Here is a 72,089-nt window from a genome sequence, read left to right on the forward strand (position 1 = left end):
GGCCTTAATAAACACGTTGGCATCACACACAATACACGCCAGAGGTAATTCCCGTTTCACTGAAGGTTTGTGGATCACCCTTGTACGTCTGAGCAGCTATGCAAACTATTCAAAGCATTCAGCACAACACTCTTGGTTGGGAAGTTTTCATGAAGTGCTTCTGAGCCAGGACTTAAGCTAAGTTATATATTAGTTCACTCGTAGCTAATGGTGTATATATCGTGCTAGTCAGGGATTAAGTCAAGAAACCCCAAACCACTGTAGGTGTTTTGAGAGAATTTAACACAAGGACTTGGTTATTCAGATGATAGAAGAGCTGAGAAGCCAGAAAAGGGGATAATGAGGCAGCACAGAGATTATCAACAGCGGGAAGCCACGCTCACCCTGAGAGCTGGAGGAAGCAAGAAAAGCTGATGTTCCGAGACCTAAGGCTGATGAGAACCAGTGGGGGCTGGAGCCACAGAGGGGCTGCCTGAGCAGGAGTGGAATCCAGGAGCAGGTCTGTCAGGTTGGAGCTAGAGCAACGGAGGAAATACAGCCAAGGCCAGAGATGCCACCTCAGAAGGCATCAGAGGGAGAAATACCCCAACTTCTCCCCCGCCTCCTCCTCCCACGCTCCACAGTTATTCCAGCGCCTCCCATTGGCTGAAACAACCTCATAACTAGCTGGCAAGAGAACCTGGGAATGTAGTTCCCTGGGGTATGGATGAAAGAACAGGAGAAGGGTGGTGAATGAGCAGCAGGCAACATCTGGCACTCACATCGTTGCTAAGAGGATGAAGGGCTACCTGTCGACTGAAAGACAAAAAAGTGTCATTAACCTTAATTATATTTTAAACAAATACTCTCTACTCAAATATGCAATGAAAAATATGTCAACATTTTTAAATCGGTGGTGAATGGCAGAGAAGCTTTCTGAAGTTTACTCTGCAACATGGGGCATCTAAGACTCATTTTTCCTGTCATTCCAAAAAAGCACATATACAAGATATTTAGCCGTTAAACTAAATAATCACTCACTTGATTAAAGAGAACCCAGCCTTGTGAATATGTGTCAGAGTATAGTTAAGTGTTCAAGTAAAAGCAGATCAATGAGATGTGTGTGTCTGTAAATCTAATTAAGTACGGTTGCCATAATTACTGTATTATACTGGAGATCTTTGATATTCAAGTATGCATGCCAGAGTACTTGCAGTTATGAGATTGCAGAGGGAAGCAAAATTTGACATAATATGAAAATATTCTCTAATGTACCGAGCAGTTGCATTTAATTCTCATACAAATATCTTTGCCAAGCGTGATCCACGGTCTCTCCCTTCCAGACAAGACAGAGTTTCTACCGGTCAACATTTCAGTGACTTTTAAATGTTCCACATTAGGCAAACACAACAAATATATCATGGAGTGAAACAGAAACTCCTGAAAAAAATTAAGTGGCTGATGGTGATGTTGAAAAACTTTCTGAAAGACCAGCAAAACCAATGACAGAGAAGAATCTTGTAAAAATAAATCAGTTAGCAATTAAAGAAGACAAATGGAAGAAAATGTAAATGGAACCTCAAATAGGAATGATACTAGCAGTTAAGGATTAATAAAGGTGTCTAGGAAAACTGAAGGTTCCCAAATATTGCATAAAATGTTATTTTTTATGATCACTTAGAGGGTCAGTTTTGAAATAAAAGTTGTCTAATCAGGCTATCACAAAATTTGCTGGAAATATAATCATCTCAAGAGTTAACATTTGATTCATTCTTTGCTTGTTTTAAAAATTAAAGCTAGCTGGAAATATAATCAAAGCTGTGAGTATTTTTTTTATATTCTTTAATGTTGTTAAGCTGCACATTGATAAATCACGCACTTTGGTTTTATGTCGGCAACAGCATGAAACTTATTATAAGATAAAATACAGGGGGAGGGTACAGCTCAGTGGTAGACTGTGTGTTTAGCATGAATGTGGTCCCGGGTTCAATCCCCAGTACCTCCATTAAACAAATAAATAAATAAACTTAATTACCCCCTCCTCAAAAACAAGAAATTTAAAAAATAAGATAAAATAGTACACTTATTTTCATATATTTTAGATTCCTTTTCAATGTGAATTAGAATAAAATGTATTTTATATAAAACAGATAAACAACAAGTTTCTTCTGTATAGCACCGGGAAATATATTCAGTATCTGGTTGTAACCTATAATGAAAAAGAATATGAAAATGAATATACGTATGGATATGGATGACTGAAACATTATGCTGTACATCAGAAATCGACACAACATTGTAAACTGAGTATACGTCAATAAATAATTTTTTAAAAAGAATAAAATGTATTTTTTTATTATTGCCTATGAAAATTTGGTCCCCATTTAAAGTGGCTTCCCTTTAAGTGTCTTCCTCTTGTACAAATCCTCCTGGGATGGGAAAGCTGTGCTAGGCCTCTCATGGCACTAGAGCATCGTTGGTTAATGTTTGTCTTCCACTTGAGACATTGAGTCCCTGCAAGTGGTCATGGACAGCGACACAGGCAGTCACTTCAATATCGCTGCAAAGTATGGTCTATTGCTTTTGTAGTGCAGGGATTGGTTCAAAACCTTATTACTATAACTTTTAAAAAGCGATAGAAACAGGAACAGATAATAGAGGAAGCTGACTCATAAAATGTTATAGGTGCAAGGGACCTTAAAATCATCTAGTGTCCCTCTCCCTCATTTTATAGATGGGGAAACTGAAGCATCGCGTCTGGAGGTAATAACTTGCCTGGTGTCATGCCTCTAGTCAGTGACAGAGTCATTACTCGAAACCAGGTTTCTAGGCTCCAGTCTAGAACCTCCTTTTAGACGGTAGGTCAGCACTCATGAACACCGTGTGGCTGAAGCAGACGTTGTAGACTCTAGAGACCAGGTAGCAGGCGCCAGCTGCCGGGTCATTGGCTGAGCTCTCTGCAGTCTGCAGGTATAGAATCACGCTGAGGTCATGAACCAGGTCTCTGCAGCCAGACCACCTGGCTTTCAGTGAGACTCCACCACCGCCCAGCTGATGATCTTGCACAGCTACCTAATCTCTCTGCGCTTCAATGTCCTCAATATTTTCTGAGTGCTTGCTATGTGCCAGAAGATAATGATAACCCGTATTTCAGAGGGTCTTAATTTGGTTAATATTTTTATAAACTACTTTGGCTCACAGCAGCCTCTCAGCCCTTCCACTGTGAAGGAGTAAGGAGTCAGCAAGTCAGTGCTGTCAGGGACCAGAGGCTGAGCAGTGAGTTTTATTTAATTTTATTTTTTATTAATAGACTTTATTTTTTTAGAGCAGTTTCAGGTTCACAGCAGAATTGAGCAGAAAATACAGAGAGTTCACACATAGCCCTCCCCTACCCACACATATGTACTCCCCTACCCTCAGCATCCCTTGTCAGTGTGGCATATTTAGTACAATCGATGAACCTACATGGGCACATGATTGTCAACCAGAGTCCGTAGTTTACATTAGGGTTCACTCTTGATGTTGTACGTTCTATGGGTTTTGACAAATGCATAATGACATGTAGCCACCAAGTGTAGAATAATTTCATTGCTCCAGAAATCCCTTGTGCTGAGCAGTGAGAATTGTGTAGCTAAACTGTCTGCATCAGCTGACGGGTTAACCAGATGACAGCCTGGGAGCTGTTTAGGTAATGCCAGAGGCACCTGGGAGCTACATACATTCTCTCCTACGGGATCTGTTCTATGTACTTAACTATTTAAGTAGAAGAGTTTGTAAATCTATAGCTTCTTCATGGTCTTTCTAACTCTGACCTCTTCATTTCCTCTTTAAAGCATTGAGTTAAAAATTAATTCAGATATTGTTAAGATGCCAGAATGGGGTCAACCCAATCACACTCACTAGTCTGGTTTTTTGGTAGGGAGAACTTATATTTGTCAGACCAGATTTTTTTTTAAATAAGTTTTAAAGTATTGAATGTCTGACCAAGAGCAACCCTGTTTGTCCGACCCAGATAAACCACCACTTAAAATACATGCTGTACATGCGTGCATTTAGGCACACAAACCAACACAGCAGTTTGGATGATCGACTTTCCGAGCCCATGCGGCAGACAGATTTAATTCATGCATGCCAAATTCCTTCACAAATTTTCTCCATCGGTTACTGTCACAGAAAATATGTATCTAAGTCCAGTAGAATTAAGACTTTCTATTTTAATATAAACGTTTGTTAAATAAATCTAGCCTGATTTCTCTGAAGCCCAGATCCCATGCTAATTTGCAAAATTTATCAACCCTATTCTTCAGCTTTCCTGAGGAGTGGATTCTTCAACCTTGCTCACAATTCCCTTCACGTTTCTCACGTGAAATATCAAGCAACCAGCTAAATTACAAAATGAGAATTTGAAAATAAGTAGGCAATCTTGCAAATATGTTCCATTCCCTCTACCCTAGTGCATTCAATGAGATGGTGCTAATGCTGTTTTATTCTCCGTTAGCAAGACCAGTCCTCCATGGGAGGTGAGGGGTGGGCTCATTCCAGAGCCTCCTATAAGAGGACTTCTGAGGCTCGTGAAATGCTCCTTCTAAAAATTAGAAAACAGAGAAAACAAAAGGCTACAATAAGAGTATCCAATGCAAATGGAATTAAACTGTGTAAAGCTCTGGGGAACAAGGAAAATTCAGTTAAGCTTTTGTTTTTCTGTAAATATATCAATCATTCTTTCAATATGTATTGAAAGGCAATGAAGGGTGGGGTTAAAAGATTGGCTTTGGAGTCAGATATATATATGCGATCAAGTCATGGTTCCGCCACTTATTAACTGTGAGATATGGGGTAATTTGCAAGCTTCTCTGAACCTCCGTTTTATCAATTGTAAAGTGAGGATGCTACGGTACCTGCCTCACAGGGATGTGAAGATTAAACCAGATAATGCATACCGGATACTTAGCATTGTCATGACATCCTGTAGTTCATTTGCTTGTGCATACTGAGGGGCTGTGTGCAGGCAAATAATGAACTCAAGTCCTTGGTACTTTCTGGTCAACGCAATAGGAAACTGACAAACTCACACACACACAAATATAGACCTTGTGTTCCCAAAGAAAATGAAAGCAATGTAGAGAGACAAAAAGAGATGGAGTTGGATGAGGCTGTGACTTTATAGGTAGAGTTCAGGGAAAGCATCTCCGATTACATGACATCTGACCTCATGTTTGGGACCTAAAGGAAGTGGGGAGTGAGACCTCCAGACATGTAGCAGTCAGGCAGAGGGTGCCCTGCAAAGGCCCAAAGCTGGAGGACACAGTGGAATTCTGGAAGAACCAGAAGGAGGCCAGTGTGGGCACAGCAGAGGGAGGTCCCAGGAGAGTGGGGGCAAACACACAGTGGTCGCCACAGGTTGTTTGCGAAGAGCTGGAGTTTGATATTGAGTGAGGTAGATGTCACGAGACAGTTCTGAGTGAAAAGGGACATGAACCAACAGATTTTAAAAGGATTACTTGGTCTCTGAGTGAAGAATAACCTGTAGGAAGAAAGCAAGGATGTGGGGAGACCACGTCGGAGGATAGGATTTTGTAATCATTCAAGCAGAAGAAGATGAAGCTTGGGCTAGGGACGGGATGGAGGAGATGATGTGAAATGGTCAGAGTCCGGGTATATTTTGAAGGTAGATCTACAAGGATTTGCTGCTGAGTTTGACTTGTGAGTGATATAAGGGGAGGAGAGAAGTCAGTGATGATGACAAAGCTTTTAGTCTGAGCAGGAAAATCCAGAGCTCCTCACTTAAATGTGGAGCACACCTTGACGGTCAAGTGCTGCTGCAGATGATGCGCTTAGCTCAGTCAACACACTTTTAGTCCTTTCTCTCTTATTCCCTTTGGAGTAGAAACTGAAAAATGAAATACTCCAATTCCCAGCCTCTGTGTGAGAGAGCTCTGGCTAGGATGGGGTAGGTAGATGTGCTTGGCTAAACTCTCTGGAGAAAAAGAAGATACAACAAGACCTAGCCTCCTGAGAAGAAGGCTGTTGTCCTCTTTACTTTTTTATTTTTCCACCTTCTTCCTGGAATCCAGACAGGATCCTTCAGCTGGAGCCTCTGTCTGTGATGACAAAGTCAAATATGCACTGTAAAGATGGTGGGATGATGAGAGAAGGACAGTAGGTTTTTGATGTCATCCAGGAGCACTAGCACCTGCCCTGGACTGGGTGACATAAATGCATCTGTCTATTTAAGCCCACACCCATCAAGCTTTCTATTACTCAGAGAAGAAAGCATTCTTAACTGATACAAATTTGTATTAAGCATCGAAGTGGGGATAATGTATAGGCAGGCTGACTTATAACCTAAAGATCAGAGGAGAGGTTAGGTCTGAAGATACGTACTAGGATACTGGCAGTGTGCAGATGGCGCTCAAGGCTGTGGGGCTGACCGGATGAGCTCCCAGTGGGAGTGAGTGTAGAAGGAAGGGATAAGCTCTGAGGGGTGAGCTTGTAGAACTATATGGTCAATGGTAAGAAAGAGAAGAGGATTAGAAAAGGAGGTGGAGAAGGCAGGGCCAGTGAGAGAGAAGCTCCATCCAATGGTGTCCTGGCAGCCACTTGAAGAATATCCTTCAAGGAGAGGGTACTCGGCTATGTCAGATGTTAACGAGAGAGGAAGGAAAATGCATCAGTGGACTTGGAAACATGGAAGTCACTGGTGACCTTGAAAAGAACATTTTCAATTCAATGTGCCGTAACCACAATTCTTATTACGTACCTACTATGCCATGACTCTGATAGGATTTATGCTTATCAGAAACAGTCCTGTACACTGCCTGTCTTTTCACTAAGGTAAAAAGATAGAGAGCCAACCAACCAAACAAACAAAGGAACGAACAAATAAACAAAAGAACAGTTTTTATTGATTGAACTTCAATACATTAAGAAGGAGATGATTATCTTTTTCTCCAAGAAATGATAATATCTTCACAGTCTTCTTATCTTGTTATGAACATTGTAAGAGAGGCATGGGAGATGAGTGTTAGGAAAAGAATGGAATTCAGAGCAGGAAAACTGACTTCCAGTTCTTCCCCACCACTTCCACTGTGTCGTATCCCGAATGGGTCATAGACCCAACTTGGTCTCATTTCATTCATCTCCAGACTGGACTTAAATTCCCTTCCAATTTTAGTCTTCTATAATTCTAGACTAATTAATGGCTATTTTCAAGTCTGTAGTACCTTGTATGTTGTAGGCATTCAAGAAATGTGTGTTTGATGAAAAGGGAGTCTGTATATTAGGAGACACTGACACAGAGCTAGGTGACCTGCCCAGCTGACAAGCAGGGAAGCCAAGAGCTAGGCATTCCAACTCCAAGGTTAATGATCAATTTTGTCTGCATTCCAAGGTTTAAAATATCAAATCTCTCCATCTATAAAAACACTTCCCTCTTTTTGCACCTTTACAATTATGTGGAAACTAGCCAAATGAAATCGTCAAGTCTCCTTGATTAATTGGTCTGGACTTCAAAGACCAAGAAGTCTGGACACCTCACGTACACTGAGACAACGGATTCGGATGCCACAGCACTATTCTAAAAAGCTCAGAATGTTTCCTTCATTAAGGCAAGAAGTCTCTCAAAGAGTAGAGGAAATATTTGTATTTTTATTTTTGGAAAGTTTATTTGTTTGATTCCTCAAAGTAAAAAAAAAAAAGTCCCAAATTCCCACATAAGCAGAAACATAGTTAAGCTACATGGTCTGTCTTGAGTATGCAAATATCACAGCCCAGTCTTAGTCAGCTGGAAAGATAATGTCATGCAGAAAATTAAGACCATCTGATGAAATCACGTTATGAAATGTGGCTTGAGAGAGCAGCTTTTTGTGTGTTACGATTTGATTTATTTTCACACCAAAACGCAAATGAACAGGCAAGGAGCCTCACTCAATTAGTGGAAAATTTGGAAATTTCAGACAAATTTACAAGGTGTTTACTAAGGAGAAAAGGCGGAGGGCACCTTAAATACTGTCTCCTTGTAACAGCCTTGAGTTTATGTTCTGTGCCCAAGGAACCGAATGCCTCAGCTTTTCATTTAGAGTTTTGAATTTAATCTGATGGCAGTTTGAATATAATAACGATGCATTTATTGTTAATTTCCTTAAAGCCTCACTATCTAACAATGTAGACCATTATCACCCCAAATGCCTTCTGTATTTGTAGGGATTTCCATATTCCTCCGTGCGCAGAAGCTGACTCCAAAGCAAGGCTTAAGAGGAATATATGAGAAGCAAGAATATATTTCCTTAGTAACTAGTTGGTCTTTTTTTTTTTTTCCTCCTCTCTGCAGACCTGTTTTCGAGAAGATGAGAAGGAGACTTGACAGGACTTTATTGGTTCATAAATTAACTTGGTAGATTTACAATCATTACTTGGAATGCCAGGAACTCTTTTTAGGAACTTATTTTCAAGAGGGAGAGAAAAAAAATGTCTGATTCAGAATATGAAATCGGCACTGCGACTGGCTAGAAGAAGGTGGGTTAGCTTGTTTTTCACCTATGGTCCTGATCCCATCAGCCACTGACACAGTTATTTTTGGCCAGAGGAAATATGTAAACAGGGATTCATGATTACGTTTTCTTTCCAGTGTAAGTGAATACACAATAAACCATCCTGAGCCACGTGGATGTTGAGGCGTCGGCCGTCAGACTCGCTGGCTTCTATAAGAGACTGTGATGAACTGGAGAAGGCTGAATGAGCACCAGGCGGGAGTCTAGGATGTCCGCCGCTTTCTGTTCACCTGCAAGTCTAACCCAGGACGGAAGAAAGACAGCCTAACGTCTGTGTGACCTTCTCTTCCCAGCTCCTGCCAAAGATGTAAATAAGCCAACTTTTGGAGATAAGGGGCCCCAGGCTGAGCAGGCCTCTGGGCTTGGAGCTTGTAGGAGACAGATCTTCCTAAGTGCCTAAGTGAAGGAGATGCTCTGTTGACGAGGGGGGAGAGAAATCCCTACCCATGTCTATGGGCTCCAAACTCCCTCTCTGTTTACCCTGTCTTATCCATGCCCAGAAAAGAGCTACCCACGGACCTTCAGCCCTCTCAGAAGAATGGACACAGAAAGATAGATATTTAAATTCAGGGCCTTACACTCCACAGAAAAACACAGGCTACTAACGAAGGGGCTGCCCATTTGGCCAAAGCAAACTTGAGCCCCACATTTTGCCGTGATCCAGGCAAGCAAATCAAAAAAGAAATTTTTTTTTTCAAGTAAGATGGGGCTAATTAGAGGAGGCCGAGAGTAGGGAAAAGAGCTCCTTGTTCAGAAGCATCCACATATTTTTCTGAGATGAAGAGCAAATATTTTGTTTAAATAGCAAGCAATTTTCTATAAAAGTGCTACTGCTTGGAAACGCTTTTTATGATTTATTGCTGCCTTTTAACCTGAAAAAATATTAATAACTGAGAAGCCTTTGTTGGTCTCTTTATTATGCTTAAACCCAAATAGCCATAATATTGTAACTGGTGTGGCCACATTCAATATTTTCCTTTCATGAATGCAGCCTAGGCTTATTAACAGAGACCAGAAAATAAAAATAGAGGCGACCTTCTAGGTGTTAGCTTTGCAGAGAGACACCGGGACAGTAACAAGGCGGAGAAGTTTCAGAAGAAGCTGGAGGGGAGGCCACGCCGAGCATCTCTGCATTTCCCCGCTTTCTCCCAGATAGAGCACTTTCTTGGCGTATGGACTCATGTCATCCTTCAGCTGTTTCTTCTGGCAAAGCCAGAATCCAGAACAGAATCCCAGTGAAAAAGAAACCAATAAATTAGATCCTTGTGAGCAATTTGCCGTTAGTTCTAGTCTCCTTGCCTATTAAGATTCTTTATTTACTTCACCGAGAGATTTCTGCTGACAAGTCCATCCATTTACCACTGGCCTAGATAAAATGATAATAAACAAAATGTCAAAAATGTATTCATGGGACGGCCCCCATTCCCGCCCCCTCCCCTTCTCCTTTCTCATCAAGCTGGTCTATTAAAGAACCATTGGAGCTAAAAAATTTTAAAATGGACACACTGGGGAAGGCTTTCAGTTTAGCTAATTAATTACATTTTACGATGATGTTTATATATTTTATATTTATAATGATGTATACATGCACAAACACACACACACACACACACACACACACACACACATAAAGATCAAACCAAAAGCTGGGACAGTCAGAAAGAGGGCAACTATCTTTCGTTCCCCACTGCTCACGTTCCTGATCTGGTTTGGCTAATAACCATGTCCCCAGGATGGGGAGGCTGAATGGAGTCATATTCGGGGGGGAAAGGAAATTCTCCATTTTATGCTTGTGGATGGTTCCCAGAGGAATCTTTTGTTTCAAAGTTATCTTTCGAGTCCTTTGGGTGAAAGGCAAGCGCTGAGCAGTTCCATCTTGCACATAACTCCACTGGAGACACCTAAAATACAAAACAGAGATCCCCTGAGGGCACCATTATACATTTATTATAAAGCAAAGATTAAAACAATTTTATGGAAATTAAAGATAATATGGAACATTTGTCTCTCTCTCAGTCAAGGAGTAACACGAAGCAGTTCAACAAACAGCTCCAGGCAGTTCCACGCGGGATGATGGAAAGGCCGGGACCGAGGGGACACACAGGGCGGCTGCAGACAGAGCTGGGTGTGGGTGTGGGTTTTGTACCAGGGCATCTTGCTGGTGCTTGGCAACTGTGCGTGGGTGAAAAATGACATGCTTGCAACATCAGAACAATGGGCCGGTCCAAGGGTACTTGGGTGGTTTGCGCTCCTGAAATCTGTCTCCGCAGGACAGGATGCAGACAGCGGGGTGGGGACCAGGAGGGGTGCTCAAGAGAGCTTTTTATGTTTCATCTGTTTTGGGAGTGTGTGTGTGTGTGTGTGTGTGGTTGGTTCTGTTTCTACTTGATTCACATGCTCCCTGAAAAAAGAATGTACAAAAGCACTGAAAATTTGCCAAAACTCCAACCTGGTAGCATTTCCATTTTATATGCAATAGAATCCTCTTACCCCCCCACCCCCCAAAAAAAAGTAGTTGTCAAAGGAGAGAAAAACATCTGTGTCAAACAAGAGGTGCACTCTGCTTCGTCTGCACACGGGGGTCTGATCTGGCCTCCAGCACACTGAATTTACGGCAAGAGGAGGGCTTTTAAATTGACTTTGTTTTATTTTGATCCTCTGTCTGGGTATTTCTTTCATACCTCCCAGGCAGTGGCTCTCATGGGTAAGCTTCTATTTTTGTTAATAAAAAAATGCAATTGGTGCTAATCTAGGCTTCCATCACGATCGTTGAAGCTTTCCAATGTTAACAGCCACTCCCCAGAAAAGTCTCATCAGGAAGAGTTCAGACGGCGTGGTTGTGCCGGCAAGGCAGTGAGCTGTGTTCAGAAACATCTGCTTTCTTTTCCCTGGTCCATTGCTGGATAACTATGTGACATTTATAAGTTAATTGTTTTCTTTCAGTCTTGATTTCTTCAGCTGGAAAAGGCTCCCCTTTCGTTACTTATTTAACGTGGGTCTTGGGATGGCGATGATTTATAGAGTGAGCTGTTTTCAGATATCGGGCTCTCGATCTGACTGACCTGGACGGGACTCTCCTCATTACTCACCAGCTCTATGACTCAGGGGACGTCCCCAACCCTAACTCATGTGTATGTATATATTTTCGTTATTGGGAAGATTAACTGAGATAATATATGTAAAGGATGTTGAGACTGGCACATAGCACTCAATAAACTGGCCAGATTTTATAAATAATAATAATAGCTAACGGTACTTAGGCCTCCACACAAATAATTAACTAAAGAGGAAGCATTATCATACAATTATTATTCATAAATAGTAACAGCAACATTTATATACAGATTTTTATGAGCTGCGCACAGCAATGAATTTTAATGCCCGATCACAAGCACCAGACTTCACCTTTCATTTTCAACTATATGACTTTTTCATATAGTGGCATAATATAGTACAGACACTCGAAACACCTCCAGTTTTAATTCCTTCCTCCCCCACCGCCTCCTGCTTTGTGCTCTCTAATGAAAAGGAAAGGCTAAGGGCAATCTGTTCGAGGCTGCAGCTTAGCCGACAGACCCGGCCAGCGGATGGCGCAGGGCTGAGAGACTGATGTGAACAGGAACGGAGACGCGGAGAAACTTATGAAATACACAGAAGGTGTCTGCACTTTCGTATTAAAAATACACTGGGGGGAAAAAACTCAGCACCAAAAATAGCAGAAAAAATATTTTCGAGCACTTTTGATTTAGCTTCCTTTTACCTTTCCAATAGGGAATATTTTTTCCACAAATGGATGGATGTGTTTAGTACAATAAATACAAAAGCCCTCTTGTTAGAATTCATTAGAAAAATAAATGTAAAAGAGAGCTCCTTTATAATCACAAAAAGACACGGAAACCAGGGGGTCCCTGGGTAATGACACACGTCAAGGGACGTTGAAGGGACAGGGCCTTCATTTTTACCTCTCAGCATCCACCCTGGAGGGGCATTGCTTAATTATAGTTTTTTTGAATGTTTGGGCAATAAAGGAATCAGAATTTATCTTCAAACACGTACTGATGTGCACCCCAGCAAGAGGGATGTTTCTCATCTCTTAATGAGGTGAAGACGCATGCCTTTCAAGGGATCACAAATAAATCCTTGGGTGTTTTTTTGCCTTTTAAATATTTTGAATATACGAATGCATCAGGATTTGGGGATTGGGTAACTGCTGTCTCCACACAGAAATCTGCAAAATTTTTCATTACTTTTTTATTAGTTGGCAGCAAATACTCTAACTGTGAACTTTTATGAAGCCATAAACATAAAGGACCTTCTGATACTGGTATGATGATAATTCTAAATTTCCTCTTTGCAGCTGTGCGTGATCCCTCTATTTGGTACAATCTATTTTTTTGTGACTTAACAGAAGAAAGTTGGCTCACTACCGCATTGCCTTCAAGCACTTTCTCGGGAAGCTCTTGAATTAAATCCACATGGAAACCCAATTCCCCTCTCCACCTTTCCCTGAAGGTGGTTATAAAATGCCAGTAGAGAGCAAAGCTGTTTGTTTTACTTAGGGTTGGATTCTGTTAGTAAATGAGTTTCTGGTGGGCTTATGTGCAAACCACATCTTTCAATCAGCTTCTTTACATCACTAAGTGTGTATTACATTGTGCCATAAATATTAATTTAAAATTCGGAAGCTCGGATTTCACCTAGATCCAAGTGACTGAGCAGAGAGACAAACTGTTGAACAAGTTCTAGATTCATCTTCTAGCCCCATGAGCAAAACATTGCCCAACTGTGGTGTGTGGATGGCCAGAAAGACAACCCTGCTGCCTCCCCAGGGGGCAGGTTCCCACATGGCAGAGATCGGCAGGCCACAACAGCTTGGAGATCTCTGTGAAGGGAATGTGGCAATCCTGGTAGGACAGACGGCTCTCCTCCTGGAATCTGGGAGATGGTACTGTGCTTAGGCAGGCCTTGGCTGCCCAGCCATGTCTGATGCTTCAGGGGTTGGGATCGTTTTCAAAAATGATGGCAGAAGACAGTCACCTGGGAGATGCCAGAGAAAGAGGATATTGGGAGGCAGACAAATCTGAGATAAAGTGGTTTGTCTGTGCAAGGCACTAGGGGTTTCTCTTCTGAAACCAAGCTGTGTTTCCAGGGTCTAATAGGCAAGAGATGCCCACTGGACCCTCAGTCCCTGGGTCCGGCTCTCTCTAGCTCTGCCCTTTGAAGGGCATTGCCTAAGGCACCACAGACAGCAAGCAGCTGCTAAGAGAGCACGTGCTGGTAAAGCATGAAGACGACAACTTCGGTTGCACCTTCCTTTTCATGTGACTTGGTTTGATTCTGGGGCTCTCTTATCTTTCCCTTCACTAAATTCAAGGTAGCTGACGTAGCAGGGCAGTGGCATCAGCAGAAATTGCAGGATGAATGTTAAAAACCACCTACTCTCCTTCCTTGTTTTTCATTTTCCTACAGACCCGACCTAGTCCTCCTACACAAAGCTGTAGAGGTCTACCATTTGTTTCAGGGCTTTGAGGAATCAATGTGCACATTCTTTCACTAAAGAGAGATAGCATACCCTTTGATACCTGTATTTCTGTTCTGCATAAGTTTAAAACTTCTTGAGGCTAGAATATGGTGTTAAATGGTTTTCCATCTTTTCTTTTGGGAAAACCATTTAATTTTGTTACGAAGTCTCATGATTCTCCACATATGTGTTTTAAAATTTGTGTTATTAGTCCCAGTCGCCTTTCTAGACCTTTGAAGATACACTGAAACATAATAAATGTGTCTGTGTGAAATATACTACTACTTGAGATAACCTGTGGTTTCAGCATCCCTCACCTCTGCCATTAACTCTGCTGTCTCCCAGGGGCCCGGAGCCCACGTATTGGCAGCCACCGAACTCCCTGAAAGGAGGTAGCTGCCGGAAAGCATCTGTCTTTAGTACAACGATATTAACTGAATGGATCTTTTGGTATCTTCTGGGATCTACCCGCTAGCATCATCCTATTTCCTCGGTGCTTAAAAACAGAGCCTGCTAGTATTAGAAGATAAACCCCAGATGACAAAAAGAATGTGCAGCAGATAAGCGTGTCTCCCAACCGTGTGGATCACCCCACCATCTTTGTACCATTAGCTTGGAGATTCGTTTTCCACATTAATGCTATGCTTACACGCAGAGAAAAAAAAAAGGTGGGGGGGTTAAAAAAAGAAGAAAAAGGAGGACCAGGGTCAATATTCTGAGAAATAATGTGAAAAAGGTTACGCCTGGTGGTCAAATTCTATCTATGCCAAGGGCCAGGGTTTACGTTTAAATGATGTTGGATGAAGCATTTGACTCAAACCTGAAGAATCTATAAACGTAGTGGAAAAGGAGTAAAAGGTAGTGGTTAAGAGAATGGGCTTTGGAGTCATATCTGGGCTTAAGTAAATATTTCAGTACTTAACCAGCTATATGTGGGCAAGCAACTCAAACTCTCTCCAAATCTCGGTTTTATCAGCCCTAAAGGAACAATAATATTTATAGTTATAAGTCAGTGATTATTAAATAATAAAATTATGTAGAGACTTAGCACAACTGATGGTACATTACAGCACTTAAAATTTGTAGTAACAGTTGCAAGTACCTTGCGACATGCTAGAAGAAAGAGTTTTCAGGGAATAATATTTAGAGTTTAATCCCTTTTGGGTATTTCTTCTTAAAATCAGCTGGCTCCATCTTCACAGTGTAGGGTTTCCAGCACAGGTCAGGACTAAGTGCTCACATGTGCGTTGAGGACATAGGGACAAATAGGGGCACTGCAGGACTGTGACTGATTTGGCAAATGTGGCTGTAACCGAGGGAGCAGGGAGAGTGGTGGAAGATGGAAGGAAAAGGAAAAAAAAAAAAAAAAGAGAGAGAGAGAGAGAGAGAAAATGAAAGCAAAAGAACATTGGCAAACAACTGAAAGATATTTAGGGAGCTAGGTGACTATTTCAAATCTCTCCAGCAGGCCATTAAGCTGAACAGACCCCTGCATCTGACAATCTGCAGCTGTGTTAAGATCAGCAGTGGCCCTTGTATCGATCTGTCATCCGGAGCTGGATTAGAGAGGGTGTGCCTTCACGTTTGGACTTCAGCTTTTATGGTCCTCAGATACTATCACTTACTAAAAATGATACCACTGCTAATGGAAATAATAATGAAAATTAGTATTGGGTTCTTGCCATGTGACAGGCTTGCAGACACGTATAAGTTCATTTAAGCTTCATGACACCTTTATGAAGCAGGTAATACTTTATTATTGCCATTTTACAGAGGAGAAGACTGGCTCAGGAAGGTTGTGTGATTTGTTCATGGTAATGCAGGGAGTAAATGGCAGAGCCTTGGCAAATCCAGATCTTCCTCACTCTTAAACCTGAATCTTTAATAGGGTTGCCATATATGGGTGCATAGGATGTGCACTGCACAATTCCTGGTGTTGGCTTTCATTCAGAATATGATGTGAATGCGGCAGCTCTGGCACTGGGCAATGCAGAGGCCCCGGTTCTTCATCTTTACTCTGTGACTCAAATTGAATGCCCCAACCTGTCCCCTAAATAGGAAAGTAAAGCCTTACATCTTAACTTAATGTCTTCAATCAGAAGAGTGTTCCTTGAGCTCTAACTTTGTCTGTGGAGATTTCACAAAACAGCCATTCCTGCCTGTAAACTATGTTTCAAATGTGAGCAACAGTTAAAGAGGTCAAAATTCCTACCAGTGATCCCAGTCTAAGTAAATTCATATTAATTGAGTATCTTTACATGATTTCTAGACTTTGAGTCTAAATCAGAATCAATTCTGATGTCTGAACTCCTGTGTTAATTTAAGGGGGAGGGAAAAGATCTTTTTAAAACAACCCTTAACACTGAGGATCACCATCACTAAACTGACTGTATAATCTTTGTCCAAACTGCTGTGATCTGTGAAAACCAATAATAGCATTCAATGTTGGTCGTCCATCCAGGTAAATGAAACCTTGCTTTGGTCTTCTAAATCCTGAGAGTAGGATGGTTTGTTGCACATGGCATCCCAGGTTCAGATTTCAAGGGTCTGACTGAAGTCTAGAAACATCATTAAATATTTTTTAATTGTTATGCAGCCAAAGCTAAAGGCAAGTAGAAGCTAGAGGCTGCAATGGCAGAGTCACCGTACGGACAGTTGGACAGGAGAAATGAACCATCAGCTGTTTCCCTAGGAGACTGGAAGAATCGGGAAGAGAATCAACCTCCTAGCTGGCCGGCTCCATCCTCATCACGGCAACTACTCTGTTTAGGGTTATTGTCTGTATTTGCCTCGACAACAGTCACTTGCAGAAGCGACCCAAGCTTTTTTGGCTTATTACACCCTGCTAGCAGTAAGCTCTCTTCCAGCTCCTTCCCTGCATTGGCTTCTGCGATGGCTTCCTCTTCCTTCCTCTTATCCCGTGTTTGATTTGTCCTTTTCTCTGTTACGGCTCACATGTCCTTTCTTTACACATATGTGTCATCTGCTTCTCAAACTCCACAGTATTCCCTTCCTCCAAAAATTTTGGAGAGTATTATTTTCCCATTAGAGTAGAACACCAGGACTCTGAGAACGGGTTAGCATTCCAAGAGTCCATAAACAGCCCGAGTGATGGCTTAGTTTTAAATGACCTTCACACATCGTTTTAGCAAACGGAGATGCAATAAATGGTTCCAACAGGTGTATGATTATAAAAAGAATGTCACATTTTTGTGGAAATTAATACTGGAATATAAGTTCTACCATTACTGCTTAGCAGCAAATGGCTTTAAGTGGTATAACCATATAGCAAGCTCGGGGAGCCAATTAATCCATTAGAGGAAAATTCCATTTATTTAAAAAAAATACAGTGACTTTAGCTTTAAAGAGGAGCTGCAGACAACAATTTTAAATGGAGTTCTTCTGAGCAAGTTACATACTGTTTTGTGGATAATTTAAAACCCAGCTATGAAAGGCAAAGAAGGATATCAAGAAGATACAATTGCTATTTTTAACAAAAAGTGCTTTTCGGTGGGGGGAGGTATACTAAAACTTTATATCTCTGACACTAATTATTTTGGCATTTAATTGGCAGTCACAATTGGACAAAAAGTGGAAGTACGTAAGTATAAAACATATTCTTGGCTTCATTTCTTCATCCCTACACGTTTCAGGGTTTTATTTATGGCTAAATTAAAGCTGGATGTCAAATCTGGGCCCCTCAGAACAAAATCTTAATAATTAACTGGCAAAACTGAACATGATCGCTTCTGACACACCTACACTGGTAATTATTGCTTTGAGGCCATTTACTAATGAAATTAATGTATTCATTGCCCTAACAAATTAGCATAACTCATACATAATGCCCCACATTTCAAGACTCGCAGGAAAAACAACACTTAATACTGCAGGACGAAATGGCAAGGGCATTACGTAGAGACAGAATTCACTGAATTACTACATGTTAAAAACCACAATAGCTAAGCGTTCGTTACCATGCAAAGTGTAAACACAGTGTGGGTATTAGAGCCATTAATAGCGTAGTCAAGAGTGTACAATTGATGATTATCTTTGCACTTCAAATAAGCAGATATTACAATAGCAGTAACCATGGAATCTAATTAACTGGCTACTTTTAGAGCCACCAAGTATGAAAAGAATGCTCGGCAGACAGCCTCTCCTTCCCCGGCACGCTGATAAAGAATATTGTTCAGCTGTTGCCAATTCTCCACATTTCTTACTAAATGAACTTGATGGCACACTTATTAAATCCTGACCTCCCGCGCCAGCAGAAAGAGGGTTAAAAAACAGAAGGAAAACAGCTTCAGTATGCACATGTCATCCTTAAGTGGAGAAAATGTGAAAATCTTTGTGGTATAAACGCAATGCTTTAGTATAAGAGAGGGTCTGAGTCTCCTTCTCCACGTACTTTTCACTTCAAATTACAAAGAGAGAACTTAAATTCGGTGGGGTAGTTAGAAGAAAAAGGAAAAAAAGACACTGAACTGTTTCCTATTTTTTTCTTTTGACAATTTGTAACCTAAAGACATCTCCCCAAGTACAGTCATAGTGACAGGAGGTGGTGGAGGTTCATAACCCCTGCCCTAGACCCCCTTTAAGGGAATCGTACCCTGAAATGATCACATTCTCAGTTAGGATGTGCTGAACACAGGTGTGCCATGCACTCACACACACACACACACACGGACTGAAAGCAGTCAGCAGTAGTTAGTGAAAAGTTGAGGTTTGGGTCTGACTCACACTTGATGTGACAACGATGTTCATTACAAAAAGAACTGCATTCACAGAACCCCTCAATTCACAAGAGTTAACCTCTATTCAAGACCTAGAAATACGTACATCATCAAAATTCAGGCCATAATAACTGAGAGAACACATAGAATTGATTACAATGGAAGGCTTAAATCTTCAAGGATGGAAGTAAACTTGGAGATCATGTAGCTCAACTCTCCGACTGTATATAGTGAGACAAACATTTCGAGTGTTTAAGCAACTTGTCCAAGGTCAGTAGGGATAGTCAGCTGAAGTTGGGGTTTTCTGACTTCAGTTCCAGAGCTCCTTTCATGACACTGATGAGAGAGTTAATGTATGAGTCCTCAGGAAAGAAATTGTAAGTATCCACTTGCTTTATTTAAAAGGAAAGAAATAACCAGTAAGTGTGTCTTAGAATCAGGGACTTGTAGAGTTTCATTAAAGCATCCTAGAAATATATTTTCAAATAACTTTAATCCTGAAAAGCCACAAATCCTGAAACATATGCGAGCATTTCAGCCATAGGGAATCCACTGCTTAAAAATCCACAGCCCAACCCTGACTTCTGTGCCTCCTCATGTCATTCCAGAGGGGCCTCAGTTCCTTCTTTTATCAAATACATGCAGAGCATTGATGTCAAAGCAAAACAGTTGAGAAAAGGGAAAATTCCTGTTTGGTCAACTGTTAACTACGTCTATCACAGTGCAAAAGAGGAATTTCAATTAAATTGACTTAAATAGAATCTGTGCATACACATGGACAAATACTCATATACATGTATTTATCTTGGTTTTTGCATTGCAGAGACCAAGCCTTAAGGTTGCTGACAAACAGACTCACGTGAAAATGGAATCAAACAGGAATAGAATGACAGCTCAAGGATGGAGGGCACTGTATTTCCGTCAGATGTGCCACACGGCTGTCGTTTGGTCTGTGGACTGGTTTCCGTTTAATGTACACATGAGAGGTCTTGTGCTCTGACAATTTCCACAGCTCTCTCTGAGCCTGGTTCTGATTGAGCACAGTGTGTCTACGCCTACTGCCTTCACCTTGGATTCCTTTTTTCTTCCCTCCCTTCCTCCCTTTGTTTGAAATTATTTCCAGAACCTTCCATACCTCACTAAATGTTCTACACAAATGGCCAGATGGGTGGCCGATGGTGGTAAAAACTCCAGCTCCTTGCCCTGCACCCATGACCCCTTCTCTCCCTCATGTGTGGCACACATTGATGAGATGGAGATCGTGGGACGTTTGGAGATGGGCAATACGTAACTCTGTGTTCTCTCTGTCCCCTGCCGAGGCCAAGAGGAAAGAGAATTAATAAGGCAACACGACGGACACCGGTAGGCACACTTAGCTGTGCATCGAGGTTCCTGAGTGGTCAAGAGCATTTACGGGAGACAAGTGAGGATGGACATACAAACTGGAGTGAAACAAACACGCTTTTTTATGTATAGAAAATGGATTCAAATCAGATGTTGGCTAAAGCTCAGTTCTAAAAACATTTCGATACCCTAAGAATATTTTGAGTTCAATTTAGAAAACATAGATTTGATACTAGTTTTAACTTATAACCAATGCTACTATTAATTTAAAAAAAACAACAGTATGAAAGCTACCAGAGCATTGAGTGATATGTGCTGAGCAATGTGTGCTAAGAATTGTACACACAGCATCACACACAGTCTTCCATGGAACACTGCAAGGTGGGGTTCATTTTTAGTATGACAGGTACCCCCCTGATTGTGAAAGTTTGCTTTAAGCCACTTCACTTCTATGGAAGGCCTACATTGGTACCTGCTTTCACCAACTGATTCTGAAGAGGATTTTTGCTTTTATGAAAACAGGAGAAAAAAACGAAAATAGTGTTCAGCGTCGGGTTTGCGTCGAGCCGGGATACAGGCAGCACGCGCCCTGAGTAGCGGGAACGGCGCCCCAAGCTCCTCCCCCAGGAAGGACCCTCAGCGTCTCACCGTCAAGCCGCACGGCTCTGAGCTGCACCCATGAGCACCTGCGCTTTGCCTGCACTTGTTTTGTGTATCCTTTCGAGATGTGTCCTAAGGTAATCGCTTCTTCGCTTTACAGTATTTCAGTCTATGGAAGGTTTCCCAGGGACTCTGTGAAATACACTTCCAAATAGTGGGGAAACTGCAACCCTCTGAGGGTCAGAGAGATTTAGTAATTAATACTAATAACAATATAAGGAATAATAATAAGATGAGGAATACTTAACACTTATTACATGCTTTCTACATGACAAGTCCTACTCTACATGTTTACACTTAATCCTATGTAATCTTCACAACAACCCACTCAAGTAGGTACTATTGTCCCCATTTATAGAGAAGGAAATTGAAGAACAGAATGGCTAAGTAATGAGTTAAAGGATACACATCTGGTAAGTGGTGACGCCAAGTGAACCCTGTTAGGCTGACTCTAGTTCACACGCTATCCATAAAATTCACTTCCCCAAAATAGATTGCTCAGATAACACACAGCCAAGCCAAGACTTGCAGTCAGATCTGTCAGAATGCCCCGTCCCCTTCTTTGCTGTCTGTTTGCACACCGAGTCTGTTCCGCCTCAAAGCCTTAGCTCTTGGTTTTCCCTCTACCTAGAGCTCTGTTCCCCGAATCTCCCCAAGGCTGACCCCTCATTTTGCAGTCCTGCCCCTCCTCAGAGAGGCCTCCTTGGAACACCTGATCTCAGGATGTTGCCCAGACAGTCACGGTCTCACCAACTTGTCTCCTTGGTGGCATTTGTCATTGTACGTGTCTAAGTGCATGCATACGTAGACCTGGGTATGTCATTGCATTTTACTTGTTTGCTGATGATTTATTCTCTGACTCTGCAGTTCTAAGCTCGTGCAGGCAAGAACCGTGACCATTTTCTTTATCTGTGCACAGCAGGACCTCTCTTACAGCTTTGCAGAGAGCAGGTGCTCGAAAGCACTTGTTGAGTGAAAGAAGAATGGATACACCTAGCCTCAGTGTTACAACCACGACTCTCACTGCTTCCCTGTGGGACTGCTTGTAATATTTTAGATGATGGCATAGATGTAAAAAAAAAAAAAGAAAAAAAAGCTCTCAAACTGTTTGCTTCCGTGTCGAGCAAGTTTTACTTTAAGCATCATGGTTTTTTTGGTTCAAGGTTCTGTTATCAAAAGCTTTATGGGGAGAAAGCTGCTAAAGACACAACATTGAACCCTACTCTTAAAAGCATTCTTGCTGATTTTTTTTTTCTTCTAAGTGGCTTTTCTGCCTACTGACACTTTCAAAAGTTTGCATTTTAATTGGGATTTTTATTTTGCCATAGGCTAATAGCACAATGGTGCCGGGGCCACAGCTGCAGTGTTGACCATCAGAAGGAGCAGCTGTCACTTAGAAAGTCATTAAAGAGAAATCTGAAGTTGGTCATCTTTTCCTTCATGTCCCGTGACAATGAAATACTCTTTCATTAAAAATATATATGTCTCAGTGCTCTCTTCAGAGTTTATGTGTCTGTACCACATTGAGAGCAAAATAGCTTCAGCTTGCATGTGGGTCTGGATAGGTGTGGAGGTGAAAACCAAAGGAGAGTTTCTTTGGTGTGGTTCTAATTTGGAGCAGTAGCGGTGGGTGGAGGACGGGGTGGCAGGGGAGATGCCTATGGCTGGAAGTCTCTTCTTAAATCACATGTGAACTTAAACTGTCTGGTCTGCATAGATGGGCACAGGAAAGAAGAGGGGAAGTGGTGGTAAGTTAGCAAAGGTACTTTTGTTGTAAAAAAGAATAAAATAAATTAGACACCAACAAAAATATCATTATATAGGAAATAAAGTCTGGGAGCTTTTTTTTTTAATCTCAGGAATGGCCCTCCAAACCCTCACTATTACTTATTAAGTACTTACTGCATGCCAGCCACTACTAGGTATTATTAGACATAACTTGCTAAATCCTTAAGTCAAGTAATTCTTATGACCTGCATTTTTATTGATGAGGAAATTGAAGCATGAAGGATTAAGTAACTAACTTGCCCAGGGCCACCCCGTAATTAAATGCCAGATCCCGGATTTAAACTCCAGTCTGACTACTGCCAAAATCCTTGACTCCTCGGATCCCACGTTCTTTCTGGAAGAAATTTTCCCACAGGATCTCAGGCAGGGTGAGTTCTTTAATTAAGCAAGTTCTCCATTTTGAGAGCTGGGTGAAGGCTGGCAGAAGAATGAGCCGTGTCCTTTCAGTCAAACATGGTTATCCGCAGCCCAGATAGATTTGGACAAAGAGAGGTAGAGAGTGATTTGTGTGTGTGTGCGCGCGCGTCTAAAAATGGTCTATAAAATCACACTAAGAGGGAAACAGAGATTTGAAAGAGGAACATATTTTTATATGTTCCATAACATAGCACAGAAATTGAGGGGAGAAAAAGCCACTCCTAGTGAGCCAAGAATTGAGACGATGGAGTTAAGGAGGGAACCCAGTCAAGTTCCATAAACACAAGTTATTGCTGAATCTACTCTGGTTCAAATAATGACTTCGAAACATAACACCAAAGAGTTGCAGCCTCATGTGATACAATCACCCTACAATGTGGCGGTGGTCCTGTCCTAGGGCCCTATCCTGATAAAGGGCGAGGACTTCTGCCCATCAAGGCATAATGCGCGGACACACAGGCTCATCCACCACGCTCTCATGTCTCATCTCTTAGGACCACGTGATAACAAAGTCAAAAACTTGCTATGGTCAAGACTACGATCCAGGGTACGGAGTTCTGACCGCAAGGCTCTGGGAGGGCTGATCCCAGAGACGAATTCCCGGGTGGCCTCTGCGTCTTAGGTCCTTAAAACCCTGTCTGTGTAGGCGTGCCTGGCTGAAGGAGGCTAAGAACGCAGGGAGGCACAATTCGGGAGCACCCTGAGCTCGTCCCCACTCTGCCGAACGGCGAGGCACGCTGGGCTTCGTGGGAATTCTCTAAGCCTCACGTGAGGCCAGGAGTGAGGCCGCCCCGCCTGTGTCCAGGGGGCGCTCTTGGACCTGTGGGTCTGAGATTCTTAGCACAGCAGCAACTAAAAATCCCGCCCTCTAAGGGACTCCATGGTCTGGTCATTTTTTTATTTTTAACTTTATACGGAGGTCCTGGGGACTGAACCCAGGACCTTGCGCACACTAAGCCTACACTCTACCACTGAGCGCTATCCCCCAAGCCCCTCAAAGTATGCTCTTGTCGGCCGGAGCTTTAAGGAATGCCACATTGTGGGGGTCAAGTGCTAAGAACCCAGGGACTGGGAAAAAAAAAAAAAAAAACCCGAGGTTGGTCAAACTGACGAGAAACCTTATTAAGAGGCAATCCATCTTCCTCTGGCGACGTGCCGGCAGGAGTCCAGGGCCGCGGCGCCCGGTCGCTCGGAGGGGTTAGGGCTGGGACCGCCAGCGCGGGCAGCCAGGCCACCTCCCCTCGCCGCTGAAGGGCGAGCCGCCTCTGCAGGAGGAACTCTGGGTGACCTCCAGGAAGCGACGCATGCGGCCTGGCCTCGGACGCCCGTGAGAACGTTCTCTGTTATGTTTATAAACTTTACAGAGTTATGCTCGCAGTTACATAACCCCTGTGTGGTGCCACAGTTAATGAAGTGCTGGAAGTTAGAAAAATAGCCAAGATGTTGTTTCGCCCGCGCTCGGCTTTACAATGTAAGGGTTAAACTCGGTGCTAATTTGCTGATGTGACACAGGATGTGATCTCTCTAGCACCAGCCACGGGGTCGAGTCAATCTTCTATTTCAGGAAACTCACAGCAATCGAATTAATATACAACCATATTAAAGACATGGCAAAAGAGGAACGCTAATGAGTGCCTGAAATTTGCGGTTTAATCCCAACGTAGAACGAAATCGTCCCATAAAAATAGCCATAAGAAATAATTTGTTGATGCAATGGTTTAGCCTTGTCTTTATTTTTCAGGCGCCAATCTGAAAAACCAAATGCCCATTTTGAAAAATGCCACCATTCCTGTCCTCGCCTCCCGAAGCTGCGACACGCTTGCCTATTTAGAAAGAGCTCGGCAGCCTTTGCCCTTTGCTTTCTAATGCTCGTCTTTGTAATAATAATGAAAATCCATAAAACGCGAGGGCTTCGTCTTTCTATCCACCTCCCGGCTCACCGTCAGCATGCACACGGTGCCTCAGTGTTGCTTTGCACAGGAGAGGCGCTCCGTAACTGCTGGCTGAGTAAAACCCGTGAAGCAGCACACCACTTGCTGATAAAAGATCACTCTTTCACCTGCAGGAGAACCCGGAGGCTCAAGTCAATATTTAATTAAAGAACTAACAGTTGTGCTAAACCTAATGAATTGTTGTATCTACAAATGTCATAACGTTTCTCTCTTAAGAGATCACGAAGGGACTTTGATAGCCAAAGAAGTACTTGGATCAGTAAACTATTTGGAGAACTAGAAAAATCTTAGTGCTCAGTTGGATGAATAAAACATTATAGAAATAATAAGTGGCTGGAGCCATATCCTTTCACTAAAAATATTACATTTCATAAACACATTGGGAGGGAAACAATGTGATTGTGATATTCAAATATATTCAAGACGACAATATGTTCCTTTCTTTAGCTTTCTCAGAGGACAAAGTTGCACCAGAATCATTTGGGGGGGGTACTTAAAATACTGAAATAATGATATTTGAAATATTTACATTATTTGCTCACATTTTTCAGAGGTAGTATTTTAAGAATTCAGATCTTTTGATCAGGTTTTCTGCCTAAATACTTTAGCTCTAAGCAAATTCCTCAAAACAGAAAAAGTAACATAAACCTCTCTCTTTTTTTTTTATGAGACATACAAGACTGGTTACAAGATGAATAAAACTCATAAAAGAAAATAAAACAACCAAATATCCAATTGAACAAGATAAGAATTATGATGTTATCTCACCTTTTATCATCTGTGATATGAAAATTTAAAAATCCTCCAACTTTCCTTTGAAAGAAAAATAAGCATATAAAATGTCAACAAGGCTTCTCTTCAATTTTTAACAGACTCGTAAAAAAGTAAACTGCAAAAAAACTTGAGAAACATTTTGCATACGATTTCCATAAAGTTGTTTCACTTCCGGAAAGCTCAGAATAGCAGCGCACATGTTCTGGACAGCACAGTGTAGGGAAGAGTGCCAGTGAAGAACATTGCAGATTTCAGAGTTCTCTGATCAAAAATAATGCGTTTTATGTACTTATGATTGAGTATCTCCTTAGGGTTTCAAATCGTAAATGTTGTGGAAACCACCATCACATCCTGAAAGAGAATGTAGACTTTTCAGGAACATTTCATGTCCAGTTTCCTCTAAAGTTGTATCTGTGTGTGCTAACTTCTCTGGTGTTTGGGATGGTGGCTAACCCATTATTTTCCCATGTGAGGGGAAAGCAGGGCTGACACCAGAACAAATGACATTGTTTTATCCTGGTACGAATGCAATCAATTAATCAAAAGGAAACAGAATCCAGGTTTAAATCAAATGTAAGAGGCTGGGAGCACATAATGCTTTCCTATAAACTTGCAATAACTTGTTATTTTATTTAACCTGCTTCTCAAAACCTCTACAGGAAAAGCTATTTCCACTTTTCTGAGTAGGATGGTGGCTGAACAGAGGTGAGTTCCAAGTTTGAAAGCATAATCTGAAAAAAAAAAAAACCCAAAAAACCAAAACTCTTTTCGCCCCAGGAAACACTAAACCAACATCATTTCCTCCTCTGTCGGAATCAGCTTTAAATACATCTTTTCTTACAAATATTTTGGTTATATTGTGCCATGTATATGCAAATGACTACTATGGCCACCATATTTTTTGTAAATTTCATGAAATTCTCCATGGTTTTAATTAATATTAAATATGATTAATCTATCTATGAGGAAATACTTATGCTTGGGGATAATTGTTACAGTTATTTCTTCTGTGTCCCACATAGAGTGATTTCTTCTGCACAAGAAAACCAGGATTTTGCTGTGGAAAGATGGCTCCCCCCTCCTCCTTGCGCCACCACCCATTCAGACTATGTTGATCGTCTGTTATTAACCATAAGCTGTGGCTCCCAGATGCATCACAGTCTCTTGGTTGCCACAAGTGTTTGGGGATTTGGCGGCAGAGTTCCAATGGGAGCTGGTAAGAGAAATTAAACTCCTTACTCTCAGCTGTGGAAAACACCCAACTGAAAAAGCTTAAGAAAATAGTAAAGCCAAGAAACAAAATTATTTGGTAGAAATTATGGCTGTAGGAAAGAAACAGAGGTGAAGGATAGAAAAATCTTAAAATATATTCTTAGGTAAAACGGACAAGAGACAGAAGTGGCTGTGTGTGACTGCGACTGGCTTGTTCATAATGATGGCCCTGAGTATTATGACTGAAACAATGCACACAGACATCACACATTAGCTCTCCTGTACCTACAGCCAGTTACCTGCTCAGGGTACAGTGCCTTTCACATGTGAACTCCTGGATTATCAATCATTTGTTTTCCATTAATGGAGCTCATCTTTGAACACATCTTGGCTAGAAGAACAGCTCTCTTTCTCAGTTTAGTGATAATGATTCTCCATCTTGGTCTCTCTTCCTGAACAGAGAATCCTATTAGAAGAATTTGCTTTTAGCCAGAAGACGACTTTAAAAATTAGATGTACCAGAAAGATAAACATAAAACATATTAGCATCCATCCTACTCATCCCCATGCAAGAAGATGAAAATATCAGAGCTCAAAGGATAAGGAAAAATGTACATTGTATCATTTAAAAATCTGATTAAAATTTGATAATTGGTATCTTCTTTGCACATACATTTGCCATTTTATGGAAACAGGTTTTAAGAGTCTTCTCGCCACAGGGCATGAAAAGGTGACCCTTAGAAATTCCTTGCATGAGGAATTCATGGTGGCTCTCAGACTTGGGGTGCTCTTTGAAACTTCAGAATATTCAAGGTTCAAGGTGTTAGACTATCATCCTGAAAAGAAACCATTTGACATGCAGCATGGGTCGCTCTTTAAAGAAATAGCCATAACATGAGAGGCAAATTAGTGTGTTCCAGGAGCACGAACTCCAAAAATAAAGCCAAGCGTGCTTGGAGGAGGAGTATGTAGGAACTGACACTTCCTTCTAACTCTGCAATCTTACAATGAATTGGACTTTAAGACAAATTAAAATAAGGGAGCTCCCACCTGAGATAAAGACAGATAAAGGACATCTACCTCCAAAGTAAGCTACGGGTAGGAGACTTCAATGAGTGCAGGTCAGCTACAAACACTGGTAATGATAGGAGACTATGATTTTTCTTTTGGGAGAAATGTTTCCTTTACAGCTTAATGGAGAAGTTTGAATCATCACACAACTTTAAAAAGTATTTATAAAATCCAATGATTTTTTTCAGAAATTAAAAATGGTAGAGAGAGAAACTTTAATACTGTGAACCATAACATATCTTGTAAAGTACCTGTATTTCTTGGAGATACCTTAAAGTCACAATTACTCGTATGATTTATTTTTCTGATAATCTCTGAGATCATAAGAGCAGGATTTTTTGAATGACTATTACTACTAATTATTAATTATGGCTTTTAAATTGGCTAATTAAGAATTTTGAACAAAATAATCATATTTTACCTTTTAACACCTGTACATACATATATGCACACAAAAACAAATGACAAACAAGTTATTCTAGAATGTTGTAATTACCTTAGGGCCTTCTATAGCACCCCAATAGAAAAGCTCTCACCCTCCAGAAATTCTATAATATTAAGGATACGAGTTCTTATGGCTTTGAGCCCACAGTCCTCCATCAGTGTTATCTGTGTGCACGACTGCTTGTCACAGACAACCAGAAGCTCTCAGAAGGCCTCTTTCTGAAAAGCCTCTACAGTTTTTAGACCTAAGCCACAGAACAGCAATTAGTAATGAATGAATAAATAAATGTGGATAACTTTTTCTTCTTCTAAGAGACATCAGACAAGTCTCACAATTTCCTTAAGTGGCATTTCATTTCAGGCTTATAAACGAACAGTAGCCAAAAATAACTAGCTCAAAAAGAGAGGGCCAGTATGAGAAAGTCATCGTTCCCAACAGGATGCACTTCCCCTCTATAATATTCTCAACGCTAAATTATTTTTTACTTATGTTTCATTGAAAAAAATGGAACCTAAACGTCCAAAAACAATAGAATTAGGTGGATTAAGATGTGCTTATATAATTAAATATCACACCTAAAAATCCTGTTTTGAGGAGTTTTTAATGACTTGGAGAGAAGCTTATATTTGCTTTGTAGAGAAAAAATGCATAATGTAAAATTGATTTTTGTTTAAAAAGGAAGAAAAAGAAGGTCAAAGGGAAAAACAATTATAAATCTCTTTGTAGGGGCATTTGAAGTCAGTTTTACTCTTTATATATCTTTGTAGTTTCTAAAATTTCTATTATAAGCATATAATAGTTTTATAATTGAAAAGTTACAAAATTGTCGGGGGAGAGGTTTGAATGACAAAGAAGATTTTTTAAAACTACAACCCTCCCCCCCCCCAAAAAAAAACTCTTAAAAAATTCTGCTTTTCATTAAGGAAACTCCAAAAGAGCTAAGATAGCAAATGTCAACACTATAACAGTACAGATGTTACAGAGGACTGAAGATATTAAAACTTTTTAGTTCTCTCTCTCAAAATTATTACCAAACATCCTCTATCCACATTTATTTATTCTGAAATTGGAACAGCCTACTTTTTCTAAAAGCTGTTAATAAACCTCATAATACCCTCTTACAAGAGATAGTTTATGAATTTGTATTGCCAGCTACAATTCAAGTTCTCTCTTTACCCACCTGACCAGTCGCCCTCTTCCCTTCCTCCTTTCCTTTCTTCTTTCCTTCCTCCCTCCCTCCTTTGTTTCCTCCTTTCCTGCCTGCCTTCCTTCCTTCTTTGGAATATAATTGAATGCTCTGGGCTCAGGCAGGACAGACTACTTCCCTGGTCCACCATCTACTTACTATGTGGCCTTGGGCAAATTTTTAACACACAAAATCTCAGGTTTCCTCATCAGAATTGGTTTCACAAGGACTAGATGAACAAGTCTATATAAAATGCTTGGGCTCTGTTGGATGCTCAGTGCTCATGGTCCCCCTGTGATGGATTCATCTCCACCGTGTTTCCACAACCTCTGGTAAAATGTCTGCACATAACAAGTACTACTAAAGGCATGGTTACTAAGTGAGTGGAGATAATTCTTAACAGACTAAAGTCTTCCAAGTCAGGTATTTGTCCTTCATTAATTTTGGGCAAAAGTTGTTCTGATTTTGTTCAAAGATGGATCGATCCCATGATGCAGATATATCCCAGATCTGCAGATGGATGCAGGTCTCCCAAATCTATCTTTAGGAGTGAAAGATGTGTCTGTCCCACTGCTGTGAGTGCTGCCAGCACCGCCAGCAGACAGTCCTGCACTGCTGCCACCCTGCTCTGCAGAGAATCACCTCACCTCACCCCAGGCCAGGCTCCTTCCCAGGATCAGCCTGCATCTCATGGCTGGTCCCTCCAGAGGTAAAAGGGTGGTTCTCTCTTCCATCTCTGATATTTAGCCCAGTCCCAAAGCTCCAGGAGCTTGGCCGAGGCCTCCTTTGAGGCTGCATTAAAGCCCAGCCCCCAGGCCTGCTTTCCTCCTTCCCCCTCTTCCAAAGTGGGGACCCCACATCAACTGTTCACTATCTGCATCTCAGGGTGAACTTCCTGGCAAACATATCTGTGGTACCCCTGAAGTCCGATCTTCAAAATCCACCTTTTCCTCTAGGAAAATGCCTTTCAAAAGCCTTACAGTGCCATCTGTATTTTTAAATGACTGGCTGTGTTTATTAAGCCTCCTGTAATGCAGAAACATGTCTATGAATGTTTCATGGAATGCTCCTGTGAAACTACAATTTTTCAGTGAATCCCTCTACTTCCCAGTTCCCCAGGGACAAATAAAACTTTCTGAGTCAGAGTTGGAGGTAAGCAGACTCCAAGGGAACGGTTCCCGCCTATATTTTAAAATAGTATAATTTATAATATGAAATTAAAAACAACATAAATTAGTAATTCAGTCTTGGCATTCCAATTTAATGAACTCGAAGTTTCACTGCATTATTGTTTTGTTCCACTGGACCATTCTTTTGGTGGATGAACATAAAGTTCTTCTTTATTAATAAATAAGTGTATAAAAAAATTAAAGGTGCCCTCTCTGCAATTACGTTGATGTCTCATAGGAGTGCAAGTTCAATAATTTAAAATATTATTTTTTAGCATATTCACAACCACAGTAGACAAGAAAGTGAATTTTGTGTCTTTTTAGTTTAAACTCCTTTTAAGTGCAGTGTAGCAAAGCAATTGCTCCCTAGTGGCACGTGAGAAGCACTTACTGGGAAAATTGTTATTGGATTACAGTTCTGGCAGCATTAAATGTGAAAAAAAGGACATTTCTGACATCCAAAAAGTGACCAATGATCAGAGATGTGTAACATCTACATAAGATTCAAGTTCAGTGTAAGACTTCTTGTCTACCTAAAACAAAAGTGACACACGGGATCTTAGTCCTGGTTCATTCATTACTGTTTCACAATACCTTATCTACTGTAATTTGGGATACACAGCAGATGCAAAAATCTTCTACAGATTTTTAAAAGCTCTGAAGATCTGGTAAAGTCATTTCCCTAAATGCTCATCCTTATCGAGACGTCACAGTCTCCTTAAGAGATCTTATTTGCCTCTGAAGAATGTAGGTCTGTTTGTGGAATGTCACTGCTGTGTGCAAGACTGCTATTCCCTAAATTATTTCCTTAAGTGTCTGTTACTTGAACAGCCACTGCCCTTGCTGTTTGTGCCTCTCCTGTTTGTTCCCCACCAGCTCTTGCTCATGCTTTGGCTTCTCTCCATTTTGACCCCTTTAGTTGTTGCATGCACCTTCAGCCTACTCTCAGACAGACAGTAAGCTCTGGGAGCACAAGGGTCCTGTCTGTCTTATTCCCAGCTTTACCCTCAGCACATTGCCCAGTTTCTGACATGGAGTGAGTACAGAATGCCCGTCTGCCCACTGGATGAGTATGTGGGTGAATATCTGGCTTCTACCTTCATTTCCCAGGCTAACTAGTGTCTCCCTCTTCTAACACTGTGTATATTACAACGTCAAACAGATTGTTTCTAGTCAAACAATTCATGGACTATCCCACATCTGCTCATCCCTTGGGTAGTTCTGTCATGAATTAGAACTAAAACTTAATGATTTGATGAACTCTGTATCTTTTTAATATCCAAACATAATTCTTTAAGAGTAGAATGAGAAAGAACTTCCAGATTTAGTACTATGAGAGGCAAGATATCTTAATTATCCTGCTATAAAAAATCTATATAAATATATACTAAATTCAAAAAATTTTCAACTGAGTAGGCAAGAAGGTAGAGAGAATCCCCAGGGACCAAATGTGAGTCAGAGCAAGAGTCTAGACTAGTAAGGCCTTTGAAGGTCCAAATAAAAGCACACGAAGCTGGAATAACTGAGTGGCAACTACTGTTCCCTTAGAACCAGAAGTTCAGTCTTGATGAATGTGACAAAGACAGGAGGCAAACCATAGAGGGCTCTTAACTTGGAGATTCTGATAGGACAACATCATGTAAGGCCAAGACCACAAGGGTCTTCACCCAGAGGATGGGAGAAGGAGAAGAAAGCTTGTCTTATAAGGAAATAACAGAGAAATTTATGTCTCAGTAGAGATGAAATTTTCTCCTGTTAATTCAGAAGCCAACCTTCACTCAAGTTTATCGCTCATACATATCCACACTACCTGTTTTAACCAAAAAAAAAAAAAAAAAAAATCCAGAAATTATTTTAAGAGATATTCTTGTTTGGAAGTTCCAAATTAGAAGTAACAAATATCTTTACAGAGGAAAGCCCCTCGAAACTAGATCTCAAGGCATTTCCCCAGATAAAGTTGATCAAACACAGAATTGAACAAAACAGTACAGAATGAAATAGAGATATTCATTCAAATATACTGATGGCTGCAATACATTGAAATGAACTAGGCACTCCAGTTAAATAAAAGACAAATATTGGATGATGAAGTTTTGTTTTCAAAATCCATACATATGTATTTCCAGTCTCCCCCTCCCAAAAAAAAGACCCCAAAATATAGGACTAAAAAATGCTTAAAATAAAAGGATAAAAAAGAAATACTGAACCAAAAAAAGGATTAGAATATTGTAATAATAAAATAATTTAAAGAATGAAAAGTAGATTTTAATATTAAAAGCATTACTGGATATTAAAATCATCATTAAGTAATTCAAACAGATTTACATCTGGAAGATATGAAGTTTTAAAGGTGTTCATTGCTATTAACACAGCTGAAAATATATATAAATCAAAAATAGGAAGAACTACATGAAGAAACTGATAATATGCTTTAATTGAGGGATATTTTAACACAACTTTTTTAGCAATTGCTAGATTGAGCAGACAAAAATGAATGAGAATATAGATTTGTAAAACACACATAGCAAACTTAATCTAAAATATCTATGTAAAACATAAGCACCTAGCAATTGAATTTGAAAATTGACCACCTACTAGACCATTACACAATTCTCAACAAAATCTGAAACACTTTTAAATAACTAATGAGTCAATGAATAAATCATTATGGAAATTAGAAAATAGTACAGAATAATAATAAAAATACTAAAAACTAGATATCAAAACTTAAGAAATGCAGCTAAAGTGGTCTTTAGAGGAAAAATTATAGCCTTAAAATGCTAATATTAGAAAAATACAGAGGTTTAAAATTAATAAGCTATATACATCTAAGTTTCAGAGTTTGGAAAAAGTACAAAACACACCCTAAGAAAATGGAATAATAAAAAAGATAAAAGCAGAAATTAATGAAATAGAAAACAAAAAATGAGTAAAACCTAAGATTTGTTGTTCAAAATGATTAATAAAATTTATAAAACTCAGACAAGATTGACCAGATAATTGTAAAAAATTTCAATATTTAAAAGGTGTCATTATAACAAAAGCTATTGAGTTTTAAAAGAATTTTTGAAAAAATAGCATGAATCACTCTCTGGCAATAAATTTGAGAACATCCATGAAAGAGATATAGTCCTAGGAAAATATAACCAAATCTGAGTCAAGGGAAAAAAAAAAAAAAGAGAGAGAGAGAGAGAGTGAACATACATAGTCCTTTAGCTGTTAAAGAAATTAAAACAGAGGTTAAAAATTCCCCACCAAGAAAATTTTATATTTCAAGTAATTTTACAGAATGATTATAATGAACTTTCAAGGAACACATAATTTCTGTACAAAAAATCTGGCAGAGAATAGAAGAGGAAAGAATATGCCCCCAAGTCATCTTATGAAATTTTTAGTGTAAACTGAAAAGTAACACCAGACAAGTACTGTTTGAACAAGGCAAATCACCAGCCAATCTCACATGTGAGCGTAGATGCCAAAATCTCAACACAAAACTAACAAACAGAACTTCCTTATGTATAAAAAAGAAAATATATCAAATACATTGTATGCTTATTATAGAAATACAAATGTGAGTCAACATTAGAAATTCCATTAACACGTAACTTTATTATATTTAGCAGATTAAAAGGAAAAGAAACATAAAATCTTCTCAAGATGCAGAAGCTTTTGATGATATTCAAATTTTATTCATGAAAAAATCCCTAAACAATAGAAAGAGAGAAGGGATTTTCTTAAAATGATGCAGGACATCTGCAAAAAATTCTATTACAATCTACTACAATTATGATACTTAATGGTAAAACTTTAAAATGTTTTCTTTAAAATCAATTACCTGAAAAATGCCAGCCTTCAACACTTCAATTATAGTTAAGTCTCTTATCCATGCAGTAAGACCAAAAAAAAAAAAAAAAAAAAAAAAGACAAGGATTAGAAAAGAAAAACTATAAATATAATATACTGAAAATATAGCAATATACAAAGATCTAAAAGACTATTACCCAGAAATTGTTAGCATTAATAAAAACATTTACTAAAATGCCAGCTATGAAAAGAGCTAGTTACATTTCTCTATACTGGTAATAACTAAAAATACAAAGTTTTAAAAGAATATTATTTATATTAACAGCACAGAATATAAGGGACCCGGGGATCCAATCTAACAAATCACATGCAAGAACTTTGTGGAACAAAACCTTACATCTATTCAAGGGATATTAATGAAGACCCCTAAAGTTAGAGGTGTACCATATTCAAGGCTAGGGAGACCTAATTTCATAAAGACATCAATCCCTCCCCAATTTGATCTGCAGATTCAGTGCAATGCTGACTAAATTTCCAAGGCTTTTTCCCTCATACGTAGAGGATGAGTAATGTGATTCTGAAATTCATATGGGAAAATAAGAGAACAAAAACTGTCCAAGGTGTTCCTGAAGAAGTCGGAGTGATCAGCATTATCTTATATCAAGACTTATTAGAACTAAAGTGATGAAGATATTATGGTATTGGTCAGAAACAGACAAATAGATGAGTGGATTCAATAGAGAACCCAGATACAGACCCCAAAGAATATGATATTTGATGTGTAAAAACCTGGCAATGCAATCCAATGGGGAAAGCATGGATAATTCAATAAATTAGTATGGGACTCATGGTTATAGATATGCAAAAATCCAGCCTCACAACATACACAATTTTTTGTGGCCTAATGGCTGAAATGTGAGGGGGTTAAAAAACCAAAATCTTTTGGAAGAAGTTTTGGAGAATATTTGTATGACCCTGGGATAGGATCAAAAGGACAGATCATAAAAGTAATGGCTGATAAATTTCTCTTAATTAAAATTTATAACCTTTCATCAAAAGTTAGCGTAAAGAGAAAAAAAAAGAAACCAAAAAATGGAAGCATATATTTGCAATATATATAGAAATAACAAAGGAATGAGATCCAGAATATAAAAAGAACAAATCAATAAAAAGATACATATTAAAATGATCAAAAGATTTGACTAGCATTGTATGTAGGAAGAAACATGCATAGCCCCAAGATAGTCAGCTCATTACTCATCAGATAATCAAAGTGAAACCCATCATATGATACCATTTCCTACCCAACAGATTTTAAAGGATATAAAAGCCTGACAGTATTAGATGTTTCCAGGGGCATGGGCAATTAGAACATACTGACGACAGAGTATAAATTGATGCGACCACTATTCAAACCAATTTGAGACGATTTTGGAAAGCAGTTCAACTCCTAGGCAGTGGTTCTCAAAGTGTGATCCGAGAGTTCTTCCAGGCTGTCTGCAAGTCCTCTCCTGTCCAACCACATACTTGTGCAAGACCAGATTTTTCTCAAAATCTTCAACCAAAACTACAACCCCAACAAATTGAATGAAGCACAGCTTCGAGAACTTAGTTGTTTTCCTTAAAGGCCAGACATGAAAAGATTTTTTAAAATTTAGAATAATGTCACACTTTTCATTTATTTATCTTTGTTTTAAAAAAGTCATTCTTTGTAAAAATGTTATTAGTATTAACATGTAATGAGATTATTATTAGATTTAAATAAATTAATAAAATGTAAACATTGTTGAATTTTAATTTCTAATACGACAAAAATATACAGATATAATCTACATAAACAAGGCTCTTAGGTGTCCTCAACAATTTTCCAGAGTGAAAAGGGGTCGTGAGACCAGAAAGTTTGATCACTTCTGCACTTTTTTTTGCAAGTATAAATAAGAAGACATGCACAATAATGTAGTATAGAATACATGTAGTGAAAATACATGAGATTTATCTGTAGGCACTCACATGAATGGGCTTCAGAAACATGATGTTAGATGAGAAAAGCAAATTATATCTATAGTATAAATTACTGGATCTAAACAATACAATATATTGTTCAGGGAGAAATATGTGTGTAGCAACCTACAAAAAATAAATAGGGAAATACAGGACATAAAATTTAGGATCGTGATTAACTCCTGGGAGACAGGAGGAGTATCAAGGAACTTCAAAAATGTCCGTATGTTCTATTCATGCAGCAGTGTGGTAGTTACATGGTGTTTATTTTTAGTTTCCAAACCATACTCATAGATTGCAAATATTCTTCTGTGCTTAGTATTTAATTAGAACATTTTTCATTTAAAAACAAGGCATTTGAATGAAGGAGGAGGGGGAGAAAAGGGAGAGAAAAGAAAGAGGAAGGAAGGACCAAGGCAGGCAGGCAGGCAGGCAGGCAGTATTTTTTCCTGACCTTTAATGAGGGCTAAATAAATCTATTAAATGCAGCTCCTCCAATGTTCACCAACTTTTCTGTGCGGAGGGGAGATAACCTTTTGGGGAGAGATACCACCTGCTCAGGCCTAGACTTCCTAAAATGCCGTTAAAACACCTATTTTAAAGCTCTTTCAGATAAAGAGACACATTTGTGATGGAAGAGACGCTGAGCAGATTTCCCACTAGGACTGCCCCAATCCCACATACAGTTTACAGAGCTGGACAGGTTATCGGGATCAGGGGACACGGTCTCCAAAAGGGGTGAGAGTTTTCATTTGAAACCCTGGCGTCCCTTCCCAGGACAACCGACCCCCTGGCTCCTGACCCTCACTCCAGACCTCAGGTGAGGGAAACACACCAGCCTACCAGGCTGAGCCCAGTGACCCTGCAGCGTCTCCCAGGAACAGTGCTGCCGGGGCGCGGCGCCCTCCAAAGGGGAAGCTGGGACAGAGGATAGTGGGAACCTGGGTGCAGGACTTTTCATTATTTCCTAATTGGAACAAGTGAGATTTTTCTTTTTTTTAACTACCCTTTCCATGGCTGCTTTGTGCTCTTTTAATTATATAATTAGCAACTTTGGCACTGTATTTTGCCACTTTTTAATTGTGTTTCTAAGTATAATTGGGGAAACAAAGAAATATACCTAGGAAAAGGAAAATGGAAAATTAAGGGGGAAAATGTTTTTTTAAAATACTGCACTATTTAGACTTAACACTCGCGCCAGCAACTATTCCTAACGGTAGCTCCAGGGACTGGCGGGGATCTGGAGACACACTTCCTGTCGCAATATCATCGTTTTGTATACTAGGAATCAAAGACGTAGGGAAATGCTAGACCCCTTCTTGAGTTTGTGAAATACCAGCAGTGTCAGCTCACCCTCTAATCCACTTTTTCAAATACCCAGCATACTTGTAGCACAATGATTTATTGAGAAATTAATGTGGCAGAATAACCACACTGAAAATTAACTGTGCCTTACAGGCTTACTATGAACTGTTGGGAACCTATTTTTTTCCCCAATGCTTTTTAAAAGGGGGCAGCCAAGGCTGTAGAATTTGGTGGTTTTAGCCTCCCAGAGTTGAGAGGTCTTTGCCAAACTAAGACTCTGTGAGGGTTTGTTTGAAAACAGAAGAAAACGAGATTCTGTCCTGCTCAAGGTGTGAAGATTGAAGATGGGACAGGAACAGTAAGTACAGAGGCCTTGGAAGTCATGGGGGGTGGGTCTCCAGGCTGTGAGAATAGAAGAGGTGGACGTCATGGGCAAAGGATGTGGTAGTCTTGGACTGTCACGATTATTGTGCATTTCAGCAGTGATCACGATGCACTGAAAGCAAGAGGGTTAAAGACTCCTCCACCCTCCACAGTTTCTTAAGTTCTTGGTTGTGTAAACTCCGGGATTCTTACACAATCCTCAGACAGAGAGGGACCCCAGAAGATTAACTGAGATTGGATTTCCCAACAACTCTATTGAGTGGACAAGGAGATAGGGAGGAGGGGCGAGGTTAGGTTTAACCTGATTTAAGAAATCACCCTTCACAGAGCACATTTGCCCTACAGAGCCTGGGAGTCGGGGGGTTGAGCTCATTTCTTGTTGCACAGCACAGGACGTTAGAGCCAAATGGTCAAGACTGTGGTTTTGGAGGCAGACAGCTTGGTCCTTGCTCTGCCTCTTACCTCCTCAGTCTCTGAAAGCTAAGGTTTTCTCACCTATGAAAAGGGGAGTCTGCCAGCCTGGGTCTCGCCTCACAGATAATTGGGAAGACCCCATCTAATAGCTTCACAGGGCTTCGCATATTAAAGATGTTCAGTGAGTACTAGGCACCATTTTAATTATGATGCCCCTCTTGACTAAGCGTCTAAAGCGGGCCGGACCTGTGCTAGTGTCTTTCACCCACATGCTCCCACCAAATCCTTCAGGCCTCCCTGAAGGGTGGATTACACAGATTAGGAAACTGAAGGCTCAAAAAAGTTAAGTGTCTGCCCATGTCCACAAGGAGTAGATGGTTAAGCCTGGCCTGAGACATGGTTACTCTTTTCTCTGATAATTTTAGAAGAATTATAATCTTAAATTCTTCCTTCCTGATTATGATGTTGTATTAACAATAGCTAGCAAATAACTGGGTAACTTCCACGTGCCTGGCTCTAGACTGGGAATTTAACTTCTAGTTCATCATTTTCATCTCACAATAAACCAATGTAATAGTTACTCTATCTCCATTTTATGGATGAAAAAACTTAAGGAGTCATGGAGAAGCACAGTGTCATGCAAGAATTGTAGCTAAAATTGCAATCTGCCTGAATTCAAAGACTTCGCTCCCTCCCTCCCCCATTATAATTCACTAGCTCACATGGCCCAGGGTTTCCACTCCCAGGCATTTACCTAAGAGGAGTGAAAGTACACATCCACCCAGACTTGCACAATACTTACGATTTTAGCCACATTGCTCACAATATTCAAACTTGGGAAACAACCTAATTGTCCATCAACTGGTGACTGGATCAACCAAATGTGGTATGTTTATACAATGAAATACTACTTGGTGGTAAAAAGGAACACATTACTGTTGTATGCTCTGACAGGGACAAATCTCAAAAGAATTAGGCTTAGTGAAAGAAGCCAGCACTGGAAGACACATATATAATTCAATTTATGTCAAATGGCCAGAAAGAGAAAAATATACAGAGATAGAAAGTACATTATGGCTGCCTGGGGCAGGGGCTGAGATAAAAACGTGGCTGCTGCTTCTGCAGATAAAGTCTCAAAATGAGCTAGACCTTTCTTACACCACCCAAAGCAGCAGTGTGCCATGGGCATGCTGGCTCGTCTCTTCAGGTGGAAGGCATGGCGGTCCTGCCTTGGTTTCTTTTCCCTGAAGTATGTCAATCAGTCATTGCTCCATGGGAATAAAATTAAGGGAATGAGAGGACAAAATTTGACTTCCTTTTAAATAAAATACCATAGTTAGAAAACAAATTCTATACCTTTAGTAGATGTAAAAGAGCTAAAAGAATCTGATTTCAGCAACTGATTCGAATAAAGTCATGTTTCCTCTGGCTTCTTCTAGCAAGTTCCCTCCATTCTTTCTGTTATAGAAATTATAGAGAAAATGAAGTGTACCAAGGAAAAAAGAGATCTGTGTCTGTCTGGTGGGTGTGTGAGTATGTGTGTGCATTGGAAGGAGTGAAAGATTGCCCAGGCTGAAGAAAGCGTGTTGATATTCGTCCATAAAGAAGCCTAAATTAATTCCACACCAACTAAGACATTACATCCAGAGGCCCAACTGGGTAAAATTACAGCTAGAATTCAATAGATATTAAATAACAATAATAAAATAATTGGCAGCTTTAGATTTTAATGAGGGGTCATTAGTTGCTCTTCCTATCAATATAATGGGCCATAAAGATGAGCTCTTGCCCAGTTATAGTTATTAAAGACCACTATTTTTTTTTCTCCTAAAAATACAATGCCTGAAGATGCTGTATGGAGATTCCAATTTGGTTCATGACATCCTGACACCTTGGCTGAGAAAGCCAACAGGGACATTCTGCATTTTGCGCTTTCAGACCTGACCCTGGCATGGCCTTGCCACATGTCACATCTTGAAGATTCATCTCCTTATCACTTTTCCATAAGCCTCAAAGAAAGTTTACCTGGATAAGTGCCACTTCTTGGTCTTACACTTAACATCTAGTAAGGAGACCAAAAAAAAAAAAAAAAAGATATGATTGGGAAAACAGAGAAAAGGCACGTTGAAGGTGAAGGGCCAAACTGACATTCTAGGTCAAAGGCCCATGCCTTGGGTGCTGGTTGAAACTCATCTGGAGAAGCACGCAGACGGCAGTCTTTCTGAGAGGGTAAGAACAATGGTTAGAAGCTCGGCAAACATCTTATAGGAAAAACAAAGTTAAAGCCCAGATCATGAACTCAAAAGCCTTCTAGGAGACTAGCATGAACTAAAGGTGAGCAGAGCAGGCCAGGGATGGTGAACAGTTTTCACTGCCTTGAGGAATTAGTCTTGCTGCAATTTTTCTTGCAAATGTTGACTTGGTTCTTCTTTCTCCACCCATCCTTTGACAGCAAAATGGGTTCAAGAAATATTAACTCTTTTCTTAAGAAAAATAAAAGTGTAAGCAGGATGCGGACTCACTGAGCGGGATTTGAGAGGAGGAGACTCCCTGCCCAGTGGAGCGTGGTTACTTGGACAGTGGGTAAAGCCCTTCAGAGAGCATCCTCATCCAGGGAAGATGGGGTTCTACCATTTTACACAAAAATCTCCCAACTTTTATTTTTTTTATTTTTTAAACATGTTTTATTGAGTTATAGTAATTTTACAATGTGTCAAGTTCCAGTGTAGAGCACAATTGTTCAGTTACACATGAGCATGCATATATTCATTGCCACATTTTTTCACTGTGAGCTACCACGAGATCTTGTATATATTTCCCTGTGCTATACAGTATAATCTAAAAATCCCCCAGCTTTTAAATATTAGCTATATTATAATTAAAAAGGAAAACACCTCTGTGAAGGTAAGTGACGTGAATCCCATCTGTGGGACACTTGGCCACAGGCATCCATGACAGATCTGAAAACGGACTATAAGAGAGAAAATTCAGAGCCATTCATGAAAGAGGGCCTGGTGAGGTGGAGTGGACTTGCTCTGGAGCCCTCCAGAAGAGAGAAGGGGCCCGATGAATGAAAGTCACTGCATGGAGTATCTCAGTGCCTCAAGAGGAAAACAGTCTTCAGAGAGAATTTCCAGGAGCAAAGTGGTTAATTCTGTGAGTCATCTTGACTGGGCTAAGGGACGCCCATATAGCAGGTAAAACATTATTTCTGGATGTGTCCGTGAGCGTGTGTCTGGAAGAGGCTGGCACTGAGTCAGTAGACTAAGGTCACACTCACAGAGACAGGGGAGAACCATCTAATGCTCTGAGGGGCTGAATAGAACAAAAAGACAGAGGAAGGTGAATTCCTTCTCTCTGCTTGAGGGGAGGCAACTGTCCTCTCCTGCCCTTGATATTGGCCTCCTGGTTCTGGAATTTTTCAGACTCAGAGCGGAATTTACATCACCAGCCCTGGATTCTCAGGCCTTCCAACTTGGGGCCCCATTACATCACTGGTTCCCCTGGTTCTCTAGCTGGCAGACAGCAAATTGTGGGACTTCTCAGCCTCCATAATCATGTAAGCCAATTCCTATAATAAATCTCTTCAAATAATATACAACTAGCCTATTGGTTCTTTCCCTGGAGAACCCTGTGCAGCACACAGCCCACTGTTGGCCTCTAGCGGAGTGGTCCTCAGTCAGAGATGCGCTGAAGGACTGCTTCTTGGTTCCTCTCTGAGATCCCTAAGATCTCCTTTAACCAGGAAAGTCAGTGACTTTCACCCAGACTCTCAGCAGTTAAACAAAGGAAATCACATACCATGCATACACTAACTTCAGTTGCTTCATATTTACAACTTATTTACTCAATGTTGATTCAATTTGAGTAATAATTATGTGTTTATCAGCTTTGAATTAAGACTGCCTGAATTTGAGTTGCAGCTTTATCTGTGTCAATTCTGTAACCTGATCAAGGTATTTAAGTCCTATGAGACTAAGCTCACCCACCTGCAAGGTGGTTTTGGTAGCAGTACCCCTCTCCCAGCACTACTGGGTAGATTATGCTAAGTGATGGATATAAAATGTTTCAAACAATGCCTATTACATAGTAATCGCTTGATCAGTCCGGAGAAGCACACAGATGGACTAAGTGTTTGTTTTTGAGAGGGTGAGAACAGTAGTGGAGGGTTTGGCAAACACGCGTCGTGAGAGAGGCCAGCACCAGCGGGAGCCACAGTGGCAGTCATGTGATGCTGCGGGGAGTGGCAGAAAAATGTTACAGGTGTAGATACTGTAACATGACTGTGACCGTGTCTGACTTCGTCACTGTATTCCTAGTGCCAGCCCAGCAGGTTGTTGAAATCAGTTTCTAAACGAGGGGTGGGTCAGCAGAATCTCCTTACAAACCTAAGTCTGATGGGGAGAACGGGGGACGTAACCATGGTGTGCTTGGGCTTGTGTATAAACAGCTCGTGTTTGCCTGATTTCACCTGCAATTTACCAGATTCTTCACATTCCTGATAAACACATCTGAAAACGTCAAAAATTGTTATTTTTTGTGGACATCTATGAAACATATTCTTCTGTGAAGTCTATTTGAAAAAATATAAGTGCCAGCTTCAGACCTGATGAGAGTGAGCCGGCTGGGCCCGTTCACTCACAATGAGTGAGGCTCACAGGCACCTCTTCACTAAACCACAAGTCACCCGGGTGGCAACAAAAACTCATAAAGCCCAGTAAAGGCTCATCAACTGATCAGGACGAACACCCGGCCAATCAGAACGGACATCCGTCATGAACAGCCAGGAGAGATAAACTGATGGATACTGGCTGAATATCAGCTCCATGAATTAGAGGCCTGACTCCTTGAGTCGTTCCTTTACAAAAAGCCATAATCTTCAGTGTCAGGTGCTCAAATGCCAAAGCGCTTTGCTTAATCATACATACTTAAGTGATTGTAGAGTGCCGCAGTAACACATCAAATACAATACCCCGTGAACACACTACCACCATTATATTTTTATCTGAGCAGGTTATTGGGCTGAACTGATGCCCTGGCCAAGCAACTGTCCCAAGATATGAAAATGTAGACTCTGTTTTGCTTGGGGGATGTTTGTAATCCCGACCTGGGGTTCTCCACGTCCAGTCCAAGAGACACTAGCTAAGAAGAGCAGAGCCTTCTGTTTGCCCTCAGTAGATCCGGAGTGTCCTGTACTTTTTAAAGTACTTTGTTAGGACTTAAATCAACGCTCTAATTGTAGACATGAGGAAAGAACATTGGAAACCAATGCCAAGACCAAATGGAGAGAGCTGCTTCTTCTCATGAGCTAAGAGAGTTATATAAACTGCTCAGATCTGCTGCCTTCAGTAATGTTGAGGTGCTTAAGGCAAATGCGAGCATCACTTTTCCCTCTGCTCCCCTCAACATCTGGGTTAGCAACACTTAAAAAAATTTTTGGAAAACCAACAGGATAGTTATGAGTAACACAGAGGAAGAGATCCATGGCATCAGGAGAGTTAAACTGGACAGTTCTTACCACGAATAGATGTTCAGTTGGGGCCATTAATATCAATTGAGATATTGTCAACATTGTTCTCTGTTTACCCAAACCTTCACTGACCAGGCTCAAGATCTATGTTGCAGACAGGACTAAATTACAGGGCACTTAACATTCTCTACTTGTATCTACTTTGAAAATAAACTTAGGTTTTAGAAAATTAAATCACTGCTAACCAGCATTTCATAAAATTTTGTCCTCAGACCACTGATGTCAGAATCCCCTGATTGTTAAAAAATGTCAATCCAAAAACCTCAACCAAAATCTGTTCATCAACGATGGACTTTATCTCAGCAATTTTTGTATTCCTGACTTCCTACATGTTACTTAGTCTATAGTAAGTGCTCAACAAGTTTGTTGAATAACATGATTTATTAATTAATGAGATCCTGGGATGGATAAATTTGTTGGGATTAAATTAACCAGGGATTTGCTTTTCTCTTTCTTCCCACTGATCTTCAGTTGGCAGAACTAAGATAGTTGGAAAAATACAAGTCAAAACATTTTCTACAGTTCCCTTTAGGCTTCCAACTTTCCATCAAGTCAGTAATCTTTAAGAGATGAAGTTAGTCTTGGAGCAGTTCTATGCTGGCTAAAACTCAAAAGAACCTAAATGGTCTAGAATTAAAGCTTAAATCACAGAAAAATAAGAAAATATTCAACATCTGATGAAGAATGGGGGAAGCAAGCTTTGGAGGAAATGCAGAAATGGAAGTACAAGGTGAAGAGGCAAGCAGTTGACAAATGTGTATGTCACAGGCATGTCCACAGCTGTCGTGGGGAAGTGGTGAGGGCTTCCCATTGAATGAGTAGATGATAACCAACGTGGTATGGTTTGGGTACCCCTCAGAAACTCCAAAAGCATCCCTTCCAGCAGCCTTTCTTACTCAAGCATGAAGAATCAGGTTATCAGAATACCTATTCAGCAATTCCCATCCTAGGTCCCACAAACCTTACTCAGTTTAATGTGACATGCTGGGTTAAATCAAGTTTCTGCTGAATGCCATCTTAGAATCCTCCTTACTCCAAAGGGCATAGTAACACACCTCCAAGAGCCAGCAAGTAAAACTCTGTGTGTGTGTGGAGATAAGAGGTTGGCTTGCTCAATTAAGAAACCCAAGAAGGGGTATGCCAAGAAGGTTGATAAGGCAGTAGAGTGGGGGAGCATCAGGCACCCCAAAGCACAAGTAAGCTGGTGGCTGCTATTATGAATGTCACTTACTGCATAATGTCACTGGTTTTAGAACAAGCACTTCTTGTGAATGTCATTGCTGATGCCCCTGGGAGGCAGTGCATAACACTGGTCCACATTCTTATTCTGAGCTTCCTAATTTCAGCAAAATATCCTGTATGTCCCCTCAAAAAAAAAAAAAAAAAAAAAAGAAAGAAAGAAAGAAAAAGAAAAAGAAAAGGAGGCTTGCTAGCTCTTGGGAGTGTGTTGACAACAGCTCCCACTAAAGACAATAGTGGACTATGAAGAACCTGATCATGTATTATCTGGAAAAAGATTATTTAAGCATAGCTCCCTCTCCCTGTGGGGCGGCCTGTGCTGGTTTTTCTCTTCTTGTATTTCCTTTTCTCCCAGAGCTCCACAGTTTGACTCCTCCAGGTCATTAAACACATGAAGAGAGCCAAGAAAGTTGGACATTTGCTGTGGGTGATAATGTATTTGAAAGGATTGGAACACTGCCCTAGGTGGGTCCTCTCCCCCATGCATAGACAGGGGAGCATGCCAAGTGCAAGAAGACCCAAGGGCGGGCCATGTTCAGGAGCACTGACTTAAAAGCTCTTTAATATTTTGAAAAAGAAAAGCCAAAATTTGTCTATTTTAGCTCTGTGTCCCATCTCATCAAGGTCCAAGAACTTGAACTGGATCATAAAAGAAATGAAACTCACCAGTGTTGGAGGATGAGAGGATGAGAGAAACAGTGTCAGGAGACATGTGCACTGACGTGGCCAGCAAACCACCTTCCAGTCCTGAACCCTGGTCCTTCACTCCCTTCTCTGGGCGAGGCAGGGGAAGGCTGTCCCTCCATCCCAGAAGTCTTCCACACCACACAGGAGCAATTTTCCTTCCTCCCCAGTATTGCTCAGCCTTCCTCTGCTCTGACTTGACCTTGCTTTCAGTCTCAGCAAACCCATTATGCCTGCTCTTCTTCCTACCTTCACCCTGTACTATGTACATCTCTCCTGTGTGAGGAAAGGCTTATCGAGATGGTTCCAAGCTAGGTTTGATGAGGAAGAAGCAGGGTCATGTCTATAGGAATAGATGTTGTTGAGGTGGGAAACCACATGAAAAGACTTGCAGGACCCACAGGCAGGGTCACTACTTTCCTGCCAGTACCATCTGGTTCCCTGGCCCGGCAGCATTATCTTGCCTTTTGCCTCTATAAAACAGCTTGCTTCTAGGAAAGTGAAGCTTACCCCTAAGATTCTATTGGTTCCCTGAGCTCACTCCTGATTGGTCCATTTCAATCAATCCTGATTGGTCCATTTCTAAAAAGCTCATTCCTGATTAGTCAACTTTGTTACACCTTATTTGCATATGATGTTGCAAAGTCTAGACTGGCAGCCTATAAAAGCCTGTGTAAACCTACAGACAGGGTCCAGAGCTTGGAGTGTTAACTCCTCTAGGCCCATCAGCATAATAAACCTGAGTTCTCCAACTCTCCAAGTGCTGCTTGCTCTCTCGCCAGGATCCAGGTTGCTGTAACACTGGGCTGCAACACTGAGTTGTAACACACTTTGCTGCAACATTGTCATCATCCATAGTTATGGACACTCTTCTCTTAGTACAGCTCCTAACAATTTACTCCTCTCCTCAAGCCTTCTTTTTCTTTTAAGTATTTATCAAGCTGTTTTGACTACAGTCCATGTAATGTGCAGGCTGTGAAAAAGCTAGCTGTTTGCAAACTGCTTAAGCACATTAGAAAATCTAGAATTGAACCTCTGTTGATTTTTCCCAGAACGGGGCTAGCACCCTGACTTATGAAAAAAAATAGCATGAACTTTTATAAATTGAAGTTGTTTGCAACAAATCTCTGTCAAAGTAGGAATTATACAAGCAACTGAAAGTAACACGTATTGAGCATTTCCTACCTGCTGGACACTTACATACCTCATTGTTGTCTCTTCAATGAAACTCTCCCTGAGGTATTATCCTCTCTTTATGGACAGGAACACTGAGGCTTGGAGTGCATGGTGGATGGAATGAGGACTCAGACACACGCCTGTGTCACTCATACTGCCACGACGTGGGTGGAGCGATTAAACAGGGTCTCTCTGATGCTATGGCTTGTGCTCTTACCCCCACCCTCTAACACCTTCTTATTTAAGCTCCCTCCCTGGATTCCCATCACACATGCGACGTGGTCCCTTTTCAGCTTGGCTTCCACCCGCCTCTCTACCCTCATGGTGCCCCAATCCAGACCCACACCCAGCTACGTGTAGTTTTCTGAATAGGAAATGCTGATTCATAGCCCTGTATCTTTGAGAGGCTATTCTTTCTACCAAGACAACTTTTCTCCAAACGTACCTGGAAAACTCCTCATCTTCAACAGTCAGTTCATGGGCTCCTTACCCTGTCCAACTCTATCTACCCTAACCTCCCCACCACCAGGGAACTAGGTCATTTCTTTATGGTGTCTCCATATTTACATATGTACTTCATTATTCATGAGATTATGACTCTTCTGGGTTATCATCCCAATAACATCATCCCCAGGGACTGGCACAGTCTGATGCACAGTAAGACTTCAGTAAGAATCTGTTGGATGAATACATGATTCTGTACCCTAGAGCCCAAAGAACTGACCTCTAGCAACCTTTCAAGTTCAAGTGTACAGTATATCATGCTTTGTAGCTGTTGATGGCTTGCTTAGTTTTCATTATTCCCTGCAACTCTGCTTTCTGTTTTCTCAGTTCTGTTATCAGCCGGCAGTCTCAGTTAGTGCTGACCTCATGGTTTTTGCTTCCGTGGCCTCAGTCCACTTCCTGACATGCTCCTAGCAGAGCGGGGCTCCCTTCTCAGCCTCCCTGATGTCGGCTGTTGCTATTCTGCTTCCTTACTTTCATGGCAGATGCAAACGCCCAGCACTGGTGTGGCAACAATTTAAATTCTCCCCCTAACTCTCCAGTTTTAACAATGCCAGGAAAACCAATCCAACAGAAAGAAAGAAAAAAAAAAAAAGAGAGAGAGAGAGAGAGAGAGACTGTTCATGCAGATGATTTGCAGCAAGAGATATAAGCAAGCCATTCCCAGCTGGAAACAAATGTTCCCAGCTTTGGGTCCATCACCTCCTGCCCCAGGTTAACAGGGACCCTCGTTGAGCAATCAGGTTCTCCATCCCAAAGTGCAGCCGAGCGTCATGGCCCAGCTCATCTCCTTCCCGGCAGATAAAACATTCTTTTGCCTCTAATTAAAAAGATTAATAAAGGAATAGGACACATCAGGCTCACATCAATCATTGCCCATGTGGTTCTTATTACTGTAATTAAAACTTATCTTTCCCAAATTTCGGGATGAAAGTGTCATGATCTACAATTGAAAACACATTGTAGGTTTTACATTTTCCAGCTTCATTTCATTTTCCCTCTTTACAAAAAGAGTGGCAAAGCAATCTTCTTATGGCTGATAGGTTTAGAGGTGTCCTTAATAGCAATCCATCAGCAAAATGCACTTTTTTATTTCTTGAAACACCCTGAAAGAGGTGCATTTCCTTTTTGTATTCCAAATGAATGATTGCTTATTTTAATAATTCCTATGCTTGCCTTTTCTTTTTGTTCAGCTATCAGTGCCCTTGAAAATTCTGATACGAAAGGCATTTTTAATGACAAGTTAAAATTTTGCTAAAGACTCCACTATCACACTTGGGCTAGAAGACAAACTTAAAGCTTAAAGAATTTATATCTCCCAGAATGCATGAGCTGCCCAAAATGGACACAAAACACCAACATGCCCTGGCCCCTGGGTTCACCTGGAAACGTGTGCGATTCTGGGGACACTGAATCCTTTTGTATAATCTGAAGGAGTGGAGTCAACCCTGGGTCAGTTTCTGGGGGATTAGCAACTCAATTTCAACGCAATCAAATTTTATTAAGAACCCACAGGTCAACCAGGCACCACGGGCTTACGCGTATATTAGGCTGCAGCCAGAGTGGAAACGGCTGGAGATGTTGGTGGTGGTTCAGAGAGTTCATAATTTACATTCTCTTTCTGCGTATGAAGCCTCCAACCAAAAATGATTCTCCTGGAAGGCCAGCGGATTCCCAAGGTTCCTGGTTTTCTCTGTGCCAGGATGCATCCTCTCCCTTCTCTGAAACTACAGTTCTTACTGGATTCTTCCTCTCCCCAACTCTCCCCGACCCTGGGCGCTGGAAGCCTCCATTGGTTGAAATGTAGGAGCACTGCCTTTTCTCCCTGCTCTCAGCCTTCTGACCCAGGGCTCTATCTTCTCTCTGTTTCTCTTATCTGTGTCAAAGCAGGGGGCTTGTAACATTCTTTGCACATCTCACATCTGCACAGTTCAAAGCAGGAGCCTGCAGCCTCAGTGTTTCTTCTTATCTATCAAGGCTTTCCTGTGTGAACGAGGGCCTGAGCAGCCTCATATACATGGCTCCCTCACAGCTCAGCTTAACACGCTTCGAGACAGGGCTGATCGCCTCTGTGTTCTTGTTTCTGACCTCCACAAGAAAGTGCATACGACTCCAACTGGCAGACAGTCTACTACTTAAAAATCTGATTGTTTTCAGCTTATTGAAATCTAGCCCCACCAGGGTCCACTGCATTGGACCCAGGTCCTTGCCCACCGGGACTTCATGGTCTGTTCCAAGACATTCACATCTGTGTAGAGCCCCATTCCCAGACCAAGGACTACTTCCTTCCCTAACATGGTGTGCCAGGCATTATTCCCACCATCGAAGTGGCACTGAACACAGTGTTCTTTGCATCTTAGCTCTTTTGATTCAATTCTTTCTCCTCTAGACTATGAGTCCCTAGAGGCTGAGAGATTTGTCTTTTCTCCTTTTGGTGCCCAGCACCTCTCATAACCTTCCCGCATTGCAAGTACTCAAAGAATGTTCATAAGGACGACGCCTTTCAGAGATTCCCACAACGGGTAGAGTCAGAGTGTCACAGGGTCGGGCTCAGCAGGGGGACAGCATGCGCATGGAAATGCTTGTCATTATGGATAATTAATACCTTTCTGCCAAGCCTACCTGTATTAGAGGCTGTCATCTCGGCCCCCCTTGGATTTCTCAAAAGCCGGTCATCTGTGCTCAGAACCTCTCTCGCCTGTGCGAATGTACTCAGGCAACAGGGCAAGGCGCGCGGTGGAGCGGGGGGGGGGGGGGCAGTGGTGCGTCAGTGTTACGGTGCGTCTTTGCCAAAGAAATAATCTTCATTTACTTAAACAGTGCTTAGAAAAGTGCAATGCAGACAGCAGGCAGCTGCACTTACAGGATGGAATCTTAAAGGATCAAATTAAAATGTTCATAAGGGCAGTCAACCTCTACAGCTTTCTGAAGAGCTCTCTGTGGGTGGAGTCTGTCCTGGATGCCCTCTGCTGAACACATAGGACATGGCCCGAACCCCGGGACAGAGCGCCAAACGCTGGAATGGCTCAGGATTAGGGCTGCCTAGTTTGGGTCCAGGGCTATAGGAAGGACTGATCTACATCCTGAAAGGAGAAGCATAGACCAATGTGCAGAAAGAGAGAAAAAACATAGAAGAGAATCTATAGCACCAAATAGCATAGACACCATAGTGTCAAATACTGAAAATGCTCGGAGTATATTCTTAAAAACACTCAGTTTGTGTTAACTTATCACCCACCGACACCCCTAAAGTCCTTTAGTGAGGAACTTGCCTATATTGAAAGTTAAATTTTCCGAGGGAGAGCCATACATTTCAAATATTGTAGATCTACAAACATTTTCAATGAAATCCAGTGAAAACATATCATTTGAGACAACAGATATTTTCCACATTTTTCCTTTGTTCCTCTTGGATACTTTTCTAACTTGTGTTTGGTTTCATCATTTTTAGGACCAGAAACATTATCAGTGGGACAGCTAGAGCACCAGCCCAACAGAACACTCCGAAACAAGCAACAGAAGCACACTGTTTGGGCTGCAGATCCTTTTTTTGCTTTTCCATATGTTGGTCTACATGGAGCTAGTGATAAGGCAGAGTGTCTGTCACCCCGACAGCTAGTCTGGAGGCTCTTGTAGGGAAAAAAAAAGCAACACAACACATTGGTTGGAAATGGAAATGGACGTTTGGATGAAATGTTTTGTAGGTAAGGGGCTTGCTTTCCAACTAGTCTGCAAAATCCTTGAGACAGAGCCATGTACCTATCATCCATAATGCATGGTTTATTTTTAGTATACATTTACATACAAAGTTGACGCTAAGTCCTCGATGAACACTTCTTTCCAAAAAAAGTTTACTGGCTCTTGCGGAGACACAATCTCCATTTAAACGGCATCCGTCATGCCTTGCCTTGGTGGCTGGCCATGCATGTTAAAGATAGCTTCTTCTACCCAGTGTGAAAAAGGAGTCCCACTCTCGAAAACCAAGGGCAACTTAACAACGCTTCATCCTGTATCATGTCTGGCCAAAGCTCCACTTCCTTTTATCCCTTTCATTTTATGATCATCAGATAAATGATATCAACAGCTCCGTTTAATTTTCAATGTTATATATTAAAAGCAGATAAACATTGAAGACAGACACATTTTTGAGGACATGCTGTAATTTAAGATTCATAGAGGGTAACACGGATGGAAGAGGTAAAGGAAATGGGAACTTGAAAGGAAATCTGCAAGAAATCTGTCCTCCTGAAGTGATGGTAATAATTAACGAGGAGATGAGTTATCGTCGGTCTGTTGCCACGACCTGCTGAGTTCAGTTGTACAGTAGGTGTGGAGTAGGCTTAGAAATTCCATTCCCATTTGTAGAAGTCCTTTCTAGGCTTACCATGGACCAACACATAAGAGATCTAGAGGATCCTAGGACCACATCAAAAATTCAACACCAAAACTTCTCGTGGACAGGTCAGAGAATTCTGGGCCAGCCTGAGTACACACTGTCCCTCTCAGGGTGAGATCTTTACCTGGACGACATCCATGCCTGTTTTGATCTTGAGACTGATTTTCTGGAGCTGAGTCGGAACAAACCAGCCTCCAGGGTTTGAGCAAAATAGGGAGAAATGTTTCATATAATCATGCTTCATCTTGGCCATTTAAAATAACCTTTTGAGTTGTTGAGCCAATGTTTAGAGAAATGGATGGGATGGGCTACCTAAGGTTTAGTATTTGAAAAAAATGTTACAAAATCGATGCACTGAATACAGCTAAGTATTCAGATTTCTGGGGTGGCTTTTTAAAACTTTACAATAGCCCAGAATTTGGTCTTAAGTTAGAACAAGAAAGCCACCTAGGAACAGTATTTCTTTTAAATTACTGCACACTATGAGATTACTTGGGGGGCAGATGAAGGTGGAAATAATAGAGTTCAAAATATTGTATTTCAAGAACAAGAAATAGTGTTTAGCAGGCCTTTTGAACATTTTGAACATGTCTAAAAGCAAAAAAACAGAGCCTAGCCTAAATATTAAACATTAGGGGAAGATTATTTGCTCAGATCTCGGTTTTATGCTGCACAAAGAAATAATAAACAAGGGTGCTGGATTTGCTACACAGAGTGCATTCTGCTTTATGAAGCTAGATGCAAATATGGGGTGGTAATCATCAGTGTTTATCATTTTACAGTCATGATATGGTCTACAGCTTGGAGGCAAACTGCCTTAGAAAAATGGGCCTCTCCAGCTTCGGCAGTTGCCCCCGGAGGAAGCACAGGACCAGACCAGGCCTCCTCCTTGAGCTTTACAGTCAGAGCATCAATAACCAAGTGTCCAATAGTGGAAAGGCCCCCGGAGCAAGCTCATCATGGCTTGGGCAGTGTGAACCCTCATCATTTTGGTGATGCTGCTTTGAGCGAGACTTGCCACGTGCTGCCAATGTTTCATTTCCAGCGGATCTGCTGTGACTCATTTGAACTGACCAGGGACAACAGTCAGCTCCTGAATGCAAGCATCTCAAAACAGTCATTGAAATGGGGCCCTCAAGGGCTAGAAATCCTTCTGGTTTCACCTCTTCCTGGCTGATGGTAGTGGTTGGATAGTGTGGAAGGTAAGATAACGCTGAGGAAACTGGGAGCTGGTTTAGTTAATACTGCTCTTTCCCTCTGCAATTCTGGAACAAAGCCTTTTCTTCTGGGCCAAACAAACCATAACTATAACAACTGCTGTTAATTGAGCACTCTACTAAATACTTTATCATGCAGCTTCCAATCTAAACATTACAGAGACCCTGTGTAGTAAGTATTTAACAAATAAACAGTGGCACAGAGAGGTTAAGTAATCTACCTGAGGTCACACAGCTAAAGAATAAAACCCAAGCCTTAATAAGTCAAAAGCTATTAACAACCACACTATAGATGGTTTTCATGAGCCATACTGATGTTAGCGCCCAAATTCTTGACTCTCAAATTTATCCTCTTATCCTACTTCTGCTTGTCTATCATCACAACCCTTCTTTCCTATACACAATTTTTATCTCATTATTCTGTTAAATGATCTTTTTAAATTAAATGTGTTTTGCTTTCAGGATTATTCTTGGTGTCTTGGTTAGACAATATCATCGACCTGGTCTATGGGAAACTGACAGAAGAGTGTTCAGCAGGCAGAGGCCAACGTCCTGTCCCCAGGAGCCCATCTACAATTATGCATTCTAATTTTGAATTTTTTTTTCAAAATGACACCCCTAATTCTATCCCAGACCCCCAAAAACCCAGATCCATCTTCACTATGGAAAACAAGCTGTTTGAAAGTTGCAGACAGGCAGACCGTAGTGGGAGGAAAATAGACCCCAGTGCCTCAGAAGTTCAAAGCCAAACACAGAGGAAAAGAGTGCAGAAGACAAGACTGAAGTGGAAGTCAGAAAGCACTGCAAGTCTAAGAGTAAAAGAAGAGAAAACTAGCTAGGACAAAGAATAAGTGCAACAGAAATGGTCCATGTTGCAGATTAACGACTAATGAAAAGAATAAAGTGAGATTCATTCATTATACCTTCAACAAATACGCACTGAGGACCTGCTATCTTTCTAGAACTGCTTACAACAGTGAAAAAAGAAAAAAAAAAAAAAGCAACCTGTTTGTCTTCTCTGTGGAGTGCACAGATTTTAGGGAGTAAGACAGATATGGACCCATAACTATAAAGTTTGAAGAGAGTTTTAAGGCTCTGCAAAGTGCTTTAGAATCTGAGAACTGAGGGCTACTAAATGTTGTCTAGCAAAGATTACAGGGATAAGTGATAAAAACACTGCATGGAAAATGCACCAAAGAAAAAGAAAGATCTTAATAATGCCCTTTCTCTCCTTGTGCTCAGACCAGCCTAGTTTATTCAGAAGTTTATTGAGTTTCCTCCATACTTGACTGTTCTGTTTTTATAACCATTTTCTGCCGACTACTCTGAGGTCTGTTTAGGGATCATATCCCATGATAATTCAGAAAGGAAGATGATAGTGTGTCTGTGTATTTTTTTTTTTTTTTTGCCATTGAAATGTGACATATTTGGGTGCCCAATAAGCAAACACAGATGTGAATGAAGCTAAATAACGGAAGGAAGTAATGACGGAAAACTGAAAGTGAAAAGGCCAGGCAGCAGATTTCACAAATGATTTGAACCCCGAAGGTCAGAGCATATCAACCCTATGGTTGGGCTCCCACACAAATATCATATTACAGGAAATTTATACCGGAGAAGAATTAAAAGTGCACTAAAGGGTAGCCACGATCAAAAAGTCTTGGTATGGAGCAGGCTTAGTAACTAAGCTCTATAGAAAGAGACCACTGCGTGGCATAAAGTGGTGTCCTGAGCCTCAGAAGAACTGCAGTTACATGGCTGGAAAAAAGGAGAGATGTAAGACCAAAAACTCAATGAATGAACTATAGAAGCATTGGGACCAATCTGGTTCCATGTGGAGTAATTTGGGAAGTGATTACCAAAGTCAGCAGGAGATGCTGTACATGTGCGAACACTAGAGAACTGGGCTGATGCTGAGACTCCAAAGTGCATGGCTGTAGTGAGTACCAACGGTGAGAAAGGAAAGAGAGCGCTCCTCTGTCTCCACTGCTTCCAGAATGCCTTCTTCTATTTTGGATAGTGAAGAAGAGGCTGTATCCAGGGCTGTTAGCAACATGACCAACTCTTCAGGGCTAATGAAAAATGTCCCCGATTGACAAACAGCTATGAAAGCCAGAAAGTAAAAGGGGGGCACAGAACGTGAGCCAGAGCATCCCCTCTCATAAGATCAAGAAATTTACAATGAAATCAACAGAAATATCTGGCCACTTAGCAAACACTCCTTCTCCTAGGCTATGAAAGGAAGAATTTTTCTACGGTATAGTTAAGAGAATTGCATACAAGTCCTAGAAACCCCTGCTCATTTACTGACTGTTGCCATTACCCACCTCGGCTTCTGTCCCCTGTATAACCTGTCTGGCTACTTGGGTAATGGTCGGGGAGCCCTTCCCAGCAGCTGTCTGTCGGGGAATCCTCAGTATTCCCTCCCTGGACCACAGGAATGGGTGCTTCCGCACAACCACCCTGGGTGATTGGATGACGTTTCTCAGTGTGAAACTCTGTCTCACCACCCTTTCATTCATTCTCTCGCCAAATACGGTTGACACGCTGTCTGCATACCATGTACGTATTTAGAGATACACATAGTGAATGGTATTAAGGAGAAACTGTTGGTTGACACCAACTGAGGAGTTAGGCAGATCTGCAAAAGATGGCCTCTCCCCGCCGTCACCCCAGCACCAGGGGCTTTCTGATTATCTCAAGGACTGTTCAATGACTCTTCAAACAAAAACTTGTTTTCAGTTTTAAAATGTGCTCATACCTGACTGCCTTTTAAGGGCGGGTGTAGGTGAGGCCGTAAACGAATATTTCAGGGCTTTCCAAACTTGCACGTGGCTTAAGTGGAGGCCAATTCTCATCACGGTCTTAGTGGCTTTGTTTCTAACTGCGCCAGGCTGGCTGGTTACCATAACTCTGGTCCTGACAGGTGGATATGGGGTCAAACCCCAGGGCTGGAAGTTTGATTAGAGTACGGCCAAAGGAGTGTAGAAAAAGAAGCAGCATCAATGTATGTCATAATAAAAAATATTATGTTGTGGTTTTTTAATCATTCTAAATAAACATTTACTTTCTAATTTTGTATTTGTACTTCTGTTTTGTTTTCAAAATACTTGCCCACCTTAATTGTGTCTGAACCTGGACCTGCCTCTGGCGGACGGACACAAATTCCTCTTTCTTGGTTCTGCTGCTCTCTAGCTATGAAAAGTCATCTATTTATTGCTGTTGTTATAATGATAATGATTATAATAATAATAATTTTACTTAATGTTTCCTTACAGCATGCATAAGAATATCTTCAAGGCATGGCAATAGTTATCTATTGAAAAGTACTTGGCATGTTAAAAATAGTATATTATTTAAGGCATGATTTAAAAAGCCACTAGCCCTCCTTACCTCAGTTTAGAACTGCACCTACTGCTTCAGCCTCAGAGGTTGCCTTTGGGACTTGTTGTTTGGCTCTGGAATTCTTGGTTATTTTTTAATGTATTTAAGCCCTGACTCACTACCTAATCCCAAATGCCTTCAAATGAATATTGAATTAATTACTTCCTTATAGATATCTTTAGACCTCACCAAAACACTGTATATAAGTGCTTAATAAATATTAGTGGAGTTGTTCAATTGGCTTGATTTCTAAGATTTTGCACCCTAATCAACCATTCACCCATCCATTCATCCATCCACCCATCCATCAGCTGCTGTGGCTGAAGTAGGCTGGAGGACCCAGAGCCCAGTTTGTCTGGCTTCCTCTTGGCATCATTGGAGGCTTACAGCTCTGGATGGGAGTGGGTGACTGTGTGCAGATGGCTATCCCCAGAACATCACTCTCCCAGGTGCCATGCCAGGTGCCTCTCCTCCAAAAGCTGTTGTGGGAAAGGCCAAGCAGCAAAGAGACAAATCATAATAACCTTGCCTGAAGGAGCTAAGGGAAGCTACGCAGAGGGGATCTCTTTTGAGGTAGGCCTTGAAGAACAAGGGGACATTCCAGCAGGCATAAAAAGTAAGGAGCACTCCTAGGACAGGCATCAGCACCCACAAAGGCACGGAGATAAGAAAGCATATGCCAGTGAAGAAGAGGGGGGTCCTCTGTGGCCCTGACACCGTCCACATGGAGACGGAGCGTAGGCAGCGGCACAGTGAGAGCGTTGACTCTGTCCTAAATTTTGTTCTTTATTCTAAACTCAACGAGCAGCCACTGAAGTTTTTAAACAGGGTGACGTGATCAGCCTTGCATCTCAAAAACAATATAGAAACACCCCATGGAGTCTGAGCTTCCAGAACTGGAATCTTATATCCAGATTCCTAAACGGTTTGTCACTTGGTGTATGATGACAATGGATTTCTTTGGGATGATTCACAGAAGCCACCATCACAGATTCAGCCCCTCTGATGGTAATGGACTGTAATCTGAAATGGGAAGCTTCTATAGTATCGTGGAAAGAGAAAGAAAGCATATTTGAAATACAACTCCCTTATCTTAAAAGTCTTCAAAAAAGTAAGAATTCTGGGACTATCATATTTGCTCTCTTTCTCTAACTGCATTTCTTCTAAACAATTTTCTGAGATTTCTCCACTGATTAAAGTTAGGATTTCACTGCGGGAATCCTTGAGTTTTAGCCAAACATAGATTACTCTTTGGATAATACTGTGCACAGTAAGATGGAATATGCCTACTTTTGTGTATCTAAAAATGATTAAGAAGTTCTGTCCTGAATGTGAAAACCAGAATGAAATGATACACATTGGGCACAAAGCGAAGAAGTAAAGTACCACCCGGAAGGCAAAAAATATAGGGTTCCCCATAGGCATATCTGCAGTTCTATCAAAAATATGATAAGGCAAAAGAGCTGCCTGCATTAAGACCCACGTCTCTGAATTCTCCAGAATGCAGCCACCAGTCAAGTGTGGGGAGACCCAGCACTTTCTTGGGCAGATCCTCAGTTTAGAATGGCGTCCCCAAAGAGCAGAAATGTTAATTATTAACCTCGATGTGGAGCCCCACATTAAGAGTTCATATTTGTAAATGCTTTTCAATCCTCAGATAAGCTGTTTTCTCTACCAGCGCTCCCTCAGTAACTCCAAAACGTTTTTCTTTTTTCGTTTTTCTTTTCTTTTTTTTTTTTTTTCCAGTTGAGACCTGGGGTGGGAGTTGTGTTTGAGGAGGAAGAGAGTTAGAGAGGTCCTCTCTACCTGGGAAAATGCTAATTTCTGTTTTTTAAGAAAATAGGCTAAAAAAAGGCTCAAGGGAGTGTAGGACATCAAAGAACTCTTTTAAAACAACTTTTTCGATGATTTAAATGAAAATGAGGCAGACATATATGGATTAAATTTTCCCTTTAAAGCAGCCTGAGGTTTAAAGATTAAGGGGAAGAGAGACGGAGGTAAAATGTATTGGGGGTTTGTTATCAGAGTTTCAACTAACCTGAAACCAAGTGCATTAACCCGTGATGTGGCCGCGCGCGTCCCGACACGCACGGCCACGCTGCGGAAGAACGCATGCGCGCACACGGGCGCGACGTGCCCGCGAAGCGGTCCCTGCACAGCTGATTTATGCAGCTTGCCAGCAGAGAAGTAGGCCACGCCAGCCTTGAAAGCACCTTAGTTTGGTTGTTTTTACTCATGAAGGACATGTTGTCCTGTAATTATTCTGTCATTTCTTAAAAGGTGAAATGCTTAACAGGTTCGTGCTGTATGTGTTGCTGTGAGTGTCCTTGTCAGAGCACGTCTGTGCGAGCTGGAATCCCCTTTCCACAGCTCCTTTATGAGGAACAAAGAGGAACTGGACATTTTAAAATGTGTTGAAGAATCTAGAGAAAAGAATATTAGTTGGGGAGGACATAGATAAGATACAGAAAAATCGCAAACAACATTCCTGTTTCCTCTTTGGGCTCTCAAAACACCGACAAAATACTTTTCGTCGTTAGCTCTTTTCTTTTTCTTCCTCTCTCCGTCAACAAACAAGTATAATTCTGTATCTGTATGTGATAACAGAATAGGGTAGGGCAAAAATAGCTAATGTTTAACTCAGAGACAAAATGAAAACCATACAACTCCAACCAGTGTAAATGTTAGTTATGTTTTAATACTTAGGAAAGTCCAAAGGAGATGCTGGCATTGATCAGGTTAGTTATTTGTTCTCTTTATTACTGATAAAACTTGCCCAGGTTAGTGAATCGAGAAAGAAAAGTCTTCGAGCCTCAAATAATCAGGAATTTTACCATTTCAAAGATCAAATGCAATAGGAATGCAGCTTTTTTTTTTTTTTCCATATCAAAATTAATCTTTCAGTTTGAAAGATCTTACTGTGAAATGTTATAGGGCATTTCTGGGCCAAGTCAGGATGAACAGTTAGCAGGCTTATCATCAGCTTAAGAATGATGTTTTAATTTCATGAATTGTGAAATGACTTGCCTTCCCTAAGTCCACAGGAAAGTCCGATCAATAGGTGAGATGTCTGTGCAAGATACAGCTTTGTAGGAATATGAAAGCAGAAGTCTAACCTTTGTGCATGATATAGTCAGGTACTTTCTGGTGAATTCTCAAGAGTAAGCCTCTAATAAAGGTTCTGAACCCACGGTCATTAAACACAGCTACTCATTCACTCAGACCAGCCCGCAGCAACACAAGCACTGGTGACCCTGTGAGCGGCCTGCCCTCTGCCAGGGCATTTGAGTAGTCAGGCTCCCCTTCTCAGCCTCTAACCTCTGTGCTATTGCTCAGAAATCCCTTTTAACTCGAGCTTTTGAAAATGTGACCTGAAACCATCATGGAAGTCAAAGCTGAGACAGCTGGGGCGTGATGGCTCACAGCTACAGTGCTGTTTATGTTTGGAGTCCTTTCAGATTGTCCATGGCATCAACTTTGCTGGTTAGTGTTCTTGCCAAACCGATTGTTACCTGTTTTAGATATTACCCTTGAATGGATGCATAGTGACTGCTGTCTGGAAATCCCCACGTCAACGTCACTACCACTGCCACCGACTTGGTTCAGGCCTTTGTCGTATTTCACAAAGACTACGGCAGTAGGTCCTGAAATGGCATGAGATCAGTTGGGTTCACCGCAGGATACAGACACGCAGACCAGGCAGGCAAGGCTGCCCACTAGGGCTTTATTATGATGATAGGTTTAGAACCTTCAAGAAAAAAACAAAAATAGATTTAGTGAAGACAGATACAAAGAGGAGTTTGGGTTCAAGAAAGATAGGCCGATGTCAGAGGAAAGAGGGGATTTTGAAGACGAAAGCACGCACATACTTAGTGTCCTCCGGCCAGCCTCTTAGCCTTCTGTCTGAGTCCCAGGTGGCTGTAGAGAAAAAAACAAAAATTAATTTCATTTCAGTCTCGGCAGAGCATTGGAAGGATAGCATTTGGCAACATTGATTTTAGCATCTTCTGCAACCAAGGGAAGAGGAGACTTTGCAGAGACCTCAGCTCCATATGTAGTGTTGGTGGGGTGCCAGTGGGTGGCCACAGGAACAGCAGCCTTTGGCCCTTAACTGTGTATTAGCCACAACACAGCCCTTTGGACATTGACAGCCATGAGGTACATGACCTCAGAGAGCCAGTGTTCTCATACATCCATTCCCTGATTCCAACCAGTATTATAATCTAATGTTATTGTTCATGTTATCTAATATACTGTTATTATCTACTATATTACAAGAACTAGGGGTTCCGGATACAGCAGTTTAAAAAAAATCTACTTTTTCTGACCATTAAGTTCAGTGAGAGATATATTTTCCCATCCCAGTTGGGTATACACACATACACATGTACACACAGCTCCACGTGTACTGAAACACAGTGTCGTGAAACAGTGCGAATCCTTGCCATACAAGACACTCGGATGTTTTCCACACCCAACCAATATGTTCTATTAGATTGTATCCTATATTCTTTTATTTGAAAAATAGGATAGTTAGTCCTGCTAAATTGTTGTATGGACCACAAATGGATTCTGACCCACAGTATGAACAACACTTTTCTTATAGGAATTACAACTGTTAATATTTATTAAGCATTTACTGTGTGTTAGGTACTGTTCCAAGTACTTTACATATAGTGCTTTATTTAGCCCTCATAGCTTGACTGCATTCGCTCAGCTAGTAAGTGGGGGAGGCAGAATTCAGTCCCAGGCACTCTTCCTTCAGATTCTGCACACTTAAACGGGGAGGAAAGAAACAGTGAATGATACAGCATAACCGAAGGGACTGGACCTTGGAGGAGACGACTGTGAGGACTCTTAGATCTATTTAGGAAAAAAAAAATAGTGGGAGTGGTTTGTGAATAGTCAGAGAAATAATGCCTTGTGACTGTTACTGCAAAGCTATTTTTACTTTCAGGCTGTTACGGCCCAGAAAGTGCTGTCTCACTTCATCTCTGCTTCGGTTAGAGTTGAATGTTTTCAAAGCCAATCTGATGTTTTCATCCTCTGACTTCAGAACTTTGAGTGGAGTTCCGGAGACCACTTGATAAAATCCACCAGCCTTGGTATGAGGTGTGTGTCCCTTTCTGCTCTACCCCTGACTACCCAACGGGTAGTCAGCCTCAGTTCCTATCACCCCCACAATGATCGTGGACATGACAGACAGGACTTAGTTCTTGGCAGTCACCAAGCATATCATGGCCTTTCCCGCCTCCGTGCTTTTGTATACGCTCTTGGTTTCCACATATGCTTTCCCTCTTGCCTGGGATTCCCTTCTCATCATTTACTGTGAAGTCAGTTCCTTGATCAGAAGCAATGAGATATAGAATCCCATGACAGTGGATAAAGCATTCTGTTTAGCTACAGATGGTAGTTTTGGCAGAAGCCCTGTGTGCAGGGAAGGCAAATCCATACTCAGAATCAGTGTCCATTCCAGTAAGAGCAAAGCATTGCCTCTTCTGTAATAAAAAGTAGTCCAGTGAACTCAACCAGGTGGCTGGATGCTAACCCTAGAGAATGACATCATATCATGTCAGGGACTCTGTCTCTGATGCTGACATACTGGTCACTTAGCAATGGCTGAAGCCAGGTCAGTGTTGGTGAACAAAAGTCCGAGTTGCTGTGTCCAGATATAACTGCCATCCCTGCCTCCATAGCCACCTGGGTCATGAACCCCTTGGGCAATGATGGGGGTGACTGAGGGAGGAGACTTGCTTGTACCCACAAGATGAGTCATCCTATCCACTTGGTCAATAAAATTCTCTTCTACTGAAGTCACCCTTTGGTGAATATTCACAAGGGACAAAAGTCTACCTACATAGCTCTTCCTTAAATTTTCTTTTCAGCGATTTTCTAGTCATCCTTCTAAGTCTCCAGCCGTCCAACCAAACCACCGGCCACAGCTCGGAAATCTATATAGACTCTTACCTCTTGTCATGTCTCCTTCCAGTGTGTATCCAGGTGTCCTGCTCGAAGGCCTGCTCACTGGTAGGATTTTCCTTCTCCGCTGTCCTTCAAGGATGTCCCAGAAAGGGACTGTCATGCTGCACCGTCCACTTCTGGGTGGTGCCTGAATACTGTGCAGAAATATCTGTAAACTGGGTCAGAGCTTTTTCTTCCTCACCAACTGGTTGTAGGAAACATATACATGTATATATACATGTAATTCAACCTCACTCATAAATAAATTAATACAAGATAGAATAAAAATATCAGGTTTTGAACAGTTGAGCTGGATCTTATGAGGTAGCTGAAGTTGTACATAAATTAAACATTGTGTTTCATTAAAACCTTTCCATTTCAAAAAGCACAGTAAATATAGTATCATTTCTCAGTAAGTTCAGCACAGCCAATTTTTCTCCTCTACCACTGGGCTGGATAGTTCCTTTAGTTAAGCATCAGATAATATAGTTATTATTAGACAAGTGGCTAGAAAGCATGCTATAAGAGGTACATACAATAACTTTAAACACCAGAGGAGCAACTTCAGAGGAAGATGCTAACCATGCGAGCAGCATGTGGTAACTGAGACCTTAAAACAGAAGAGCAAATTCACACTTTGATCTCATACTCCAAATAAATACATAAATATCCAAGCAAGCCAATCAGCCATTCCATCCAGGAGAGGAATTACTTTCAAAACCATTTATTAAACTCTATTTCAATGATAAAACCTGTTTATTGAACACCTATCTTCTTCCAGGAACACCCGAGGCTCTGGGGATAAATGGCTGGACAAGCCTTGTTACTGTTGGTATTTTACACCAAAGACAAAACACATATCTCTGCTCTTAAGGGGCTTGCATTCTGAAAGATATAAGGGATAATTATTGGCAGTGTTTACTGAAGCTCATATAAACTTAACTCCCTCTATATATCTATATATAAACATAAATAAATAAATTATATACATCTTTATATATTAATGATAAAAGAGAAACATTACTTATAGCTGAGAATAATAGCATGGAATAACAGCATACAGTGTTTATTGTATGCCAAACAATGAGACACACTGTTTTTATACATATTAGCCACTTAATAGTTATAGAAAACTTATGATTATTATTATCGCCATTAAGCAAATGAGACCATTGAGACTTCAAGAGATCACTTAACCAATGTCCCCAAACTAGTTTAAGATAGAGATGGGATTTCTGTTTGAGTCTAAATCTCAAGTTCTTAGTCATCAAGCAAAGTTCTTACAAGTAGATAGCCAATGAATGCTTCAGTCTCTCCACAGTAAGAACTTTGAGTTGACCCTTTTACCATGGTTATCCATCCACAACTTGCACGGTGTAAACAGTAAAAAGTGCTAGGTTCAAGTACCCACTTCTTTATTGCCTGATTATGTGACCTTGGCAAAGTCTTTTAACCTTGCCCAACCTCAATAACTTATTTGCAAATGGATTACATAGTAAGTAGCTTCTATTATTGGCAACTCTTAGATGTTCAAGTGTTCTACAAATTGAAAAGTTGAATCCAAATGTAAAATGACTGCCATATGCCTTCTTTGCAATGTCACAAGAGGCTAAATGAAAGTTAAAAATAGTGCCAATTTTGGAAATTCTCTGTAGTACTATTTTACCCAAGAATTATTATCGTTCCCACTATAAAATATAAAATCAAAAGAAACCAACTCAAGAAAATCACTAATCCCTGAAAGAATTTTATGGGAGTGTTAGAAAGATCTCTATCTGAAAGGCAAGAGAGTGAGGACCTGTACAGATCGGCAGAGTGGTGTCAGCCAAGTCATTCAATATCCTCAAGTCTCAGTTTCCTCCTTCATAAAACTGTGGGGTCAAGTCACCTCCAAGTGCCTTACAGGTTTGACATTCTATCAGTCAAACCTTCAGGATCCTCTGGCTGTGACCACTGCTTTTCACTTTACTCTGACCACACTGGAGAATCTTACAAAATCTTTCACCCAATTGATCTGAATGCATTTTAGCCTCAGAAACTCTAAAGACAGTGTGCGGTTTGCTTTGCTTTTCTGAATTGAATTGACCTCTCAAGCTTTGTGAATCGTATCTTTCACTGACTTCAGTACCTGACTGCTTAATCCCTGGAAATTAATTGAGGGAATTTGAGTTTGAATTTCCCTGGCATTACTGGTGTATGGAAAATCTTGTTACTTAAATCTCACTTTTGTGTGTTACATTGTAATTTTTAAGAGATCATCATAGCAGTCTCCTTTTTCTGTTAACAATCTCTGAAAATCCAAATGGGTTTATTTCTTAAATTGCTAACAACCTTACCCAGTCAGACAAATTATCAAGTATATGGACTACAGTTGAACACAAACTCATTTTATGTGATGAAGACAAGAAAAGTACAAAGATTTCCATTTTGAGAGTAAAACTGCCAGGGTGAATTACTTGAAATGCAGTTCAACATGATGAAATGCCATAAATTATACTGAAAATTGCTTTGTGTAGGTATTCAGCTCTGTATGTTTTTATTGATAAAGCAGCAATTTCCCTTCTATCCCCTCCTTTTTTTTTTTTTTTTTTTTTCCCATGGGGACCAACAAGTACTTTACCCTGGAAAAGAATCTGACTTCTATTAGCTGACTACAGCATCTGTACAAAAAAACTCCTATTGTCTTACGCTAATTTTAGCAGAATAAAATATCCCCCTCCCCCCGGCCCACCCCCAGGAAGGTCTGCCTGGTACCCTCACCTGCCTTGCATCCTTTTGGTCTCTCCTGTAAGAGCCGCTCAAGAGAGCAAGTCACGCCCCTCAAGTTAAAAGCAGGGACCAAGGTGAAAGGAAAGGATTCTCAGATACAACGTAACAAATGTACTGCTTCATAAAGATGCTTTTCCAAACAAAAGTCTGGCAGAGCTCAGGCATCAGAACAGAAGGTAATACAGAGTTCTACCAGACTGCGCTCAAAGCTCTCCATGCAGGCTGGATGACGCCCCACACGGTGCCCCCAACTGCGCATGCGTTCTGGCAGTCAGTCTCCTGCTTACGTTCTGCCATTTGATTTTCAGGAACTTGCTAGAGTACACAAAAGTATATATATATATGTATGTATATATTTTAAAAAATCAGGGTTTTAAAGTTCCATATGCTTAGGCAGAGCCTTCACTCACGAGTGGGCAGCCGCATTCCAAAGAGACCTGTTTGAAAGCTTGGGCAGAACTCTGCCGAGTCAGGGAGGAAAGGGCCTCGTTCCCTTTGCATTAGTCACTCGGTGAAAGATTAATCCTAATGAGCTCCTTTCCACAGGCAGGCACACCCAGGCTTTGCATTACATACCTACGATTTCTCAATATTTAGGCCAAAATGTGTACACTCAGATGCGGAGAGATATCGTGTTTCCAGAAACCATTAACTACGGTATTAACTGTAATAACTTAGTGAGGTTAAGGAATGAGGCCCAGCAGGGGGCTGTGCGGGGTTGCCGGGGAGGCCGTTGTTCAAAGCAGGGTAAAAGAACACGCTGATGGAACGGGGCTTTCAGAAAACAGAGCGAGAGGAAAAAGCCAGTCCCCCATCTTTTTGTCTTACCTGTTCTTCGCTGCCATTCCCTTCCTCGGTGTCTTCGCTCAGTCAGTTTTCAGCAGGCAGTGCTGCTGGCTTAATTGATTCATCAGTTAATGGTAGCCCCTGTGATGGGGTTTGATGTTTTTTACTCAAGAAGTCAGCACGGAGAGAGAACTTCCTGATACCTTTGTCAGACCCTGGGAGAACCATCACCCCAGGATGGCTGCATTTGACCCAAGCAGGTGCCACAGCGTCTGTGCACCACAACACACTTCCATGCCCACCTACCCACCCGCCCACTGCCGGGAGCTGGTGGAGAGGCCTGTTGTGGTGACTGATTTTCTAGGAGTTAAGAGTTTATGCCAAGCCATCCTTATTCTGCTGTGATTCTGAAGTTAAATCTCACTTATATTCTATGACTGCTTTGCCTTATGAAAAGGTTTCTTGAAATCTTATTTTTCTCACCTATCTCTTGGGACTTTCGTGACTATTGAGATTGAGAAGACACCAAGGTAAAGAAACTGGAAGAGACACAAAAATTGACATAAAGTAAAAAGGGCATGTGACGCAGAGAGAAAATAAATCCAGTCAGGGATAGGATTCAATGTGACTTTAAACTTAATGAATTTAAAAATGAATGTTCATTTGATTGAATGCTGTATACAGTCACATATATAGCACAATGCTGGTGGATGTCAACTTTACAAGCAGATCATGAGACATTCCCTTATTTTAAAAGGCTGACATTTTAGTGGGAGAAACAGACCAACGATATTTGTTACCATTACTTTTGTCATTTGTGCCAAACTTTGAGTGTAAACTCAAACAAGCTGTGTCACGTTAACCCTCCCTACGGAAGTGATTAAGTACTAGTAGAATTAAAAATTAAGTAACTCTGCCCAAGATCACATAACCACTAAAGAGAGACTCCAGGAATCTTCTAACCTCAGGAATCATGTTCTTTAGGATTATGATTTAGTGGCTGGCCAAGGAGACAATGAATAATAATTTCAGCAGATTGGGAGAAAAAAAGCTAAAAAGAGAGGTAGGAAAAAGTTCTTGGGGAGAACAAAATAAGGAATAATTAAAAAAAATTTTTTTTTATTGAGGTATAGTCATTTTACAATGTTGTATCAAATTCCAGTGTAGAGCACAATTTTCCAGTTATACATGAACATACATATATTCATTGTCACATTTTTTTTTTTTTTTTTGCTCTGAGCTACCACAAGATCTTGAAAAGCATTTCAGTGGGAAGTTGCTTGCTGAGCTATGACTGTTTCACTGCCTTCAAGATGTTACCAAGAGTCTAGACTGTCAGCTGAAGTGTTTGGTTGTTGTTTTAGGAACCAAGGTGCCCTCTCACCTTTCTGACTCAGGGTAAAAGCCTCAGGCTCTGTGAACTTAATCCCCAGCATGCTTTGTTTTGCAGGAAGCAGCAGAGTGATAGATGTGTACTCACACCTGAGACGAACAGCCTGTACACTCCAAGAGATACTGAGACCAGGAGAACTTGCAGAAGCAGCAGAAACAGCCAGCTGTATGCACTTAGCCTTCTTTTCTCCATGAGAATGTAAATTTCCTGAGAACTGGATACTCTTTACCTTGTATGTGGGTACAACGCCAGCAACTCAAACAGTTCTCCGCAAATGCTATCAAATAAGTTAATGAGTGTAAACAACTTTAGGGGACTGGGAGAGAGCAGGCTGTTATCAGAGAGCAGAGAGTCTGCCAGGTAACATTAGCTTTTTTTTTTTTTTTTTTGGCTTACCATTTGTTCATTTATCTCAGACCTTCCTTCTGCCCTTCTGCTGGATTTGAAGTATATCTTTCAGTCATTTCTACGCTAAGAGTCTACTTAAGATAAACTCAGTTTTTGTTTCATAAGAATATTTCACTTCACCTCCATTCTTCAATGACTGTTACGTAAGCATATGTCATTGTCTGGTTCTGTACTTGACAGTTGACTGTTGACCCCTCCCAGGCCCTACCGCTTGCTTCTTCCCGCTGCACGTCTGGAGAGCTAGTAAGAAAGCCTGCGTGCTCTCCCCTTTAGAGCCAACAGGAAGCTCAAATTGTGCAAATGTGGTCCACATGAGAGAACTTATATCAAATCCAGCCCATAATCACCATAAACCCCAAGCCACTTGCCTCTCCCTGCTCTCAAGCCATGTTTGGACCTGCTAGGGAGCTGGCCCTGCTCTCCCCAGAAAGCCTCACTATGTGAGTAATAAAGCTTTTCCATATCATCTTGGTGTCTGTGCGACATTATTAATTTCAACATCTGACCTAAATCTGGGGAGGCGGCGGATCCGTTCTGTCTTTGAGGAGTGACATGACAATCAGTGCAGCGAGCAGGGTATCCAGGCAGTGCCTTCCGCCACGGGGGTATTCCTTCTCGTGCTAAATGGCACTGCTGTCTGCTGACTAACACGGCCTTTAGTGTGCTGCTGCCTGCCGGCAAGCTTGCACTCTGAACCATGCTTCTTTGTGCTGTATTTGCTGAGTCCTCCTGAACTGAAGTTGAAAGTTTTGATAAGTGGCATCTAAGGACTGGTGTATGGGCTCAGGGTCCTCCGTAAAGTGACACCGGGTTGTGTGCTTAGCACAGATCAAACTGAACGTCTCAGATCGAATTGTCTGTCTTGATTCCAGCATAAGCCATGAGTGATGCTAGGATAAAGGGAAGGACTCTTACCTTGTGACTTTTGGGTTTGTGTCTCCACCCGGATTGGTTCGCATCCTATACAGCTCTCAGGGGAAACACTGATGCTCTGTGCAATACACAGACCCACTGGGCGATCATTCACACGCGGGAAGAATACTCACCATGTGGCATGTTGAGGTCCACGCTCCCAAAAGCAGATGTCTCACCAGGTCACCAGGACCCTACAAAATGTCTTTGCCTCTGCTGTTATGTCTCAATCACACACACACACAAAAAAGTCCCCATAATTAGGGTTACGGGGTAACACCTATGACAACCCTGTGGCACAGCCAACTGTGTAATTCCACTATTACCATGGAGGAGAACCTTAACCCTGATGGTACTAACATGAAAATTGTAAGTATGAGCGTGATGGATGGGACCACCCCAAAGAATAACTACTAACCGCAAAAACAAATAAATACATAAAAAAAGAGAAAACCTGGATATAAAGTAGGTAAGGAAACAAAAAACTGACCCAAAGGTCCATTCATCGACCCAATTGGAAATCCAAATTTACTAAAAGAAATTATACAACAAAAAGCCAAAAAGATGTAATTGTTTTTTGTGTCTCTATAGTACAGGTTCTGAATTTATCTTATAATGTTGACTTTCAGGGCCTTAATCAATATTGGGGCTTGAATTACAGTTCTACCTGGATATTCCACTAAATTTCAACACAACACCACCTGTAGTCTTAGGGGATTTACTGAACATAAAATAAAACGCTACGTGGTATGACGCATCTTCACCACCGGAACTACTGCTTTGCTTAAATCTCCCATGGTTATATCACTCATTGGCCTAAAATTCTCTATAATAGGCACAAATACTCTGACCCAATGATAATAAACTAAAATTAAGTCTTTGGCACTTACAATTGGCTTCATGAAAAGACCTGAGGGACATCCTTACCTCTCTGCCCCTGACTAAAATAGTTAAAATGCTCAATATGAATTAAAATACAGCTTTCAAGGATTGAAATCTATTATGCAAGCCCTGTTTCTAGACAGAGCGATTATCACCATTGTTTTTCTATTTTAAAAAATCCAATTTGGTCTGTTTTTAACCTGGAAAGAATGAATAACACCTTATGATGGATGATTGCAGCTGTAATGCTGTGATCCAAACATTCAATATTATTGGAATTACTGACTCCATATGATCAGTAACTGATAAGCCCTTTTCAGTCATAGCTAAGTCTATTCTGTGCCTATTTCAACAGCCTCTCAGGCAGTTTGCCTTCATCTTCAAAGAGACACAATACACCTTTACCTGGCTAACTAGGCACCCTCCTTTGGTGGTGGCAGAAAGTTCAAACCATGTAAACCTGGGATTGTGCAAGGAAACCCCACACCTCAGCCTCTAACTACACAACCATCGTAAGTCAGTCACCTTTCCCTCCATTCTCAAGCCATTTTCAGAATGGCTCAGGAGTCTGCTTTCTTCATAAAGCCTCATTCTATGATTAATCAAAAATGTTCATACTCTTTTTAATGTGTGTCAGTCATGCTATCTGGGCTAAATTATGTGGGGAGAGCCCATCCATCTCTGCAGGGTAAGTAGAGCAACATGCATTTCTAGCTGATGGCTGTTTGATTTCAGCATACTGAAAGCATTACTTCACCGCCTTTTGAGTTTCAGTGCTGCTATTGATAATTCTGTTATTATTATAAGTTTATTCTTTCAGCATTTTCCCTTCTCTTTAGCTATTTTCAGAAGCTTTTTAAAAATTGGGTGTTCTGAAATTTCACTGTGGGGTGTCTAAGCGTAGACTGAATTATGTTTATCATAACTACTGGTACTTCCTGAATCTGATAATGCATGTTCACATCAATTTTGGAAGAATTTCTCAATTATTATTTCACATTCCATTTCATCATATTGTCTTCTCCATTCCCTCCGTTCTCTTTTCCTGGACCCTTTGGAATACATGTTTGACTTTTTTATTTGATCCTCTGTTTCTTAAACTCTCCTCCATATTATCCTTTTATCTTTCTGTGCTACATTATAAGGATAATTTCCAGAGGTATATATTCCTGTTTCTTAATTCTCTCTTTAGCTAAATCTAATCTTTTGTTTGAATAGATTATAAGTTTTATATTTTCAATGATTATATTTAAAAATGTTTATATGTTCTATTTCCTTCCTTTCAACAGCTGATGTATCATTTTATTATTTTATCATGTTCTCACTGCCTTTTAAAATACTTATTTTAAACACAGTTATTTTACAGTATCTAGATTTCTTATGTGAAGGTAGAATGTCTAATCATATTTCCTCTACGTGATCACGATTGTTTATGATGAATATTTTCCAATGTGGAATTCTTTGTAAATTCTAAATTGTGAGCTCAGTTTGAATAGAAATTTATCTATGAGAATCATATTCAGCATGTTGCAGGCCTATCTGTCCATAAATGTTTTGTGTTTGCTTATACGTAGCATCCCAGCTCTGGTCTATGACGTGTAAATTTATTATTGCGTGGGGTCCTTGCTCATACTAGTAGTAAATTTGAAAGCACCCCTGCCTAAAGAAAAGCATGAAGTTACAAAGTCTAAGTATGTAATTTTTTTCCTCATTAAAGGTTACATTTATACAGAAAAGCATAAGTGTCATTTTCCTATGCAAGTGGGCAGGATTTTAAAATTTATGCTGTATGGTTATAGATTTATAAATGGGCTCTGAGTTATGATTCTCTCTTACTAGAGTTTCTAGGTGCTGCTGTTCATTTCCTCCACTCCTGGTTGCTGAAGCTAGGACCCCTCCCCCTAGCATCGAAGTGATGCTCCAGCTCACTGCACTGCTGGTCAATTTCCTATCTATTTTTGAACCATGGGTTTTCCCCTGACTTCCTTATGATCTGACCTAGGCATTAAAAAAAAATATGTGGTATTCTTTTTTATCTAAAATGTTCTAGATGTTTCATTGCTGTGAGACTTTTCAAGCTATCTAGTCTGTTTAGAAATGGAAGTCCTCAAAAAGCATATCTTCCCTTTGTTCTGTA

At 40.9% G+C, this 72,089-nt stretch overlaps 2 long non-coding RNA genes across 3 annotated transcripts; both read right to left on the reverse strand.

Annotated features, from left to right (window-relative positions):
- Positions 1-9,424: 9,424 nt before the first annotated feature.
- On the reverse strand, positions 9,425-24,389 carry LOC116668131. Its single transcript, XR_004325205.1, has 2 exons — positions 24,113-24,389; positions 9,425-10,429 (listed from the first exon to the last, which is right to left on the reverse strand). It is a non-coding gene; the product is annotated as an uncharacterized LOC116668131 (long non-coding RNA).
- A 306-nt stretch (positions 24,390-24,695) lies between these two features.
- LOC116668130 lies at positions 24,696-50,527 on the reverse strand. 2 transcript variants are annotated; one of them, XR_004325204.1, is made up of 6 exons: positions 50,467-50,527; positions 34,639-34,681; positions 27,232-27,398; positions 25,868-26,071; positions 25,715-25,759; positions 24,696-25,053 (listed from the first exon to the last, which is right to left on the reverse strand). It is a non-coding gene; the product is annotated as an uncharacterized LOC116668130 (long non-coding RNA). The 2 variants fall into 2 exon arrangements; XR_004325203.1 differs by lacking the exon at positions 50,467-50,527 and having other exon boundaries at positions 34,639-40,513.
- Positions 50,528-72,089: the final 21,562 nt, after the last annotated feature.

This window comes from Camelus ferus, chromosome 13, assembly GCF_009834535.1.
Source record: "Camelus ferus isolate YT-003-E chromosome 13, BCGSAC_Cfer_1.0, whole genome shotgun sequence".
NCBI lineage: Eukaryota > Metazoa > Chordata > Mammalia > Artiodactyla > Camelidae > Camelus > Camelus ferus.